The sequence below is a fragment of the Lathyrus oleraceus genome, chromosome 5, assembly GCF_024323335.1.
Source record: "Lathyrus oleraceus cultivar Zhongwan6 chromosome 5, CAAS_Psat_ZW6_1.0, whole genome shotgun sequence".
NCBI classification, from domain to species: domain Eukaryota; kingdom Viridiplantae; phylum Streptophyta; class Magnoliopsida; order Fabales; family Fabaceae; genus Lathyrus; species Lathyrus oleraceus.
The window spans coordinates 37749936-37822024 of NC_066583.1; the positions used below are offsets into that span (position 1 = coordinate 37749936).

The 72089-nt window shown below is 36.8% G+C and overlaps 4 protein-coding genes and 1 long non-coding RNA gene across 8 annotated transcripts; 2 read left to right on the top strand and 3 right to left on the bottom strand.

The window, feature by feature from the left end:
- Nucleotides 1–25374: 25374 nt before the first annotated feature.
- On the bottom strand, nt 25375–30199 carry LOC127078697 (uncharacterized). 4 transcript variants are annotated; one of them, XM_051019131.1, is made up of 2 exons: nt 29034–30199; nt 25375–25705 (listed from the first exon to the last, which is right to left on the bottom strand). In XM_051019131.1, the coding sequence occupies exon 1, from the start codon at nt 29925–29927 to the stop codon at nt 29037–29039; it is 891 nt and encodes a 296-aa protein (XP_050875088.1). In that variant the 5' UTR covers nt 29928–30199; the 3' UTR covers nt 25375–25705; nt 29034–29036. The 4 variants fall into 4 exon arrangements, with proteins under 4 accessions (XP_050875088.1, XP_050875087.1, XP_050875086.1 ...); XM_051019130.1 differs by lacking the exon at nt 25375–25705 and adding an exon at nt 26315–26350; XM_051019129.1 differs by lacking the exon at nt 25375–25705 and adding an exon at nt 27433–27447.
- Nucleotides 30200–30576: 377 nt separating this feature from the next.
- On the top strand, nt 30577–32098 carry LOC127078699 (thioredoxin H-type). Its single transcript, XM_051019132.1, has 3 exons — nt 30577–30799; nt 31571–31693; nt 31770–32098. Exons 1-3 carry the CDS (start codon nt 30713–30715, stop codon nt 31899–31901), a joined length of 342 nt encoding a protein of 113 aa, XP_050875089.1. The 5' UTR covers nt 30577–30712; the 3' UTR covers nt 31902–32098.
- Nucleotides 32099–44882: 12784 nt separating this feature from the next.
- On the top strand, nt 44883–45497 carry LOC127087832 (uncharacterized). Its single transcript, XR_007790055.1, has 3 exons — nt 44883–44988; nt 45194–45245; nt 45338–45497. It is a non-coding gene; the product is annotated as an uncharacterized LOC127087832 (long non-coding RNA).
- Nucleotides 45498–47501: 2004 nt separating this feature from the next.
- On the bottom strand, nt 47502–50349 carry LOC127078610 (protein FAR-RED IMPAIRED RESPONSE 1). The gene is made up of 8 exons (XM_051019049.1): nt 49527–50349; nt 49178–49406; nt 48661–49069; nt 48255–48380; nt 48075–48084; nt 47874–47968; nt 47716–47796; nt 47502–47624 (listed from the first exon to the last, which is right to left on the bottom strand). Exons 1-8 carry the CDS (start codon nt 50347–50349, stop codon nt 47502–47504), a joined length of 1896 nt encoding a protein of 631 aa, XP_050875006.1.
- A 5100-nt stretch (nt 50350–55449) lies between these two features.
- Nucleotides 55450–59820, bottom strand: LOC127084321 (beta-galactosidase 3). The gene is made up of 18 exons (XM_051024744.1): nt 59401–59820; nt 59230–59325; nt 59039–59151; nt 58884–58950; nt 58690–58782; nt 58458–58601; nt 58287–58375; nt 58076–58181; nt 57860–57947; nt 57591–57709; nt 57309–57473; nt 57040–57215; nt 56830–56939; nt 56633–56742; nt 56416–56526; nt 56230–56343; nt 55937–56139; nt 55450–55858 (listed from the first exon to the last, which is right to left on the bottom strand). The coding sequence occupies exons 1-18, from the start codon at nt 59563–59565 to the stop codon at nt 55729–55731; spliced, it is 2199 nt and encodes a 732-aa protein (XP_050880701.1). The 5' UTR covers nt 59566–59820; the 3' UTR covers nt 55450–55728.
- Between the last annotated feature and the right edge of the window lie 12269 nt (nt 59821–72089).

Here is a 72089-nt window from a genome sequence, read left to right on the forward strand (position 1 = left end):
GGGGAATAAAGAATTCCAGAGGAAAATAAATCCCTTGGAATGACATAAGCTGACTCAACTATCCAGAAAGGATACTTCGGATAAAAATCCGGACTCGGATCAGGAAAAGATTCACATAGAACTTCCCTGCCGGAAATGCATATACTGGGGAAACGCCCGTATAGCAAAGGGTAAAAATCACCAAAGGAAACTCCGCAGGGGAATGTCTAACAAAGAGACTCTCCTGGGAAAGCAACAAGAAGTGAGGTGTTACCGGTATAAGGGTAACAAACTCAGGAAGAATGAATATCTAAGACCGGTATAAGGGTGAGAGATATCAATCCACCAACATCTGAGAAAGACCTGAAAAAGGTACATAAACTCAGGAAAATCTGACTCCACAGGGGACCAAAGTCATAATAGGGAGTAGAAAGGAAGGAACACCAGGGATACCGAGGTATATAATAGGTGACCGACCGAAATGTGAATTGGTATATATGCCAAGACACACATCATCTGAAAGGAGGGCTTGAAAAAGTAAATCAACTTAGAGGATGGACATTCGAATCCACAACGGGAAAACGAATCTTACTCAAACTGGGGACACAAACCCAAAGAGTACATGAGATATAATATCCATTACCGGCAGACCGTGGATAAGATACTCGCATGAGACATATTATCTATTACCGTCAGAACGTAGATAATAAACTCGCATGGTAAGAAACACCAGAGATACCGAAGTATATAATAGGTGATCTACCAAAAACGTGAATTGGTATATATGCCAAAACACACATCCGAAACACAAACATGTTAAAGGATGAATATTCGATTCTACAAAGAATACGAATCTTACTCTACTGGGGAAAATCAACAAAGGACTCCAACCAAAGAGCGCATGAGACATATTATTCATTACCGGCAGACCGTGAATAATATACTCGAAAGGAAAAGACACCAGAGATACCGAAGTATATAATAGGTGACTAACCAAAAGGAGAGAGACAATCGATACCAAGCATCCGGGTAAACGAAAGACAACTCAAGGGGATAAATTGCAAGCATCCGGCAATTATCCAACAACAAAGGAAGAATATTCGACTCCGCAAAGGGAAATAACGAATCTTACTCGACCAGGGAAACACAAAAGGCTTCAACTGAAGAGTGCATGAGATATATTATCCATTACCGTCAGAACGTGGATAACATACTCGCATGGGAGATTATCCACAACCGGTATAAGGGTTAATAAAGGATAAATCGACCGAAAAGAGAGGCATCGGGATACCAACCAGGCATATAATGATGACCAATCAAAGAGAGTAACAACATTACCAACAAAAGGGTAAATGAAAGACTCACTGGGGATTAATTGCAAGCATCCGGCAATTATCCGCAAAAGCTGGGAATACATTGACAAACAATCAATGATCCGGGGAACAAATCACTAGCAAACGGTGAAAAGACCCACTGGCGACTTCAAAAAGGATAACATTGCAAGCATCCGGCAATGATCCAGAAGACTTACTGGGGATACAAGTGCTTACTCAAGAGCAACTACCCAAAAGAAAGGAGGAATATCAACATCGAATATTGAATGGAGATAACCACAAAGAGATTAGGGTTTATATCTACCGAATACGGGGCAGAAGACCACAAACTCTAGCTGAGGAAACAAGGGGTTTAACAATACCGACTACTGGGTAAGAAACCAAAGACTCAGCTGAGGATAAAATTGCTAGCAACCGGCAATTATCCACATGTATCATAAGATACAACTCCGCTGGAGCGAAAAATCACAGCGACATAGGATTTATAACTACCGAATACGGGGTAGAAGACCACAAACTCCACTGGGGATATAAATCACCACCGGGAACAGAACTCTGTTAGGGATAAAGCCACAACAACAGAAGATCCACCATCAGCCAGACCGACCCACAAGGGTTACCACTGCTAGGGGAAAAGAGATAGGACTTACAACTACTGGTATAAGGGCAGACGCCATACTCTGGTGGGAATAACCACAAATTAGGGCTTACATCTACCGAATATGGGGTAGAAAACCAAAAACTCTGCGTGGGGATAGAATAAATCACGAATCCGCACGAGAAACCAAAAATGAGTTTTATAACAGACCACAAACTCTGTTGGAGAGTAGGGAATTAGGATTTACGACTACCGACTATCAGGTAGAAAACCGACAACTCTGGCTGGGGACTAAAAGGTATATAACCACAAGTTCTGCCAAGAAAGCCAGGAGAATAGGACTTACAACTACCGGTATAAGGGTAGAGGCCCGAAACTCCGCTGGGGATAAAAATCACCACGGGGAAGCACAAGGAACAGACGACAAATGTCAATTCAGGAAAGATCCGAAAAGACAGACTGAATCAAGACACGTCCTAATGAGGATATAACTCACATAGGAACCTCCATCCCAATATATGTGTTGGGAGGAAACGGAAGAAACCGTCATCCACGAGGGAATATCTCAGTGGGAAACTGCAGAAGGACAGACAGACACCTTCTGCTTATGGGCTGACTCTATATGGAGAGATTTAACACCCGACATCTGCTTAGGAAGATCTATAACGATCTATATCACCATAGCAGGGAACAACAAACAAAGGATATATGGCAAAAATGCAACATGAATATCTGAATGTTTTATGAGTATGCATGAATATGCGTGATTTATGTTTGATGAATGCTGACAAAACAGACATTTCTAACACAACAGGTCCAGGAATCAAACGTCCGATATTATACTTCCCGGGGAAAACCAACTGGAAAGCCAATTCCGCTGGAGATCTACATGCCATAAAGCAAAGATCTGCGAGTACTGCTGGGAAGCAGAAGCAAAAGAATCAGGGATATCTGGAGAATACCAAACCTGAGCAATGGATCAGCGATCGTCCCAACTGGGGCACAGAAAGTCGCAACAGGCAAAGAGCCACAAAGACAAATCTGTTGGGGAACAAGAGAATCTCAAGGTCCTGCAGGGGATCCTAGCAAACACTGCTATGGGAACGGATCCAACATAACTCCATTGGGGAACAACCCACTGAGGGAGCAAAGGTCACCCGGATAGAGTTTGGCTGCACAAGTAACTCTACTGGGGATACTGTCAGCTACTCTCTTGGGGAACAACCCACTGAGGAAGGAAAGCACCAAACAAGTAGATTCTGCAACAAACCACTCTACTCGGGGCGAACACACATCTGACGGATCACATCAGCAGATTCTGCAACAAAATCCGCTCTACTGAGGATCAAAAATTAATCAGGAAATCAATACAATCTCTGGATAACGGAGCCATCAACCGACCATACCGGGGATTGAAGGAGGTTCAACAGGCAATACTGCCACAACAACCGCTCTGCAGACAAATGCTGGAGAAAGATGGATGAAAATACTGGGATATCAACCCAATCAACCACGGAGTAGGAAAATAAATCCTGCTCTGCTGAGAATAACAACCATTCTGATAGAGAGAAAGTAAACAACTCCACTGACGACTTCGCTGGGCAGGAGTGACAACAACTCTACTCGCGACTTCGATGGGGATATCAATAACAGCTCTACTGTGCCAAGGAGACAAATAAAGTCTGGGGATAGCGATCCACTGGAGAAAGTGGCGAGGCACCAAGGTGACAAACCATCCATCACCGAACCTTCCACAAGGAAAGCATCCATGCCGGGGAATACCGCTGCTGGAGAAAACTGAAGCTTCAACAACCCTTTGCTTGGGGAACAACCCCACCAACAACTCGACTCGCAATTATGCTGGCAACTCACTTGGGGAGAAATACGGGATACGGGGATATCAACCCACTAACCACAAATTTTCTGAACATCTGAGCAATCAAGCCGGGGAGAGACTACTGCTGGAGAACAGACCGAGTCTTCAACACACCACTCTGCTTCGGGGAGTCAAAATCCACAGAAGCTCTGCTTAGGGAACAACCCCAACAACCAAATCTCTGCTTGGGGAACAACCCCAACAACCAAATCTGGCGAAGAAGGATACAAACCAAACCAGGAGTATGAACAAATGTCTTACCTGTTGGAAATCATGCCACCCTTGGGAGAGCACTGAGAAATTCTTTGAGTATCCTTTTATCATTGTGAATGTTCACTTTGTTTAAAACAATAATCTTTGAAAAATTTTGTTTTTAAAACAATGATATTTTATCAATTAAAACATGCAAAACATTTGTTGAATTGAAACAAATAAGAGTGCAAATAATTGGATAAAAGCTCAAATTTATTTGATGGAATGGTAGCCTGCAAATGGCAAGACTCCATAGATCTGTACAAATTTGAAATCAGTGATATATATTGGAAGAGGGCTACATTGAACATAATGATCCTTTCTCTACCAATTTGAATCTCGATGTATTCGAAGCTTCAGTTGATGACGAATCGAGAATCCTCTGATGAAAAGACAGCTGGTGAACAGAAAGTCTTGTCAGGATGCAGTTACTTGCCAAATCCCTAATTTTTGCCTAGATTGCCCCAGGGTGAGGTACTCAATCTAGCGGGATGCAAATATGCTTTTTTATCAAGTCTCTAATTTTTGCCTGGATTACCCTTGCGGGTTCTCCACCGAGACACTCATTTTTGCCTAAGCCGCCCTTTCGGGTTTTCAACTCAGCGGGATATTCTGTTTTTCATTTGCATATACTTTTTTTTTTATTAGGCAAAGTATCTCTTGACTGCATCTGAATTCACAGGACGAGTGAAATCCTCCCCATCCATTGTTGTAAGCATCAAAGCTCCGCCTGAAAAGGCTCTCTTAACAACATATGGACCCTCGTAGTTTGGAGTCCACTTGCCCCTGGAATCGGGCACGAAAGACAAAACTTTCTTGAGCACAAGGTCACCTTCTCTAAACACACGAGGCTTGACCTTCTTATCGAATGCTTTCTTCATTCTCTGCTGATATAACTGACCATGACACATGGCAGTCAATCGCTTCTCTTCAATCAAATTCAGTTGGTCATAACGACTCTGAATCCATTCAGCATCAGTCAACTAGGGACTTGAGGGTATCATTCTTCTTTTTTCTCTTAAAAAAAATTCCTGATTTTTCATTTTATTCTGATTTTTCACCCTCTTCTCCTTTTTTTTATTTTTTTTTTATTTTATTTTTTACATTACATTTGTAATGCCCCAGTTTGACTGTTTTGCTGATTCTCATGATACAGCTGAATGAGCTTCTTTCGTGCTCAAGAAGGCGGGTACTCTCATCAGGAATCCCCTTCAACATCATCTTCCTCTGCCTCGAATACAAGGAATTCAAATTTGGGAGATGGCGTTGGATCATTATGTTCAATGGGTTTAGAAATCCCTGCATAATGATTTTGGATAACGAAAAGCTTTTGTATTTAAACAAGCAAATCATTTATGCAGATGAAAAAGCTGTTTTCTTGTTTTTCAGGTTTTTTGTGATCACTGATTTCATGCAAAAGCAAAAAGTGAAAACAAATGGAAAAACAAATGTTTAACAACGCATTAATTGAATGAAAACGTCATTGTATTAAATGCTGCCAACAGTCATCACTTCTCCTTTTGGCATGGGAGAAGGGTTTTAAACAAAGTGAGCATTATTACTCTGACTTATGAATGACCGTAGGAACATCTACAGCGACCCAATTGTGGCAGACACCACCAGGTATAACGAAATTGTTCAGATCTTCTGCATCCTCTTCCAAGATAGCAGCAGCTTCCTCTTCAGGCTGATCATCATGGATAAATCCTCCACTCGTGAACAAACCTTGCTCATTATATGCCCCAGAACAGTAGCCAATGCCAGCCCGGGATTTGTCCATCAAAATCACTTTGTCTGGAAAATTCCTCCTTGAGTTCACAATTCTCTGCTCAAGATGATCCATCAATCTCGAAGAATTGGCTCTGGTATAATACCGGTGAGGTGCGTCTTCAAAATAAATGAAGATCGCAGGGTCAGACCACAGGATGGGAGATCGGAACAAAACACCCGCTTATGCAAATGATGCATGAAGTGTTTATGCATATGCTTGTTTTTTATTTCAAAGGAACTCGAGGGTTCTATTTGCAAACTTTGAAATTTTAACATTTTGATCATATATGAGAATATCTCATCGGATATATCAGGTGAAAAAATTTTCCCGGTTTTTTCCATGTTTGAAATTTTTTGCAAATAAACTCCTTTGAGTTCCTTGAAAATTTTCTTTTTATCTGATGATATGGATGCAGATGAATGCGTGGATGCATGAATGCAACAATCACACTCAAGGATCAAGCAAAGCACACCAAACAAAGGTCATGGGAAAGCTCATTGTATCCCTAATATCAATCATCCATTTTGGTGGATTTAGGTTTTCACCTTATCGATACCCAAGTTCCATTGATATTAACGGTACATGAACCGGCTCGAACACCCTTAATATCAACCAGCCGCTTTGGTGGATTTTAGGTTTTACACCTGATCCGGGATCCATTGATATTAACGGTGTCTGAACGACTCAACCATGAATCACGGGTTTGCTGAGAGTCACGAGCATGGAGTCTTGGTTAAGAACCACCCAAAGGGAGTGTACTAGGGTTTAAACCTGCCAGACATGTTCTACCAGAGGTTCCCATAATCATCGTCCCATCTTTCGAATATTATCGGAGGAACGAATACTCGTATTCCAAAAATATTCTCAAGAGAAACTCTTATGAGTGTAGTATCGCGTGACAATCGCATCAGAACTTACATCTGAACGACCTCCGCACTACGTCCTAAAAATAGGCCAAGATGGGTTTGGTAAACTAAGGTCCTTGGCTTCTAAGGCACATGATTGAAAGAATAATGCCTAACCACAAATGACTTGTGTGACATTATCAATCCAACATGACCTCCACCAAGTGAATGGACTCGCAAGTCAACTGGCTAAGGAATACTCCACACCAGTCAACAAGACTATGCCATTCTCCTATCCTAGAGTGTACTCGAGTTCGGGTATAGAACTCATCTCACAGAGATCACCAAAGCAAACAGCAATTGTATATCAAGCAATTCAAACATTACAATCAATACAGTTATCCCAAATTGTACAAAAATATGTCAAATAACAAATAATAATATATCACACAACAATGATGAAAAGTTGGCAATACCACCAAGGAAATTCATCCCCAGCAGAGTCGCCACTTTTCTGTAGCGGTGTATTCGTCGCTATATGATCTATTGGTTAAATCATAAGCAAAGTATACAATAAACATAGAGTCGCCACCGCACTTTTATTTATCCTAAGGACTGGCTAAAAAGCGAACAAAAGCCTAAGAAGTTTTACACGTAGAAAACCAATGAAAAGATCAGAGATCGGGTAAGGGGTAAATTACGCAAAGGGAAGGTGTTAGGCACCCAATGCGTCCTAGGTACTCCTAGGGAGCCCTTTTCACACTTGTTGTTTGAAATTATTATTTGTTATGACATAAGTAATGTGCAAACATGATTGGGATGATGAGAAAAGAATGTACAAATTAATTATTTTTGTGTTTGGATGGATAACCATTGCCTACGTACCTTTACAGGATCAAAACCTCGTAGTTCGGCTAAAAACTTCCAAAAGTTAGTGGATTCAATTTTAAAACACAAGCTCAAAGGTCTTACGTTACCCACGGGAGAAAACTCAACCTTAAGAAACAACAAGTCCACCATGTGAGAAAAGCTTCAACTTGCTAGAGAGGGGTTAACCCTATAATAAGCAAGGAAGACTTACAATTCAATCAACTAAGGACAAATAGGTGAGATTAATATCAACCAACTAGGGTAAATCAAACATATAGCTAATGTATGAAAACTTAACAAACATGGACAAAGCCACAAAATCATTTGAATGGGTGAAGTTATTTGGATTATTTACAAAATGGGGTCAAAGTATGATTAAAGTCAATTCAAAATGAAGTATTTACAAAAATGAAGTTTGGAAAATCATGGACTTAAGGTCCAAGTTTCTAATTTGAAAAGGGGTGAGAATGTTTGCACAACATTTATTTCAAGTTTTAAAACATGTGTGAAAAGTTAGGACACAATGGGATGAATGGATAAGAAGAGTGAATGTAAAACTTCTTAGGAGGGTTCGCCTCTTGAAATCATATAGAAGATGATTCAAGTGGGTCCTTAGGAATAGGCTACAAATGAGCAATAATATGGACATGGTAACAGATGAAAGTAAATAAAAGCGGATACTGGATGCCACTCAATGGTCTTATACCTGTCTCCTAAAACAAGTAAGGATATCAGAAACCACTCTATGGACTTACACTAATCTCCATCAGAATAAAACAAAAAAACAAAACAGGGAAGTCAACTGCCAATCTATCTGGACTTATGTTAACCTCCACAGTATGATCCTAGGACTACAAATGCCACATCACAGGGACTTACAATGAATCCTCACATACAACAACAATGCTCAAACAAAGAGCAAAGAAGATATGAGTGACCAATGAGGTCTTACACTCTATCTCTTCCATGTCATAGGAACAAAAGCCAATCAATATGGACTTACAATTGTCCTCAATGGGGAAACAATAATGTCCCAAGGACAAAAGAAATGATCATGCACTGATGGCAAACAAAGATGATAAATGCACAACGGCAATCAATGATAGTAAATGCACAATGGCAAATCAAGTAATCATGTATAAATGAATCAAGTAATCAATCACATAAATTCAAGTAGCACACGCTATAACCATTCAATGAGGCTCAAGCAAAAGGGTTTGACTATGAAAGTCCACTGTAAGAGGTAAGTGTCGCTCTTAACCTTGCCATTGAGGGGCTAAGGTGAAGCAGATGAAAGGATATGAGGGGTGTGCCTCATTGCTTCTATCTCAAGTCCGAGAGAGCATGTAAATATAAGAATGTGGGGAGTTCAGAAAGATGGAACTCTTTCCCCGATTAGACTCGATAGATCTTGGGTTTGGATCTCAATGCTACAACCATGTAATGGGAGCAAGGAGAAGACACACAGATTAGTGGGAGATAGGCTACTTATCTCTTTGATCCACCAATTGCCTCGAATGAGGACTTTTCCTGCTTGGGACAAATATAAACATACACAAGCATTGCCTCTTAAGGAGGACTTCAGACAGTTTGCCCGGCCAAATAACAGGCCGGGTCTCCAGACTACATGAAGAAGAAGGTGCTATACCTCAATGCCAATTGCTTATAAGCAAAGCAATGCAAGTTCTTAAGAGAACTGAGCAACTAAGGGTACCTGAAATCAGTCCAATATGATCAGCATCCCAACATAAACAAAAACAACAATAAGAATCAATCAACAATCAAACAATGATGTACATAGCACCAAGTCCATGTGAACCAAGCACCCTACAACACAAACAAATTAGTATACAATAATCAAAGTAAACAACTCAATTATGAATCAACCTCCTTAAGGCATTAGCTTTTTAACCTGAAAAGTCAAAGTCAAGCTCAAACATAAGTAACAAGACCACTAGGCCAAGCCTAGGGTCCAAGGGATGGAAAAATCTTAAAACAGCAAGTAAATCGTGATCAAAGCCAAGATATTTCAATTACAAAGGGATCCCAATTGGTCTCATATCCACACTATGCACTAATTTCATTTTATGCACAAATTAAGGCTAAGTAAGCAATGTTGAATCACATATGGACAACCAGAATGATTACATCCAAAAAAATATCAAAACAGCATAGAAAATTCCACAAAAATTATATCCTAAACAGAGGATATTCAACAAGCTACATGTTAATTTTCATGCCATTTGGACTAGTGGAGCTATGGGAATTAATTCAACATGTCAAGGCATGCAAAAACACAACCAAAATAGTCACAAAATGTACACCAACTTCAATCAAATGGTAAACAGTGATATTAAATGGTAAATGAGTAGGACCAAAGCCAAATGAAAGCTACACATGTCAGGAACTACTTCACCAAATTTCATGTTCATAGGGTTAGGGATGAGGATTTGGCAACATAGGGAAGAATGTTACACAAGCAAAGCCCTAAAAATGCTAAGCAGTAGACAAAAATCCTAATCAATTAGAAAATGGATTATTAAAATCCACAAAAATTCATGTTGAAAGTTAACATGTCAAAGGTATCTCATGCAAAAAATCAGAACCATAGGCCTAATGGAAGCATGGAAAAATAATTCATAAACTCAGCATATCAAAGTGTGACACATATTGTCACACTCAAAAAGAATTAATCACATCTAGCAAACCAGAGGTCCAAAAATTACAAATCATATGTCAAAATCTCCAGGAGAGGGTCAAGAATCATCATGTGAATTTTCATCCAATTTGGAGCATGTATGATTATTTTATGATTAAAATGGTGCAACACATGAAAATAGCACACATGACAAAGATCCCTAGACCAATCTAAAAAATTACCAGGCACAACTTAAATTTCTATGCCTAAAAAAAAGTAGATTAAAAATGGAGTCCATCAAAAAAAGTCCCAAATAAATTGGATGATTATTGGTTAATCTATGATTTTTTGAAGTTTTGAAATAATTATGAAATAATTATTTAGGATTTATTTAGGTTTTAGCAATTAATTATGAATGAAATGGCAGATTCGTAATTCTGGATGCCAAGGCCAAAACGGCACCGTCCAATTAAATGACGTGGCGGCATTTGATTCGCTGGAGTGTAGAGGGAAACACGAAATTTGAATAGAAGCCATGCGTTCAGGATCAAAACGCGTTCTGCAGAAAATCTTCAAGAACTTCATCAAGTTCTTCCATGTTCTTGGCTGGAAATCCCAGCAAGATCGAATCTCCATGGAAATCGACGAAACGCATACCGTTGGAAAGGTTTAATCGAGTAGAACTCGAATATCCTAGTGAAATCGTCCAGAACCTCATGTATGGAGCGAATCGAGCGAAAGAAGATAACGCATACAAATGTCAATCGACGATAACTCAATCAATTTACAACGAAATTACAATCCACAAATTTCAGACTACTCTACAACGAATGCTCTATCAAATCCCTATGCTAATTGCAATAATTAACGGTTTTGAAATCCAACCTCTTGAAGCTCACAGTGTAGATTCCGCGCGATTTCGATCTCGTTTCGTGTAAACAGATCAAGCTTAGTGTTCAAGAAGGTGATTGGAAGCTCCAGCACGATTCAACAACGCTTCAATTCGCGGGAAATCCCGGCTGCCATGGATGGATGAGACTTTGGACAGTTGGAATCGTGAATGCTTCTTGATCCAATACCTGAAAACAGAGCTTCACAAACACATACAAATGATGAATTCACCAAGAACTAGCACGAAACTTGAAGAATTGTTGATGAAAGATTGGAAAATATCAATATGCTATGTGTAAAAAGTGAGAGAAAATGGAAGAGTTTCTTGAGATTTTTCTGTTGGATTTGTGAATTGTGATTAGTCCCCGAGAAAACAGTTATAATTAACTATATATACTACCACTTAATCCAACAATTAATCCTAATTAGTGAAAAAAGTGATTAGCAAAAAATGAGCTTATGTGTATTTTGGCCCTTATGCCCTTGGATGGTTAGAAGCAATGCAACAGTGGTTTATCACCTCAAGCAAACCATAAATATCATTTGGAAGCTAATGGAATTAGTCTCATGTCCAAATTCTTCATACTTCTCAATTTCACTATGTGATGGTACTTTGTCCATTTTTCAAGTCCATTTCAAAAGCTAATTTTCAAACCATGAAGCCTTGGCATGTTATGAATATTCCAACAAGTTTCAAATTCCATTTATGAAGTGTTGCAAAAATCCCCACTCAAAAATTCCAATTATTTCACAAGTTGGACAATTTTGCCCCTGGTTCATTTAATTGTCCAGTTGAAATGTGACTTTTTGCATCGACCTTTTTTGAAGAAATCCAATTATGCACCATGAAAGTACATGTCAAATGGAGTTTGTGTATATAAAGAACACCCAATTTGGACACTCCATGTGGAAGTTATGCCCTCCTGATTATGGGTCATTTTTGAAATTCACTGGACCATAACTTGACAACCATACATGGGATTTTCAAGTTCTTAGACTTTTTGGAAAGGTGAGAACAAGATCTTCAACTTTCATGTTGGACAAAATTCCATTTGAAGCTTTCTTGGACACGTAATATTTGGGAGAAAAACTTTCCATTTTGGGCAGGTGAGAATTACAGGTCATTTCCATTTTTGGAAACTTTTTGTCTGACTTCAAATCCTTCAACCTTGATCTTTGAAATGCCAAATGAGGCTTATATGGACATGAATGAGGTCTTTTTAACCATCTCACACCTTCCAATCCCTGATTAAATGCACAGTTGACCACAGTTGACTTTTGTTGACTTTTCTTGACTGGGCCATGTTCTGATGAATTCCAAGCCTCCTTCAATTGAGATCTTGATTCCAAATGATATCACAAGTTATATGAACTCTTTATGAATGATCATGGTGTCCGAATTCTTCAAGAATGGCCACCATCTATTGCTCAAGGCCTGATTTGACTGTTTTGGCCTAGCTAGCTTCATCTGCAAGTAACATGGTTAGATGACAATATTTTTGTACTTTTGGTTAGTAAACATATGAAAAGCAATGATATACAAATGCAATACATGCTTGGTGATCAAGAACCACACTCACAAGGTAACCCACCCACTAGGAGGGCAGCTGGGGTATGCAATGATCCTTGAGGCCATGATATGATATGATATGGGCCATGAGGGATCTTAGGGCCAAAATTGGGGTCTTACAGTGAGGTTGTGGATTCAATTTTGCAGCATCTAAGGCGCCTTCAGGTTGGAAAATAGTGAGGTTGAGCAACTCTATATATAGCAAGTGGCAAGGCAATGCATGAAAAAATCATGTGCATGAGTGATAAGGGCCTCCATGCATGGGCCTGTACAGGCACATGGAGGGCCCAAATCCTATTGGAATTGCAAGCTTAAGTCATTTTGATCTGAAATGGACGTGCAGATGTGAGGTAATTGGAGTGTGCAATGAGTTTTCAAATGGTTTCTAAAAGTGCACATGATTCTTCATCTCTTCGAAAATGCCTCTTCCCAAAATAAAACAATGCCTTATGGGTAATGGTTGGAAAGGTCTTAACATGAGGATCAATTATTATGTTGAACACAAGTCCATTTGGAATTGGAAAATTGATGAAAATTGGTCATAAAGTTCAAGGTGCAAAACATGTGCATGTATTTCTCGAAGTTGTACTTTTTCACATTTCAATGCCTTTGGTCCAAAGTGACCTATAATGTTTTGCATTATCACATGTATTTATTTTAGGATTATGAAAATTTTCTCAACACAACAAATGAAGTAGACATCTTAAACTTTCCAATGCATTTTATCCCACCTTAAAATCATAAACAATGAGTGAGTTATGTCCTTCGGAAGTTGACCCAAAATTAGGGTTTTAGTCAAAATGACCTATAATGTTTTGAAATGGATGATGACCTTACAAGCTTCAAATTAATTTGTGATGAACATGAAAGTTGTTCATATGGTTCTTAAGAACATTTTTGCTCTTGGGGTTATCTCCATTTGACAAACACATTAAAAGTTAGGTGTCAGTGTATTTCAAAATAGTTAGATGAATTGACTGATCAACTTTTCAAGTCCATACCTCAAACCTTGATGAATGGATGATTGAGGACACTCAAATAAGCTCAAATATGCATGAAATGATGAATTAAAGAACTTCCCTTGATTGTATTTGATCATGGGTTGAGGTTGCTTCATGAGCAAGGCACAGTTGATGCACAAATGAATTAGGGTTTCCTTGGGAAACAATCCTCAAGCCCCTTGGTTTGCTTTGATCAAATTGACAAATTGAGATACTTAGGAGGCATATATGATGAATGAGAGCTTTGGGAACCATTTTCATGCTTGCTTTCACCTTCACTTGGCCATTCTTTGAGTATAGGGACCATCTAGGAGCCTTGGATCTTATGATTGCTCAAGCTACAAAACAAAAGATGTTAGTGACATATTTTTGTGCTTTTGGTTAGTAAACAAAGTAAGAAAAGCAATAATATACAATTCAAGCATGCTTGGTGATCTCAAACCAACTCACACAAGTTCCCACCCTAGGGTAAGGAGCCAAGATGTTATGATCCTTGAGGCAAATGCAATGTGCAGTGATGTAATGCCATGAGGGATCTTAGGGTAAAAATTAGGGTCTTACAGAAATGAATGAGGTTTAATGAGTCTTGTGGATCTTCTAGGTTAAAGATTATGATTGATGAATGGAAATTAACAGGTGAAGGATTTGATGCAGAGGTAGGAATGATGTCAGGCTGAGTATTAGGAGTGTGAACTACAGGTGAATGTTCGTTCAATGCGAGTGTTTACTGTGAAATTTGATAAACAAATACAAGTTTTATTAATACTTAAGGGATCAAACTCGAAAATTTCCAAGACATATTTGTGTGTTTTTATCACTAGTGAAAAACCATAATTGCTGGAAAATGTTTGTTGTGAATGCTTGTAATAAGAAGAAATTTAGGGAATAAAAGGACTACAAGTAGAATGCAAGTAAAGTAAAGACCTTGAAATCAAAAAAGGCAGGTGCAGAAAAAGAAAATGTTGAAATTAAAGTGCAAATGATGTAAATTGACAAGAAAAGTAAAGGAAATTGAAATGCAGGTTAATGCATAAAAAGGACTTTTAATGTAAAGTTGCTTGAAATGTATGTAACGGTGGAACACATATGTACATCTTTCCTCACTCGTTTCTCAACACACGGGTACTTTGAGTTTGACGAAATGTGTAAAATTACGGACCCCTTACAAAATGAGAGTAAGTATCCTTATATATTACTCTATGATAACTGTCTAAGAATGGTAAGCTACTCATGTGGTGACACGTCCCAAGTCCATGCAGGGGTTTTCCTGGACGTGCCCCAACTTGTTTCTAAATAACCATTGATGCCACCTCAATTCCCGCCTTGTGACATCATTTGAATTTCCTAACTGTTTTATTGGGCGCCAAAACTGACTACCCTTGTCGAAGTCTTCGGTGTTGACTATGTTAAGCTAACATATTTTGTTGCATTGTCAATTGTAATGATGAACTCCACATGTGGTGACTGAGTCGACATTGCTTTCATTGTAGTGATAAACTCCAACCTTAGCCAACATAGTACAATTTCACTAAGTTTCCAAGTTCCTCACAACGTCTTTCGACCTTGCCACCTTCGACCGGTATCACTTTATGTGACTTCCAACCTTGAGTGATATTAGTCATGTGGACCCACTCTATCTTTGACCTTCCACGTGGCATATTCATAGCTTTTCTCATTAGTAGTTGCCACTTATGGTCAGGTCAAAAAATCCAGTGTAACAAATTACCCCCCAAAAGGCCATGTTTCGATTTGCATCCAACAAGAGATACGTGGCCTTTTTTATCACAATTTTTTGACGCCGTTTCATTTTTGCCGACATCATCATCATCATTACCCTTTTACGGCGCATTATCATTTCATGAGTTTCGCTCAGAATCTCATCATCACTCATATTTCCTAGGAAGACGTGGGTTTCCACGTTCCTTAACCGCTCCTGCTCCTGATTTAATGTAGTGTTTCGAAAACCCACAAAACCCTTCAATCACTTCCACACGGCCGCCAAGTGTCTGATCCATCACCTACATTGAAGCCTATAAATACCCTTTCACAACTCTTTTTTTCCTTTTCTCCACTTCGTCTTCTCGTATTCTCTCTTTTTTCGCATAGAACTCCAAGTCGATTTCACCATTTTTTTCCAGAAAATTCTTCTTCCACCATGTCTACTAGCAAAATGTCTTCAAAATCCACTAATGGTAACAATCCGCTCGCCTTCATCATCCCCCCTAACGAAAGTGAAGAGCCAAGGGATTTCATTCCCGAGCCCTCATTTGAAAATGACAAGATTGTCATTTGGGCAAAGCAAATGTTAATTCCTTACTCCATATATGCCTTCTCTAGACCTTATCCCACCAAGAGATCACAAGCTACAAAGCTCACGCGCCTTTTTCCAGGTTACTCACTTACTATGCCCTTTGCATTTGAGCAACATGCTATTGGCCTATTTTTTATGGTCAAGCCCAATCGTGTGTTCTGATATGCTCCACTAACTCTGACCAAAGAGTATTTTGCGTGGCTTAACAAGGTTCAAGCCAAGAAGAAGCAGCACTGGGAGAAACTGAGCATTTATGACATGGTCAATCTGTCAAGGACTGGCCCTAGATACAATTCATGCATGTTGTTGGCTTCGATCTTCTTTTGGGAAGGATCGACCAACACCTTTCAGCTTCCCTGCGACATGTTGACGCTAACTTTGTTCGACGTGGCCTCTATTACAGGTTTAAATCCTATTAGCTCCACCTTCTGTCCAACCCTGGAAACCTAACACGAGTTCACCATCGAACACTTCCAACAAAGACGCTTCCAACCAAGAACACAAAGCTTTCTTGGCTTTCTGGATTTCTTATTATGTTTTCTGTTCTAGTTCTCTACAGGTGGCTAAAAAGTTTGTCTCTCTGGCCATTCAGCTTCATGAAGGGCGAAAGATCTCCCTCAACAAACTTCTCCTGGCCAACCTCTACCGATGATTTGGAGATGCCTCCTAAAAAATCAAACACCTTCCTACGAATACTAAGAGTAAGTCTTTATTAGCCTCAGGCCTTTTTCGGCTCCTGCAATTGTGGCTGAATGCCACTTTCAAACCAAGGTTTCACATCACTCAGTCTCAGGCACTGATGAAGGAGACAAAAGGTAGGGTCATCGAAGGCACCAGGATGGCCTTGCTCACTCCACAAGAAAATCCTGTATCCCGCATCCTTCTCAAGTACATCAAACTATTTCTTAAGACTAAAGTCTTTGATGCGACCATGGCTCCCTTTGTGGATCGCCTAGTTAGCCCATCTTGGCTTCGAAATAAGTTTCCCAGCTCTTCCCCTTCAACTGTTGCCATGTCGAATGCGGTTTGGGCCGCTTTTCTGACCCCCACTATCTTGTCGTCTAGAATCGAAGTTGGTACTCCTAACTACGACTTTGCTAGTTACCAACCTAATTTAGTGACCAAATAATTTGGTTGCAGCCAATTCCAACCCTCTTCCCTCTATGTTTGGGAGGAAGATATATGTTGGTCGGAACGCAAGTTCAACCATGAAACATTCAAAGAATGCACCAAGTTTTCTCATATCCAAGTCTTGGAGCTCCCCACCCTTGAGTTTCACCAATCATTCAACATAACTGTTGAGTTCGACAACTAGTGGACGGGTTATCTTGCTCGCTGCTTCTTAGAAGAGCATTTCTTGGTGAGGATTTCTGACGCTCTCTCTACTGTGCCCAAGATTCAAGAACAACATGGTACATTTCTCTAAGTGTTCCTTTTAACTTGATTTCATCTCTTTTCTTACTTTTTGATTTTCATATGAATCTAATCATCCCACTGATGACCACATTGAGGAACCCTCTGATGTAAGAGAGACGAAGCGGCCAGAAGAACCCAAGAAGAAGGTACTTTTCCTTCTTATACTCTCTTTCATTTTTTAAAAGCATTTTTCATACGTTTGCTCTTTCCAGATTCGAAAACGAGACCCTGAATCCCCATCTCCCTAAATCAAGAAGAAGTTGAAGACTAATACTGCCCCCGGTCATGTATCACCGTCGAATCCTACCCTTACTCATTACCCCTTTTAAGCATCCCACTTATTCGACCATCTCTTTAGGTCACTCCACAACCCTCAAAGGCTCCGGTCGAGGAAGAAAGCTCAGAGGATTCTGCAGCACTCTTTATCTTTTCAAGGTCGATGCCTAAAGCTTCCCTAAATCCCGATGTCGGCCATAAGAAAAAAGGGACTCCCAAGAAGTCCACCTTCAAAAAAGACACTGTTAAAATTCCTGCAGGCCCCTCTACCAAACCTCAAAAGACTACTCCAAAGAAAAAAGGGTAAAGAAAAAAGAAAGGCACCTACTCATCACTTGACACCCCCAGTCAATGAAGGCATCGCTCAACTCCAAAACAATCCAATCGAGGAAGCCAATGATCCCAAGGTATGCGCCAACTTTCTTTGTAACTTGTTCTTTATTCTTCTTTCAAACTTTGACACCTTTTTCTCATCTCTTAGGCAAATCCTGAAGTAACCAATGACCAAGAAGTGACTCACACATGTATCTTTTGATCCACTCCTCCCGCCTCACTTTCACACATACATTGGTCAGATTTCCTTGACTTTAGCGTTTCAACAATTCAAATAGTCTCTCAGTCGACGGACAACACACCAACTACTACTGCACAACCTCAACCTAACATGATGATCGATGTTGAATCAAATTCAGCAAATGACATGAAAGAGGTAAACAACAATATTGCGTATGTTCATGATAACAACCCTCCAGATGACTCTCAAGCTGACAAACCAACAGAAAAAATTGAAGGCCAAGTTGATCCCCATTTCAAAATTGCTCTCAATCAAGAGAATCCTCAAACAGGACGTCCAAAGGTCACCCCAATGCAAGTTGATGTGCACGACTTCGTGTCAAACCTTTCTCTCAGTCAAACATAAATTTTAGCCCTCAAGCGGAAAAATCCAATTGAGGCCCTTAAGAGACTGCAAAAGTTATGCAGGCTGTCAATGGATACCAAGTCGGCTCACTCCTCAGATTCTCCACTGGCTTATACTGGCAATGACGCCATCAATTTTCTCGTCCAACAACTAAAAGATAACATCTTTGAAGTTGACCTTCTTGCTGCTATCGAAGAAGATTCCAACCTTGGGAATGAAATTCGGAAGCTGCTAGCTGAACTCAACAAACATCGGGCATTTGATGTCTTGCTTAAGTTTCTCTTTGAATTTGAATCCTTCTTCGATCAAGTCTGCAAGGATATTGATCTCAAGCGCTCGACCACTTCCAAACTTAAAGGTGTGAAGGGTGCCATTACAGTGGCTTGGGAAGCACGCGACATGGTTGCCAAGGAGGTTGATCAACTTGAAGCTCAGCACCAAGAAAACAACGACAAAGCCTCTTCGATTGACGAAAAGAGTGCTCAGCATCGTGCCAAGATCCTAGAACTCTCTAACGAGATTAACAGCCTGGAGAAAGAGAAAGTTGAATTGTCCTCGGGACAATCACTCCCTACAAAAGAAATTATTGATATCTAAGCCACAAAAGAAGTCGAACACCCCGAAATTATGCTTAACCTAGGGCTGGAGATCAATCCTCTGGAAGAACTTCATGATCGCCTCTGTGCTAGGCTCAACCTCTCCAAGTCCAAGCTGGAAGAATTTAAAGCAAGGTTTCCTATTTGACTTGTATTTATGTTGATCTCTTTTTTCCCTTCACTATTTTGTAACGACTTTTCCATTTTGGCACTTTTAATACCATTGTCGCAACTTTATTAGCAAATTATTCTTGTTCAATTCAAATTTCTTGTAGCATATGCCTATATCGTTTAAGGTACTTACCATTTACACTTATAATTCATTTGTCTAAGGCTAATTCTTCAATCTCGTAAGCGTTGTTTGAAAACACTTGAAGCATTCTAAATGGCCACTCCCAATTTGGCGACCACTTGCCTACGGTTCGATCTCTGATCCATAGGCAGAATAACTTTCCAAACGCAATCTCCACTTGAAAATGCCTTGGACTTAATTTTTTTTATTATAGGCTTTGGAAACTCGTTCTTTTTGTCTTATCAACGTATTCAGTGCAACCAGCCTCTCTTCGTCTAAACCAACCATCTCATCTAACATCATCCCCCAATACTGGTCTGATGGAATTTCATGTTGACGCTGAACCCAAACTGATTGTAAATAAATCTCTACATGTAAAACAACTTCATGTCCATAAGCCAGTCGAAATGGCATTGTGGTTGTTGCCTCTTTGGGAGACGTACAACAAGCCCATAGGACTTGGTCTAATGTTCGATGCCAATTCTTTGACTTATTCCTAACATGTTTCTTGATCAAGCTAATAATGGTTTTGTTAGTGGCTTCGACCTGCCCATTCGCCTGAGCATAATAGGGCATTGAAGTTAGTAATTTAATCCTCATTTCTGATGAAAACTCTTGTATCTTTCGACCAGTAAATACTGGCCCTTGGTCTGTCGTAATAGTCTCAAGAACTCCAAATTTGTAAATAATATTTCTTTCAATGAACTCAATTATAGCCTCTTGATCAACCTTCACTAAAGGGATTGCTTCTATCCATTTCATAAAGTCAATATCGACCAATATATACTTTTGGCTTTTAGAGGACGCATGTCGAATTTCCCCAATCAGATCTAAGACCCACCATCTAAACGAACAAGGCTTAACTATTGCATGTAACTCGCTTGCATGGACATGATGTATGCCTGAATGGACTTGGCATTCCTGGCAACCCTTAGCGAAGTCAATCCAATCCTTTAGCATCGTAGGCCAGTAAACACCCTGCTATGGTGAGCACCACATGCCCCACTATGGGTGTTTGAAATAGCCAAATATGTCTCATCTTCACCAAGGCATTTGAGTAACACTCCCTCATGGGTCTTTTCAAATAACCCATTACCGATAATTACATAATTTAAAGATATATATTTTAGCTTTCGATTTGTTGATCCAACCGGGTTCTTCAAATAGTCAACCACAGGTTTCCTCCAATCAGTATTGGATAGATCTTCGACGGTGCAAATCTCAAAGCTCTCTGAATCCACTGACCCCAACTTTGTTAACGCCATATCTGACGGAGAAAGCCTTGTTGCTTGTACTCTTCCTCGTACTTTAATCAAGTCCTCTAGTTTTTCCTTAGGAACCTTATATCCCGAAGTGATTTGTGCTAACTCGTTTGCTTCGTTGTTCTCATGTCTAGGAATATGCTGAATATCCACGAAGTCGAAACTCTTGATCATTCGATTTGCTATAACAAAATACATGATCAAGTTTTCCTTAATATATCTATATTATTTTGTTATTTGTTTCACAACTAACTCAGAATCTCCCTTTATTTTAACTCGTTTTGCCCCCAAATCTAACAAGATCTCGAGCCCAACTATCAAAACTTTGTACTCAGCTTTGTTATTGGAGCTTGAGCCTTCAATTTTGACCTTGAACTTCATTGGTACCTTTTTTGGAAAAACAATCAAAATTTCTTTTTTTCTTAGGGTCACTATCAGCAAAATTTCTATTTTTTTTAATTGATAATTATCTTTATTTGAGGCACAAAATTCTTATCTTCATATTTAAAATTTATTTTTTTCTTCACGGGTCATTATCAACAAAATACCTATTTTATTTTAATTAACAATTATCACACGAAATTCTTATTCCCCCCCCCCCCCCCCCCCCCCCCCCCCCCCCCACCCCTCTATTTCATGAGTTTTTTTTCCTTTTTGAACGATTATTTAACACAATTGAGTTTATATTATCATTATTAATTTTATAATTAAAAATTATTTTTAAATTTCAAATTTACATATATATTTAAATAAAATTTATATTGTATTAAATAAATTTACTCGTGTAGACGTCCAAATATTGTACTAGTTTAATATTTATAAAAGTTAAAAAGATAACACTTGAAAAGATCGATAAGGTGTATATCTTTTGCTAAGTTCATTTGAGTCTTAATTTAATTAGTTGGGACACATAGCCATATTTCAAATCATTGACATGAAATTCCAATCTTTTCATCATGTTGTAATTACATTAAAAAGAAATATCTTTTGTCATACCAAATACTCCATCCGTCTTATAAAAAATGTCTTATTTGAGCAATGCGCGGTTCTTAAGAAAATGATTAGAAGTGTTGTTTTTAGTAAAAAAGTTAATGTCATTTACTAGAATACCCCTATTAAATGTAGTTAATAAAATAGTTGAATAAAGTGAAAGTTAATGAATAGGGATATAGTAGTGAAAAAATAATAATAAATGCTATATTGATAATGTAAATGGACAATTATTTTGAGACAAAGAAAAAGTGTAAATAAAACACTTTTTATGAGATGAATGAAATATTACTTATTTTTATGAAAAACTAAGCTGATAAAAGAAACCAAAAAGAACCAAGTATGATTTGTTCAGAAATAAATAGAAAAAAAGAAATAAATTTCTTTAGTACTCTTGATTACATGAATTATAGTTAAATTTTGATATCATTTGCAACACAATAGATAGCATGAAATTAACTCTAAATTTTATTCTATTATCCAAATTATTTCACTTTTACTTAAACCTCATTGTCATTCTATTATATTCTTGAAATAATTATTGACAAATAATTAAAATGAAACAAACGTCTCTTGTAATTCAGGGGAAAGAAAGACTATGTAATTTCTATTGTATTATTCCATTCTCAAACGTCTCTTGCAATAGTTCAATAAAGAAATAGACTATCAAAGTTAGCATGTTTATTTTTAGGAGATTTCTTAATATATATATATATATATATATATATATTTCCATTCTCAAACGTCTCTTGCAATAGTTCAATAAAGAAATAGACTATCAAAGTTAGCGTGTTTATTTTTAGGAGATTTCCTAATGTATCTTTTATAATATATATATATATATATTATATATATATATATATATATATATATATATATATATATATATATATATATATATATATATATATATATATATATATATATATATAATATATATATATATATATATAGAGAGAGAGAGAGAGAGAGAGAACATTATATGAAAATATTAAAATATTTTTAGATTTCGAAGATGCATCTTCGGATACACCCCAAACAAACATAACCTATGCTATTTCTGAGTGACGTTTTAGGAGTGCGTCTTTTTTGACCCAGAGATGCATCTCCAGAATTTGTCCTTAGATGCATTTCCGTAACATTGTGAAAGAGAAACAGAAGCAGAAAATCAGAAAGTTGTATTTTGACAAAATAAAGTTATCATTCATAACATAAAATCAGCATTACATATTACATAGTTGATGTTAACATAAAATCAAACATTACATTTCAATATTCAGGTGGACGCTTAAACATCTTCATAATATCTTTGACCGATCTTGAAATCATCGCTTCCAACTCGATCGGAACTTTTGTTTCGAAACGGAAAATTCTATTTCACATAGCCCTTGCATATGCATCCGTCTTGTATTCGTAGTTAATTGACGGTGAACGATACTCAAGTTTCACAATTTTTCGATTATCTCCGCAAGATAGGAGATTATGCACTTCGTATTGCAAATATGCAAAAGAGGTGTACTCATTGAGTTTAAACTTTCGCCTGGGTGTCACGTTGGAGAAAGAGACATTTGTGACATACCAGATGATGTTTATTTGTATCATTTACGACATGTTCTGTTGTATGAAATAAAAACAAGAGTCTAAATTTATAGAAGTTGTAGACAAATGTGGACCTCAAAAATTCTATCATGTTTCAGTGCTGGTTTCAGAGATACATTTTCGGTACCACCCTATCATCTTATTCCGAAGATACATCTCCCGAGCCTCTTCTGGACCAGGCAAAAAATAGAACATTTATGTTTTGTTTGACAAATGAATAATTTTATTGGCAAACATAAAAAAAATATTAAAATATTTGAAATTGTATATATATTACATTTCATTAATATTAATACACAATTCATTCACTTAATTGATGACGGAAAACTAAAACGATTCGAAAGATTTATCGTCGGCTAAATCTATAAGTATGGGTGGTACTCCCTTTGACTTTTGTGCATTTGAATTTCTTTCGATGTTGCTCAATTTGGTGAACTCTTACATCCTTTCCAAAAATTGATTCGGTCAAGTTTCGACTTTTGTTGTTGAATGAGTCGTCCACTCTTCTGATGTAAGTGGTATAGGGCATCCCGATTTCGAATAAACTTGAACAAAATGACGTGATTTTCAAAGCCTTCCAATACACATAATACAATCAATTGGATTTTGAGGTGGGGTGGTGCGCAGTGGAAAGAAGGTTTTCGAAAAACCGTATCTTGTACGATCAATACACACTCACACTCTAACATACACAGTTGTTATGAGATGACTCATTTCAAGGAAGCACATCTATTTTTCCTTCGATGTTATTCCACTAATACAAGGAACATGAGACTCATAAATTGCATCAAAGTTTTGTCTTTCCATAAAACCGTGTGTATGATTCTTTATGGGTCTTTAACTCATGGATAAGTTGATGATTGACAAGTGTATGCTTATCTTCTCATTTACCAAGTAAAGTCGAAACAGCTCGATAATCGCAATTAGCATCACCTTTAACATTGACGATTTGTTTTATGTATTTGTGCATAAAAATTGGCATCACATCAATGAATGGAATTTTCGGTGGAGACGGTGAAAGAGATGGTTTGCTAATGCAAGCTCCTTTAAAAATACTTTTTTGAGATTTTGGAGTTGGTAAGTCTGAAAAAACTTTGTCAACATGTTTAAAGTACAAAGGAGACTGCACCGTTGAATTGTCACTCGATGTAGCCTTGAGCTTCTTTGGAGCACCTTTTATTTTTTCCGATTGAGAGGGTGATTTCAAGTTAGTGGTTTCCATAGAAGCAATCTTCCTCAATTGTTCTTTGATGTGGAGTTTCATATTATCATCGACTTTCAAATATGTCTCTTGTATCACTTTCCATTAGGTCAAGATAGTGATATTTGATTTACCTTCTTTCATGACAACGTCATCATCAAACCTAAACCTTTTCCAGTGACTGCAAAAATTCATCCATTCTTAACGGGCTACCAAATTTCACATTCTTTGCTATAAGACAGGCACAAGGGAGACCATAGGTTTTCAAAATTGTGCAACCATATTTTGCGATATTGAAGCCTACATTATCATCTCGTTTAACTTTGTGAAAAATATAATTCAGACCCGTTCGATATATGTTGTCGGCCAATTAAGAATAAAGATTATTGTCTTTAAATTTGTGTTCCAAAACTGTGATGCTCCGACCAAATGATATATGTATCTCATTATGTTGGTTCTAGATCATTTGGTTCACAGAGTCTCAATCTCTACATAAATCTCCCTTACTATTTTCTAACCAATTCTTCAATGTAGCATGGGCATGCTCAATTCGGTTTGTTGTTGTATTCCCAAGGTGTCTAACTTGATCGATTCATGCACATTTTCTCCTTCACCTAATCCAGAATTGTGCTTTCTATATATTTCAACAAATCTGGATATTTCTCGCATACCTTCCTGAAATGTTTAACAAAATCAACATATAAATATGTAGTAGAAGAATTTACTATAACATTCCATGCATCCATTATTTTTTCCACTATTACACCCGCCTTCACCATTTTTCCATCTTCAGCTTTTATCTGTTTCGTCCCTACAGCGTGTTTAACCCGACTTCTCACATTCTTTATTATGTGATACCTACAAAATAATGCATAAGAAGTAGGAAATATCTTTGCAACCAAATTCATCAAAGCGATATCGCGGTCAGTAATAATTACTTTAAGCATCTCTTTTTAGTCCTTCAATATTGCTCGACACACCTCTAAGTCCCAAGTAACATTCTCATATTTTTCGCTCTCTAAAAATACAAACCCGGCAGAATAGGTCTTCTCAATAGAGGTAACACCAACCATCTCCAATAATAGAAGTATGTACTTATTGGTCTTGTACGTTGAATCAATGATGATCACAATAGGAAACATGTTGAATAACTTAATGGAATGAGGATGAGTTCAAAATATGTCTCTAACGGTTGCTCCATCCTCGTACGTTTGGTACCTGAAAACATAAATGTTAGCATCCAAAAGTTTCACTAGTTGTTGCATTTCACTTTTATCCCCCCCTTAGCGCCTTGTCATTTTTGTATCGAATATTATACACTTGCTTGATATTTGAGATATTTTCGGGTCCTTTACATTTCAAAGTTGCAAGTATGTTTTTTGGTTGAATCAAATTCAATGTCATGTCTGAAGCGCAATCATTCTCCTCTAACATGAAGCGACACGCAATTGGATGATCAACTAACTTTTCACACAAGTCATGGTTATATAAACCACATATGACATTAACTTTCCATTTCTTATTTGTCAACATATAACCACGCAACTTAAAGAGACAACTCACATTTTCTTAAACCAATGTCATCTCGTTTAAAATTTCGGAGAGAAGGTATATATTTCTCACTTCTTTCGTATGTCATTGTAACAAATGCACATCTTTTATATGAACAATTATCAGACTTTCCGATTACCATACCAAATCCCAATTTGGAGGTCTCCGTACAAATCCATTGAAGCATGAGATCATGAAATTCAAACTCTTGCTCATTTTTAAATTGATTGCCAACATCTACCACCTTCACAACAACACATTTGACATCCGGAGACACAATATGTTTAGGAAAAACATCGGAGTGCACCATATCTAATGAAAACAATTAAAATAAAACACTCAATAAGTGCTAATATTGTAAACAAAACTGGAAAAAAAATGATAACAGACAGCTTATAGAGATGCATTTCCAGACGAGTTCATATAGAATTCGGAGATGTATCTTCGAATAAAACAGATGTTTTTCAAAATAAAAACAAACTTAATGTGAACAATGAGGTTTGATATAAATGAACTTTACCTTATATTTCATATTCTTTTATGTGGTGAAACACAAGAATGAAGATTTGAAGTGAAAAAATTGATTGAGAATGTAAGGATTTTTGGAAAGGATTTTAGGTGGGAAACAAAAATGAGTTTAGTGATCATGCAAGTGAGTGTTTCATTAACTTATTTCAGATATGTATCTCCGAAAATATCAGACATGCAAAGGTGACTGAAATTTTAAAATCCTACCTCAAACCTCCGTATATGCATCTCCAAAAAATCCACTAGATTGCTCAAATATTAATATATTTATTAAAAATACTCAAAGATGCGTCTTCGAAATAATTTTTTATTTTAATCTAGATGACACTCGTTTGGTGCATCATAAAATTAGTGCATAATGCATTTGAAGATGAATCTCCAAAGAACATTTTTTAATATTTTTTATAGGATATTTTTTCACCTCATAAGATGGAATAAGAAATTTCCTACTTTTAAAATCTTTAACTTGCATTTTTAAAACAATTTTTAGAACAACTAACATTAAACTATACACATTACTATATTTAAGAAAGATCTATGTACAAAATAATCACATTAAATTCATCACCCACTATTTTTAATATAAGTGGAAAAAATAAAATAAAAGGTTCAAAATGTTTGACACACGGCGATTATAATTTTTAAAAGTCTAGATTTTAAGTTTGAAAATTAATATTTTTTTAAAAAAAACTTCTTCAGCGCCATGTTCCACCACTCCACACTGTTACTGTTAGTGGTTTAATCTAAGAAAAACGGTTCAGCAATTGCAAAGACACTAGCATATCAAAAAAATTCTGATACCTATTTCAAATTCACTTTTTTTTCAGTGAAAGGCTGCACATCTCCTCTTCACTTTCTCTTTTCAATCCACAAATCTCAATCTGCACCACTTGTTGAATCAAATAAATACTTTGAATTTAAAATTGAAAGAGAAAAGAAGGAAACAATTAGGAATATGAAAGGTTATCTTTCAATAAACTAATTCTGAAAAAAATCTGTGGAAAGAGTGAGAAGCCAAATTTCTTTTCAGTTGTTAAATCTACAAACAGAAAAAAGGGGGAAATTGGAAATACTTTCATTATAGATTATGGGTTACATTATAGAATAGTTGTAATCTCAAATTATGGATTACATTATAAAATAGTTGTAATCTCAAATACATATGCTGAATTCCAAAGCTGAAAAAAAAGGAATATGAAAATATAAAGAACAATTAAATGAAGAGCAATGCAGAAAGGCAAGGGTGTCACAGTGCACGTCGGCAAAATCGCGAGCTTGCAACATTAGCAAGATGAGATGGAGTGGCAAGAAGGAAATACAGGGCGATATAGCGAAAGGAATGAGCAATTTGGGATATGAATTCACGCTAAGAAGAAGAAGGTCCGAGTTAACCAAATATTAGAATTACCTAAACAAGCAAATGATAAGGAATCCAAATCAAATGTGTAAACTCAATGGGGCAACAACTAAACTTATACAGGGGGAGAGAAGGGGGTCATGGACCAAATGTCTGCAATTCATTCAATGTCTATAGGAGAGAAAGAAACTATATTTATTTCACAGATGATGGGAAAAAGTATAACCTCAATGGGACTATTAACTTATATAGTGGAAAGAGATAGGACTTCTAAGGCATATTGTAAAACAGAGCGGAAAGGGGAGTGGAATGGAGCGGAACAGAACGGAATAGAATAAAAATATCATTCCATTGTTTCGGCATTTCATGACAGAAAAATGCAAGTTTGTCATTCCATCCAAATAAGGTATAAAAAATGATGGAATGGGATGGAATGGGATGTTCCGCTCCATTCCATCCTTTTTTAATTAATCCAAACAAAAGAACATAAATTTATACCATTCCATTCCAAACATACCTAAGGGACTCACTCACCCATTATAGCAAATCCACTCACCCATTATAGCAAATCCCATAAAAAAACCCTCCATATATACCAATATCATGAGTGTTACATAATAATAGTAATAATATCAATTCAGTCTGGTAATTGTCATCATATAATTGAGACTAACAGTGGGTATACATTTCAATATATTGACATCTAATTGATATGAATATTAGGCAAATTTAAACTGACTATAATATTTCAAATATATAATATAAGATCTATCTATCTAAAACCCTCCAAAATTTCCATCCCAAACAAGCCCTAAATAGGGATCATTACATTGGATTAACACAGCAACTAAATAAGTGATTTTGACTTCACCACTCCCTTCATTTGTATATCATACTAACATAAATTTCTATCAAATGTAACCGATTAAACAACACCATTTTTAGAAAAGATTACTATCAAGTATCACCATCATTGTATATTATGAAATAAAATGTCATCCAAAAATTGAATAACCAGACATGATCAACATATGAAAAGTTTACGAGAATTTACAACTGAGTATAATACATTGGTGCTATTGCCTATTGTGGATACAGTACAAATCATACCTCTCAAGAGGGAGACGAAGGAGACGAAGAAGATGGAAAAACATCTTTGACAGCAGAAGCAGCAGATAAGTAATTCAGTGTATTCTTCAAAGTTTCCTTCTCCCTCGCCAATCTCGCAGCAGTATCTTCCAATTCCAACAAAGCCTGTTGCTCTCTCGGCGCGCCTTCAAACGTGCTTCCAACAAAGAAAGAAAACGGCGTCGGAAACAAGTTCCTCCTCAAATCACCAACCTCTTTCTCCGCCTTTCCACCTAACCGATTCGATAACCGAATAACATCTTTCATATACGTCTCCACTTCGTTTGCCAAACCGTCAACATCCACGTCAGCAGACGGAGAAGGTCGATCCTCCAACCACGCCACACTCGCCACAAGGTAGGGTTTCGTCCGAACCACTTTCTTCACACGGAAACGCTCCTGACCTTTACAGATCAAGAAGAATCGATCATCGACAAGTCTCTCATGTTTTATAACTTCTCCAACGCAACCGACTTCCGCCGTTCCAGTAACCGCGTCGGTGTAGATAACACCGAATCGGAGATCCGTATGTAGGAGCGTATGCATCATAACACGGTAGCGAAACTCGAAGATCTGGAGAGGGAGGATTGCTCCGGGGAAGAGAACCAAAGGGAGAGGAAACAGAGGTAGCTCCGTTACGTCATCTTGATTAGGAGAGTTAGCGTTGTTGTTCTCCGGGTAAGACGACGCCGAGCATCGGAGGTGTGAAGTAGCCTTACGGCGGCGAATGTGGCGGAGAACGTTAATATGCGGCGGCGTAGGTGTTGAGAATGGGATTTTAGGGTTTAAGGAAAGTGGAGTGAGGTTTAACAAAGGGTTGTACGGTAGAAAGGAAGATGCTGGTGAAGAGATAAGGTGTGGAATTGGGAATGCCATTTCCAAAGTTAAGAACAGAGAGAGAGTGAAAAAAAAAAGAGAATCGAATCAATCGGAGAAACTATAGGTTAAAATTTTATGAATGTGTGGTCGTTAGAACTTCCACTTAGTCATTCACCATTGTCATATGTCAAATTCAATCACAGTCACTATAGTTTCTAATTGAATTATTTTGATTAAGTCACAGTCACACTCAGAATTGAAAAAATCACAAAAATGAAGATGAAGGTGTTGAGAAAATGAAGATATGTGGATGAGATAATAATAGTAATATGGATTTTGGATTTCGCACGTGGCTCTGGATATTCCACGTGTGAATCCCTATCGCTATTTGTAATTTAATTTCTCTCTGATGAATAAGGTCTGATATTAAGCCCAGATTCATTCTCTTTGGGCTTTGGCCCAAATCCAGAATTAAAAAATCGCCGACCAAAAAAAAATCAGAATAATACTCGAATCAGAATTACCCACGTGGGTTTCTGTTCATACTTCACGCGTCACGCGCTTTTTCTTGTGCTATGTCATTGCTGATGACAGGTACATACTCTGACGAATGGGAATGTGACACGTGATTCTAGAAAGCGCGTAGAACGTGTTTTCGTGATTTTTATTTTATTTTTGTGTAGATCAAAAAATGACGAGTCACGGTGTTATTTTTTTTTAATTGAAAATCTTACAGTATATAAGAAGTATCGGGGTTGGGTTTAGGATCATAACAAATCAAATCAAAGATAAAAAAAGATATTTGAAAGAAGAAGCGTTATTTTCGAAGAAGAAAGAGGAAAATGGCGGAAGAGGGACAAGTGATCGGTGTTCACACCGTGGATGCTTGGAAGGAACAGTTAGAGAAGGGAAAAGCCTCAAAGAAACTGGTTTGTTTGTTTGTTATTTCTCGCAAGTTTCCTCTTTAATTTTTTTTTGCGTTTTTATTTCGAAATTATGAAAACATTAGGGTTTTTGAATTTGATTTGATGCTTGCTTTGTTTCTAGGTATGAATAATTGATATGCATGTTCGGTTTTTTATTATCTATAATAGTTGCTACCTAATTGGGCTATTGATTCGAATGCGGTTGTGGTTGTGGTTGTTGATGCGTGAATTTGATCCATCAATTTGATGCATCTGTGTAGTGAATGGGGGTATACAATGACTATGAGATATGAAATTATTGCAACATTTTCGTCAATTTGATGGATTTTGTTGGAAATGAAGTTAGGGTTTAGAAGATGGTGAGGGATTTTGTTTTGTTTGTGTGTGTGAAATATTTTTAACAAAGACCGCAAATCCTAGCTCAACTAGCCGAAGCAATATTGTTAGGTTGGATGCCATTATTAGGGTTCAAATCCTGATGCTCATAGTTGTGTGTCTGAGGTTTTGGTGATTATTATCACTTTTCTTGGTACGAAACAAATATATATATTTTGAGCATATGAATGTTTAAAATGGTTTCATATCAGCTTCAGCAACTTTTTTTTATATACCAACTTGGAGTTACATTAATTACTTTGACACTTAATTTTTATTTGTTTACTTTAACCTTTGACACTTAATTTTTATTTGTATTTGTATGACTTGTGGTGCTTTAAAATTGTTGATTTTTTTCACCCCTTAATTTCAAAGTACTGAAAGGAATCATATTGACAGATTGTAGTTGATTTCACTGCTTCTTGGTGCGGTCCATGCCGTTTTATTGCCCCAATTTTGGCAGAGATTGCTAAAAAGCTTACACATGTCACTTTCCTTAAGGTTGACGTGGATGAATTGAAGGTGAGGAATATCTAAATGCATTAGTGTTTATTTTTTTAACTAAGAATCCTGCAACTAATTTTATTCATTTCTTCAGACTGTTTCCGAGGAGTGGGGAATTGAAGCTATGCCAACATTCTTGTTCTTGAAAGATGGTGAACTTGTGGACAAAGTTGTGGGTGCCAAGAAGGAGGAGCTGCAATTGAAAATTGACAAGCATGCAGCTTGAAGGGTCATGAACAAAACTTTGTTTATTTTGAGTCAGTTTGCATTTATATTATGTCAGTTTGGCTGTTTTCAGTATGGTTGGAATTTAGAAATGTAGAACATGGTTGGATGGATATGTGAATAAAATCGTTTGTGTGGTAGTACTTGAAACACTTTGGCTAATGAACTAGCAATAAGACAGGCAGATAACTTGCATTATATACTTTGTGTGTTGGCTTTATTGTCTGCTTATTATCCTTCAATGGATCCCATTCTGGTGGCTAGCTCTTTAATTTTCTTGTATTGAACTTGAAACAAAACTGCAAATTTGAATTCCCTCGTTTGCCAGATGTAGTTCTGATAAAATGGTACAGTGACACTGTGTCTTGGACAAAAAGGAACCTCAAACCTGTTCTAGATCGTTCCATGATGGTGATGAATGATTTTGTATTAACATTTCAATACATTATATGGATTGTGCCTTTCACCAACAAGGGTGAGTGAGCAATACTTTAGCTCGAACATGCTTGAAACTTGTGTGTATAGGCAAATTAGAAAGAAAAAAAATGAATGAAGGCACCAGTTGAGAGGGTAACTTTCTCTCTTCCAACTAGATACAGTAAAAAGTTTTAGTAATAAACTACAAACAATAATGTAGGCTTTTGGATAAATCACATCTGTTTGGTCAAATAATGTGAAGAGTGATGCGCATCCACTCCTGAACGAAGGCATATAACACAATCTGATTTATTGGAAGCTATATATGACTTATAGCTTCAAGGCCACTCACATAGGACTAGGAGTAAAATTGGGTTCACTACTCACAATTTGCTGCAGAAGGTACTGTTCTTTAGCTTTAGCAAGAATCTGAATATCTTTCGTTTATTTACTCAATTTACTAATCACTTGTTGTGTGATTAACTTACTAAGGCAAAGATCATTAATTTATCACTTGTTTCTATTTCATAAATATAGACACTATACGAAGAGAATTGCTCCTCCCACTCTAAGTGGTAAATAGTCGTCTTATGAAAACCGAAAATTTTCAAATTTAAAAATGTATTTTCAGGATGCATTTCATATATACAACATCCTTTATTAAATGAAGTAACATTTTCATTTTGCTAAATAAAATAGTCTGAAAATACATTTTTAGAATAAATCTGAAATTATATTTTTATATTTTTTCAAATCATAGTGTTAAAGTTCATACTCAAGGGCATTGTCCCTTGCAATCGGACATAACTAACTTTTCATAGAACAACATACTGAAGATTTTTCTCTACTCTCATAAACAAAACTTCATATAATTACGAATACTTGCTACTGTTGCACGAGGAAAAGGACACATCATCTGGCATTTTTTGTTGCATGAGGAAAAGGACACATAGTCTGGCATTTTCTCTCATTGTTGTTGCGTTTCTACAATGCTGAAACACAAGAAATTAACCATACTTCAATACTAAAAATAAACCTTAACTTAACCTTATATAGCCAAATAAGTTATTGCCTCACATATAATCAAATTTGAGCCAAGCTTTGTTCTTCAACTCACACTTTATAATCTTTTCATAGCCAAAAACTTTATTATATTATACAATTTTCTTGTCTACATTTTTAAATTTTTCACGTGAAAATCAAAATTACGTGGTATTGCAAATTTGTGTTAAATTTGAATGAATGTCTATAGATCTACCACATAAGTTTGCATCTTTCACTTCAGTTTCATCATCTCTTATATTTGTTTTCTTCATAATAACACAAATCAATTGTAATCCTATAAACACCATGGAAAAAAAAGCATGTTAACACAAACTAGAAATACATTGTTATCCAACAAAAATTTATAAACATACATACAACAACATTAACATAACAACAACATACACGAATAAGAGAGAATATGAAAAAAGATTTGTCAACAACAACAACCAAAAATAAATCATGCGAAACATAACAAAGTCATCTTCATGCCTAATTGAATTCTTGCAGCTCTCATGGTCCTCATTCTCAAGGTCTTCATCTGATTCAGAATTAGTTGCATCCAAATTACATTAGGTACTTCACAATAGCATCTACCTTCCTTATCTTTTCAGGGTTAAGATTCTTGAAAAGAATCTTCTTATAGCTTGTTCCACCAGATGGTTCAACAACACTAATGTGATCCCTAATAGCTTCAACTTCCTTGATTTTGTTCAACCATAACTCCATCATATCAATAACCTCTTTTGAAGCCTCAATATCGTGGGTAAGTTTGTTCCCACTATTCATGTTGAGAGAATGATCTGAAATCTGAGAGAAGGATCTGAAATCTGAACAAGAAGAGAAACTCTGTTTCAAAATAACATACAACAACAACAACAAAAAATTCATAAACTCTCGAACAAGAAGAAAACCATGTGAAAATCATGTGAAACATAAAAACAACATACACGAAAACGAGAGAATAAAGACGAAAAAAATACCTTTATCTACGAAGAACAATATTGAGGCTATACTGTAGAATAAGAAAGCTAATGACGAAGAAGAAGATAGAAAATATGTGCTAGCGTTTTGCTGTGAGAGATACGACGATACTATCAGGAAGCAAGAGTTAATTCGCTTATGTAATGCCTTTCACAACGATTCAAATTAACAACCGTGGTGATAGGTATTTTAAGGATAACACTCATGGTAACGAAAAAGTAGAAAATTGGTGGAGTTGGGATTCGAACCCTGTCATTCCACGAATGTATAATCACAGTTAATTAGTTTGACCATAGTGCAATGTTTTTTCGTAAATGTAAAAAAAAAATGTGACCAAAAATTAGGTATTATCATGGTTAACTGTCAGACCGTTGTAATTTAGTATTACGAAATATCTATTTTGTAGTAGTGAGAATTGTTTGTTTCCATTATTTGCAAACACCATGGCCTTCCTAAAAGTATCATTTTTTATCGCCATCTGATCTTCATTAGGCGCTTTTGGAAGGATCTTTTGAGTGACACCTTATTGCGGATGAGTTCCACGTATCACTCCCATACAAATGAACAAATAGAAGTTATGAACCGTACAGTGAAGCAATATTTACGAGATTTTGTGTACGCTAAACCCTGTCAGTGGGTTTCCTTGCTACATTTGGTTGAGTACTTTTATAACACCTTTGTTAATCCTACCTCTGGCCTATCTCCTTTCCAGGTGATGTTTGGTAAACCTCCTTTTTCGATCCCTTTGCACGTTCCTGGTTGCTCCCTCATTGATGCTTGCAATTCTGTTTTGACTTCACGAGATATAGTATTTGCTCTTCTACATAAGAATTTGAGTAAGTCTTAATTGCAGATGAAGAGGAATGCAAATAAGCATCGTCGTGAGGTTGAATTTTCAATGTGGACTTGGGTATACGTCAAGCTACAACCTTATTTCCAAGTTTCATTGTCGGCCACAAAATACCATAAGTTAGAATTGTTGATTCGTTCTCGTATCCATAACGTCTTCCATTTCTCTCTCTTGAAACCACATTTGGGTTTACCTCCTGATGTTATTGATCAAATTCCGCACGAATTTGTTGGCAATAACACTTTGGTTACACCCCTAGTTGTAGGGGTGTTCGTTGGAACCGAACCAAACTGAAAAAGAACAGGTTGATTAGGGTTGGATTGATCGGATACATTAGAAACAAATGTGGAAAAATATTTTAAAAAATATCTAATTTAAGTTAACTAATTTTCTATGAAAAATATAGAATTCCTAATTTTTCCCTTCTCCATATAGGTTGTGAATGTTACAAACGACGTTTCATTTTTTTTCTCTTTTAAGTTAAATACTTTATACTAGTTTCCATGATAATGGTGATATAAATTATAGGAATTAATATGGTTGTTTCGGGTTGACGGACTCGCTGGTAGAATTTTGAAAATCTGATGCCCAAACCAATTAACATCAGGTTTCATTGGTTTGGTTTGGTTTTTGTCTGAACTAAAAAGATATCCAACCCAAACACAATGGTTTGGTTTAGATTTTAGTATGGTTCGGATTTTCCCGAACCAATGAAAACCTCTACCAGGTTGTGTTAGACTTTCAGACATAAGTGATTGACGACATTCTCACGCATTTTGCTCTGGTTCAGTGGCATGGATTGTCACCTGATGATACTTCATGGGAAAAATGGGCGGATATATGTCCTGATTACAACCATAAGGACATGGTTGATTTTGTTAGAGGAACTATTGATATGTGAAGGCCCAATAGTAAGGATAAATATCAATAATGGAAGAGGAAAACAATGAGAGTCAAGGCCCAAAATCAAAGAGAATAATCAGACCTCCTAAGAAACTGGAGGACTATGTCATTAATTTGGCAACTAGTGGAGGAAGATTCTAGAAGAATATGACTCACTTGAAGTTTGTTAGATTTCTATTTCGCAATAGATTTGTAAATTTTTCCCGTTATGCAATTATGGTGTATTTCAAATGAACCATTTTTTATGGCGTTCCATTGATTTCTATCAGTAGAATTGATATGGATATGCATATAATCCTTCCAATAACCATAGTTTTCACCATTAAAAATATAAGCTTTATTATACGCCCCTTTAGGTTCGGAAACCATAATCTAATAAGCAAATTTGAAGCACAAGATAAACTGGTGCTCTGATACCACTTGTTAGACAAGGGTAACTGATCTAGAGGGGGTTGAATAGATCCCCAGTTAAAAATTCAGAATTTAAAAATATTTCCTATGGTTTTACAAAAGCGATTCTGAATCAAAAACTCGTTTATCCGAACTCGTTATCGAAAGGACCGGATATACGTATAAACCGTAATGTGATAAGTTTAATACAATGCCAAGATGAAAATTATAATCAATATGATTTTCTAAAAACACGTTTGAACTTTATAACACTTTGTTAAGCTATTTCCAATTAAACAAGTTGACAAAATTGACTTGAGCAATTCGTCAAACACTTGGTGTGCAATGATCACCAAGAAGAAATTCTTATGTGTTGATAATGGTGGAGTCCAATTGCAATTGTTAGATTGCAATTCTCTTCACAAAAACAGATTGAAAAACAGTCCAACACTTAGAAATTTTATGCATCGACCTGTAGCATGGTTGATTCGACTCATACTGTCCAAAGAGCTTTCTTAAAAAATTTAGTCTACATGCGTCGGCCTATAGCAACCATGAGTCGACGCATGCTAAGTAAAAAAAAAATCCCACATTAATTATGTAGTATGAGTTGGCATGTGGTTTTCATGAGTTGACCTGTAAAGTTTATTTTGTAACAAAACCCTGTTTTTGACTTAGGAAATGTCTCAACTAATAAGAATGATTCTAGGATGATATGCACTTCTAGTCATGAAAATGCACACCTAGATTATAGAGGATATCGTCCAATGTACACAAATAACTCAAATACTAAGTGACCTAGTATTGACATCAATCAAAACATACTACTAGAAGAGAAATGCACTCACATCGATTATGTTTTGACTTCACGAGATGAAGTCCTTGCTCTACTACCTAAGAATTCGGGTAAGGCCCAATTGTAGATGAAGAGGAATGCATATAAGCATTGTCGTGAGGTTGAATTTTCAATGGTGACTTGGGTATACATCAAGCTACAACCTTATTGTCAAGTTTCACAGTCAGGCACCAAATACCATAAGCTCTCCAAACACTACTATGGATTTTATCTCGTTTTAGCCAAGGTTAGCCATGTGGCTTATAAGTTGGGATTGTTGATTTATTCTTGTATCCATAATGTCTTCCATTTCTATCTCTTGAAACCACATTTGGGTTTACCTCTAGATGTTATTGATCAAATTCCACACGAATCAGTTGGAAACCACCCTTGGCTACACCCATGGTTGTAGGGGTGTTCGTGGGAACCAAACCAAACCGAGAAAGAATGGGTTGGTTTGAGTTGGATTGATCGAATACATTAGAAACAAATGTGCAAAAATATTTTCTTCTTGAAGTTAAATACCTTATACTAGTTTCCATGATAATGGTGATATAAATTATAGGAATTAATATGATTGGTTTGGGTAGACTCGCTGGTAGAATTTTGGAAATCTGAAGCCCAAACCAATTAATGTCGGGTTTCATTGGTTTGGTTCGGGTTTTACCCAAATTAAAAAGATACCCAACCAAAACACAATGATTTGGTTTGGATTCTGGTTTGGTTCGGATTTTCCCGAACCAATGAACACCCCTACCTGATTGTGTTAGACTTTCAGACACTGGTGATTGACGACATTCCCACACGTTTTGCTCTGGTTCATTGGCATGGGCTGCCATCTAATGACACTTCATGGAAAAATGGGAGGATCTATGCCGTAATTACAATCATGAGGACATGAGGACAAGGTTGATTTTGTTGGGGAAGTATTTATATGAGAAGGTCAAATAGTAAGGATAAAGGCCCAATGATGAAAGAGGAAAAGAAGTTTTACCTCGTACCCCTACAATTGTACCCATACCCCTACGATTAAGTTTTTTGGACCAAAATACCCTCGTATAAATAGGGTATATTTTCCAAAAATTGAAAAAAAAATTCATTTGCGCCTGAAGACTTCCGGATCAACATTTTTGGCCTTGTAAACCGGAACACTAAGAGTAAGTCTTCCAGTTCACAAGACATATACCGGAACACTTTCCAGAAGACTTCCGGTTCACTGTAGTTTTGGGGCATTGAACCGGAACTCTTTAAGAAAGTCTTCCGGTTTGGAAGAGTATTTACCCGAACTCTTTCTTAAAGACTTTCGGTTTGCATTCATTTAACCGAAAGTCATATGGGAAGTGTTCCGGTACTCAACCTATTTTTTTTCACACCGGAACTCTTTTAAGAAGTGTTTCAATGCATTTTTATTTTTAAAAATTATAATATTTTTTTTTATTATTTTTTTATAATATTTTTTTTTTAGTGGTTTGAAGATGAGGTGCAGACGGTAGGATTCCAGACCGTAGTTTAGGACTGGGCGCATCTTCATCTACAGAAGAGCCGGCTGGCTATCCAAGAGGGTCGTACGATACGTCTCTTTTGGTAAAGTACGAGCATCATGTTGCTCACCATTTATGGTTTGGTGAGGTAAATAAACGACGTATATTTGAAATTGAATAATATTTGAATATTTTATATTGTGTTTTATAATTTATGTTTTAATTGTTTTTAGGAAAGAGGTCCGAAGAAAGAGCTAAAGGTTGTTGGACACGGACTTAAGCTGGCATCGAGGATTCCACTAGCTCTTCCACAACAAGTGGAGAGTTGGGTTTCTAGGTCTGGGTTATCTTCACTTCAGAGAACTAGTTTGAACAAGATAGACACAAATCTGGTATCTGCATTTGTGGAAAGATGACATCTAGAAACATCTTCATTTCACATGCCGTTTGGTGAAATAAGCATTACTTTGGATGAAGTCTCATGTATGCTTCACTTGCCCATCAGGGGTGTGTTATGGAGTCCTCAGAATGTCACTGAAGAGGTTCATGTTGAACTTGATGTTTACTACTTAGGAGTGTCACATGGTGAGGCACAATCATATGTTCGTAGCTGCAGAGGTTCTTATTATAAATTGGAATGGTTATACGATTTATTCGTACATCATAGAGCTGCTTCTAGCTGGGCATATGCGACTAGAGCATATTTGTTGATGTTGGTAGATTCCATAATTTTTGTCGACAAAACCTTTACACTTGTCGAGGCACGATATCTCTTACTGTTTACGGACTTAGATATATGTTTGGGATATAGTTGGGGAGCAGCTGCATTGGTTACCCTATACAAATACCTTGGAGATGCGTTCATGTTCAATTGCAAGCAGCTCGGTGGATATCCTACTCTCCTACAGGTATATAATTTAATTTTGTTTATTAAGTGTTGGGTTCATTTTATAAAGTATGTTAACTTAATTTATTTTGTTTATTATGTTTTTATTTTGTAACAGTGCTGGATTCACAAGTACTTTCCAACTGTTGGAAAAATAGGAGAGAATTGGAAACCAGCTGATAATTGTGGTCTTCCTCGAGCGATGAGATGGTCCTATAGGCAATGAGTCCTGAAGGTGGATGATTTACGACCTATTTTGGACGAGCTGACACATGCCGACATCATATGGCGTCCATTTGAGGATCAAAGAGGATGACGTCAGTTTGATGAGTTATGTCTATATAAGGGGTGTTTGAAATGGGGTGACACAGTTGTTCCATACTTGCCTGACAGATGTTTATGTCAGTTCGGGTACAAGCAGTATGTTCCATTCCCACCTCTTGATTGTATGATGGCTATTGATATTGATGTTGATTGGATTGGTTACCATCAAAGCGTTCTTGTTGTGATCCGTCTAACTACCCTAGCCACCACTCCATCTGATATAGAAGATGGTTATTTGGAGTGGTATTATTGTGTTTCGCATCCACGTTTTGTCCCTCCCCATCGTGACGAACCAAGAGAGCTACCAGTTCTTGTTTACGATGCAGGACCATCTGATCCTAATTGGGCTCGTGTATCTACATTGATTCATTGTTATCTGAGACAGGTTAATACTGAAGAGGAAGATCCACAGTTTGCTGATTTATTTGAAGCTTTGCATATTTCTCATTCACATTGATTTGTGTATTAACTTTTAGAACTGAATATAATAGACATAATATAATATTCATGTTTTGATTACATATTCATGTTTTGATTACATATTCATGTTTTGATTACATATTCATGCTAATATAGGCGTAAGTAATTGTCAATGTGGTAGACGTGCTGCAAATCCTAACATCCAAGACGTTGCTGCTTGACAATGAAACTTCTTCCAATCTAATGTGACCGGTGGCAACGGAAACCCCTCTTTCATGTTAACCTGATAACAATAATTAAAACATATATTTAATAAAGTGAAATAATTAAAACAGTAAGTCATATAAAATAAAATACGTACCTGAACCCAATGATTTTGGTTAACAAAACCAATGCAATAAATGGAGACATTTGGCGAATGTGAACTTGTCATAGGAAAGAAAGTCATGCACGAATTGCCTAAACAGACAAGTATAACATTATAGCGATTCGCTATCAAGTAACCCATATCTGGTAGAGTCAACCATTTTTCTTGTGGCTGTGAACCAAATGATTCTATCATCAAAGATTCTCTCACTTCTGACAACCGATTACAAAATACTTGTCATATAAAGTTGACATATCCTTGTCTATTATTTCCAACCCCAAGTCTCGACGAACCATTGACCAACCATCCTCACCATATCCATGCAATGTTGCAATGACTCTAAATCCATAATTACTACCTGATACAACATTAACTACATCTTCAATGTAAGACCTAATATGATTAGGAAATTGAAGAGTGAAATGTTTATTTGATTGTGGTTGCTTATTCGATAATTTTAGCTTCTTCGAAGTCTGTGATGGTTGAGATTGCCTTTGTGAAGATTGAGATGTCTTATCAACATACTCATGATACGAAGGGTCCCTATAAACATCATATTCTGTTGGTTTTTTCCCTTTTTCTTCACTCCTCCTTTGGTTTTTAATTTCTCGGGTGGTGGACACAATGGAGTCATTTTGGGGTATGCAAGTTCACAAACCCTACTCTTTAATGCCCTTTTCCCAATAACATCTAATGACATAAACCGTTTCCACAATCCATCTATTGCACAAGTCATATCCACCTCTGATCCATCATCTGCACCTAACTCTAACTCAACTTCCATAGTTAGTTTCCTCCAATGAACATGAACATCATCTATGGGTATCAGTATACCACCTAGTGCGTATCTTCCTAACTCACAAGCACAAGGTAACCAATAAGATGTTCTAAGAGTACAACCACATATTTGCTTGTTAGTTCCAACATAATCAACTCTCAATAACTCTTCAGTAATACTACTCAAAGCAGCTCAAGACACTAAACCACGTAAATTACCATAAAATGGACTTATGTGCGCATGCTTAACTTCGTAAAAACTTTTTTGAAAAGAAGCTCTAATGTTGCCCAGTTGTAACCTCAAGTTGTTATTCATAGCTTCCCAACATTTGACCATGTCACATATATTATTTCCTAACACCTGCTTTAACTTCCAATGAGTAGATTCAACCCTAAAAATAACATATTGAAAATATTAAAAATATCACATATAAAAAAATACATAGAAAAAATTATAACACGTACCTAGTGCGTATCTTCCTAACTCACAAGCACAAGATAACCCATAAGATGCTCTAAGAGTACAACCACATATTTGCCTGTTAGTTCTAACATAATCAACTCTCAATAACTCTTCAGCAATACGTCTCAAAGCAGCTCGAGACACTGAACCACACAAATTACCATAAAATGGACTTATGTGCACGTGCTCAACTTCGTAATTTTTTTTTTAAAAGAAGCTCTAATGTTGCCTAGTTTTAACCTCAAGTTGTTATTCATAGCTTTCCAACATTTGACCATGTCACCTATACTGTTTCCTAACATTTGCTTTAACTTCCAATGAGCAGATTCAACCCTAAAAATAACATATTGAAAATATTGAAAATATCACATATAAAAAAATACATAGAAAAAATTATAACATGTACCGATTAGTCGTCGTGTTACCCAAATGTAGCACTCGATTAATCCATGCTCCAACAAATCTCTGTCTATGTGGAGTCAACCATGTGTCTTTCACATAATTAGTAAATCCACTATAATCAACACATGCCTGCTCAAGTTGATACAATCATTGACCATACTCAACCTCATCACTAGCCCAAATAACTTCCATCCATAATGTGTCTATCGTCTTTTGCAGGTCATTCACCACATATTGTTTGCATTTTGCACCAACATTTTCGTTAATGTAAAATCTACATAGCAAATTAGTCGACTTGGGAAACACAATTTCAATTGCTTTCATCAAAGCAAGATCGCTATCTGTCAAGATCACTTGTGGACACAAATCTTTCTTCACAAACAATTCTTTAAGTTTCTCCAATACCCAGCAAAAATTCTCTGTTTGCTCAGACTCCATATACGCAAATGCGACAACAAAAGTCAACTCGGTTGATGTCATGCCAACAATTTCAAACAAAGGTTGTCTATATTTGTTTGTCTTGTAGGTGTTATCCATAACTAACACAATAGGAAAAATATTCAACAACTTAACTGAATCAGGATAGGCCCAAAATATATCTCTCACAACTTCCGAGTCATCCTTTTTTCTACTCCAATACACATAGTTTGCATCCTCAATAAGCTTAAACAAATGTTGTATCTCACTTCTAGGACCTCTTATCTCTTTTTCTATCATACTCTTTTGCTTATATATTTGCATAATCCGAGTGACATTCTCTGGATCTCGGTCTTGCAAGGAAAGCAATATGTGTCTAGGTGGCACATGTCTCTTTGTCAAATCAGCGACATGTTGCTTCTCATCTGTGGTCAACCTACCAACAAAAGAATGACTTTCTAATCTATCAGGTAAACCATGATTATTTTACATCAATCTTCCAACCAGACTCATCTTTCGTTGGAGTCGACCTGATTTTAAATGGGCATCCACATTTCTTGGACGCACTTTGGGTTCCACTATCTCTATCCTTGTGTTTCCCACATTTATCACAACCAAATATTAATTTGTTACTTCTCCCTTTCTTGCCTGTTTCAGTATCTGACTGAGTAATAACAACAGTTACTTTATTATCGACTTCAACCTCTTTAATCCATCTGATCACCTCTTCTTGTGTACCAAATCCTTGAGTCATTAAAAACGTATCAGAAGTATCTACACATATTTGGCGAAGATTTTTCATTCCTGCACAATAAAAAAAAGTCAAGAAAAAAAATGCAAACCGGAAGTCTTCAAACAAGAGTTCCGGAATACAGAAATATAATACCGGAAGTCTTCCAGGAAGAGTTCCGGTTTATGTCACTTTGTTAACCGGAACACATACGATAAGTGTTCCAGAATGTTGTTTTTTTTCAAAAAGAACCGGAACTCTATACGTAAGTCTTCTGGTATACTGTTGCAGTGTTTCAGATGTCTTTTTCAAAGTCTTCCGGTTTGAAAAAATACATATCGGATGTCTTTTTCAAGGAGTTCCGGTACGAGGGTGGAATGTGTAATTTTCGGAAGTATCAACTGAATGGTTAAAAATGAAATGATAAATTGGTTAAAAACAATTAAGGGTAAAACTGATATTTTTAAAAATTTATTGGGGCATTAGTCTAAGTGTAGGGGTATGAAGTAAAATTTCCAAGAGGAAAACAACTAGAATCAAGGCCCAAAAGCAAAGAGAATAATCAGACCTCCTAAGAAGTTCGAGGGTTATGTCATTAATTTGTCAGCTAGTGGAGAAGAATTCTAGAAGATGATGACTCGGACTTGGATCCTCTGCGGTGGCTGAATGGTCTTGCTCCATCTCAGCCACTCATTTCGGTCAAATATAAAAAATAATTAATATTAATGACTGTATAAATGGTTAAGATTGGAACAACATGAAAAACATGAGAGAGGAGCAGGAGAGAATCTGTATCCAGAAAATTTGAATCACTCATTCCTTTCTTTTACTCTTCTAGGAGGTTTTCTCTGAACCTAAAATTTTAGAGCAGTCACACATTCCTGTAAGTGACCACTTTCTTTTTGTTCTTCTTGGCAGTTGGTATTAGTTTGATGATTAAACCTCAACCAAGAACATGTTTGTAACTCTCAGAAATGATATCCTTACATTTTTTATACATCTACACCGTATAAACATACTGGTCTTTTTGTAATTCATTAATTTAATAGGGGTAAGTTGGTCATTTGCACTTTAGGTTTTAGGGTAACTCAAAAGCACACACATCACTGTACGCTGAATGTTGAAGTTGCTCTCAAAAACCAGATGCGCTCTCCATCTCCATCTCCATCTCGTCACCGCCGCGCGCCGCGTCTCCATCTCATCACCACCGCGCGCCTCGTCTCCATCTCGTTACCGCGGCGACTCCGTCTCCGTCACCGCTGCGTCTCCGTCACCGTCGTGTCTCCGTCTCCGTCACCGCGTCTCTATTTCCGTCTCCATCTCCGTCACCGCCACCGCGTCCTTCCGTCTTCATCTTCTACGTGTCATCCTGTTCGTCTTCATCATCTCCGTCTCAAGGTTATATGGTTGCACTTCCACCATATTAACACTGGAAATTTAGGGTTAACGCCTTTTAGGATGACCTTTACAGTGGAACCAGAAGCATGTACAAGATTCCTTTGAAATTTAGGGTTTAGGTTGAGTGATTTATGTGTTTCTTTGGTTTTTAATTCCATGGTTGTAGTACTGATTATGTGTTTTTTTGGTTCTGTTTTGTTATTAGGTGATTTATTGCCGAAACTATGACATCATCAAAAAATGGCGACGAAACTGAAGTAAGTAATAGGCATAGGTTTAAACTTTTATTTGTTTACATATTGTAGTTGGTTTGCACTGTTGGTTAATCAAGTTTTTTCATGAACTTAAGGTGTGAATGAGGCATAGCTGTATCCCGGTGAATTTGAGCAGCATCAATGAAAAGTTAACAAAAACTCAACGTGCTCACATCGAATGCACCCCATTCAAATGGGCGATGGGTATTTCTAACAACTTCTCAATCTCAGGTGGTTTATTATGGGAGTTGGTAAGTAGATAAGATGTATGTAGTAGGGGATTTAGGATTAGGGATAGAATAGTTCCCTTTACTCCAGTTGATGTTTCTTTTGCTCTTGGATTGTCTATTGTTGGTAAGTCTCTAGTAGTAGAAGAAGATCAACAATGTGAAACATTATATCTATTTAAAGGGGCTGATATAACCATTAACAATATCCGCAAACAACTTCGTTACCATAAGAAAAAATTAGTTAATTTTGTTAGACTTTACATATTACTTGCATTTGTGGAGTTTTACTTTCCCAAAACAGGGAATAAGGTATTTACGGGATTTGTTAAGCAATTAGATGATTTGGATTCCCTTGATGCCCATAGTTGGGGCATTGTTGTTTATAACTTTGTGGTTTCTAGTTTATGTGAGTCTTCAGTTGTGTTGAAGGAGGGAAAAAACAAGGCACAAAGACATTTAAACGGGTGTGCTGTCATATTGCAGGTAAATATATTATACTACTTTATAGTTCCATCTTGTATTTTGAAACTTTGAAACTTTTCAATTTAGAAATTTATAACTCCTAATATTTGTTACAGATTTGGGCATTCAACCACTTATCTTTGGGGAAAGCACCAACTGTTTCTAGGTTTAGTTTTCCACGTGTATTGAATTGGCCGGTTATAAGTATGCAGAAGAAAAATATTGAAAAAGCATTTGAAAAAAATATGGTAAGATTTTGTGTGTTTGAATTGAGAAAATTATTTTTTCTATTGTTGTGTGTTTATTGACTTTTATTTTGTTAGATAATTGATAGAGTGGTTGCAACAGAAGAAGAGCTAAAATATGACATAGTCAATGCTGCTCTGTTTGAACAAGAACAACAGTTTGTGAATGTTATTAATTATCATAGATTGGTGGCTGAGAATAAAGATTTTAAAGAGAGGATATCAGTTCTTGAGTATGAAGTGAGGATGATGAAAGAGGCGAGAGTTAACACTCCGTTTGAGGAGGAGGTTGTTCAAGATGATCGACAACTTGTGAACTTTATCACTGAATATGAAGTAGGAACTTTGGCTAGAGATGTTGGATATAACACTCCATTTAATGATGATGCCAATGTTGAGGAAAATCAATCAAAGTCTAAATCCAACATGGCTACAAGAATGAGGAAGAAACCAAGGAAGCGTGGAAAAAGAACCAGACTTAATTTGTAAATCATTAGTCTTGTAATGTAGAATTTGTGTAATATGTATTGCAGAACTTGTACCAATTATGATGTGTTGTAGTGCAACGTTGACAATTTGTGGTTGTATTTTGTTTATGTGCACAATGTCCTGATTACGTTATCGTTCATTTTATGGTTAATGTGTTGAGAATGTGTTGAGTATGTTATAGTTCATTATGTTGTTAATGTGTTGAGAATGTGTTATAGTGAATATTGTTCCACCAATGTATTAACCAAGTTTGGTTTAACAATTTCCCTTGTTTTGAAGTCTGGAACTGCATTAACCAACTTCATGAAAGGTATTAACCAGGTTTGGGACTGCAATTTCCCTTATTTTAAAGTCTTAAACTTTCGTTAACCAACTTCTTGAAATGTATTAACCAAGTCTGATTTGACAATTTCCCTTGTCTTGAAGTCTGGAACTGCATTAACCAACTTCATGAAAGGTATTAACCAGGTCTGGGACTGCAATTTCCCTTGTTTTAAAGTCTTGAACTTTCGTTAACCAACTTCATGAAATGTATTAACCAAGTCTGAAAATGAAATTTCCATTGTTTTAAAGTCTGGAACTACATCAACCGAAGTTAAACTTCCATTAACCAACTTCGTGAAATGTATTAACCAAGTCTGGGACTGCAATTTCCATTGTTTTGAAGGTTGGGACTGCAATTTCCATTGTTTTGAAGTCTGACACTGCATTAACTGAAATTAAACTTCCATTAACCAACTTTGTGCAATGTATTAATCAAGTTTGGGACTGCAATTTCTCTTATTTTAAAGTCTGGCACTACACTAACCGAAGTTAAACTTCCATTAACCAACTTAGTGCAATGTATTAACCAAGTCTGGGACTGCAAATTCTCTTATTTTAAAGTCTGGTACTGCACTAACCGAAGTTAAACTTCCATTAACCAACTTTGTGCAGTGTATTAACCAAGTCTGGGACTGCAATTGTATTAACAAAATATTTTATATATAATATACACCAACAAAGTTCAGTACAATTTGGATTATGACAAAAGTCAATTTACAATACTGCACCATTTTCAATTTGGATTAATACAAAATTCAATTTACAATCTTTCAACATCCCACCCGAATATTCCACCTGAATAACCTGCACCACCAAATGTAACTATTTTTAGTGCATGTAATGTTTTGAACTAGATTAAAAAAAATGTTTGAACGTCATACCATTATGTCAAAAACCAAAAATCCCAAAATCAATACTGCACCATGTAGCTTTGTTAGTATAGATATGTGACAGTCTCCCCAAAATACACATGCCACTAGTCAATAACCAAAAATCCCAAAATTATCATAAATTTGTACAAACTTGAGATGAACCCGTCAAGGTTGTTTCACATGTTGTCAAAAGATCCATGAATGACATACAATTTCCAACCTGTACAATAACATACAAAAATCTAAAATATGATGTACGTAAAATCAAATACATAAATTAGTAGTTTAATGAGTACACTTAATTTATCCTCAACATCTACATATATTTTCCGCAACTCGTACATACGAATCTCTCAAATGGTACATGTGAATTCAAACATTATTTAATACAATCTTATAATGTACACAAATCGCAATACTCGAATCTAAGTAATGCTCTCCATTAACAATCTCAAGAGATGATTCTACACAAATATTACTTCCAAACTGATTTTCCACCATTCCAATATTGCCCTCCTACACATTTAAGAAACAAAATATTAGATTCTATACACACACACACACACACACACACACATATATATATATATATATATAATATATAATATATATATATATATATATATATATATATATATATTATATATTATAATATATATATATATATATATATATATATATATATATATATTATATATATATATAATATATATATATATATACACACACACACACACATTTAAGATATCATTTATTAACGAAAGTAGACATACTATAGTAAGCTCAGCGTGATCACTTTTTTTGTTCGTTTCCTTGACCTCTTGGCGATCGTTTCGGCGACAGATGTTTTTCTTTTAGATGGAGGACGACCTTTGGGCTTGACATGTTTTGGACTGCGAATTCTATTACTATTGATTGGATTAAAATCATCATTGAGGTTTTCTTCAATAAGGGAACTATCATTTGTGGACATATTAGAGCTAAACAAACGTAATGTTTCATGGAGGTCTTCGGTAGTCTCTTCTGACTCAGCAACTACTTCAGCAACCTCATAAAAATGCTTGCATAATTTGTCAAACCTGTCCATTTGTGGCTTCAACTCTGTTACACCATAACTAGTCTTGATATATGAATGCTTCCTTTTAATGTTTTTCTTCCATCTCGTTAAAACATACTTCTCTGGAAGACTTACAATCCTCTCCTGACTACACACGGATAACACATGCCGACACACAATACCTCTAAACTCAAATAATGAGCATTCACATTTGAAATCGTGGTTTTCCTTATTAAGCACAACTTTTAAGACTCACTCTTTGCGTATGTCTCCAACTAATATCTCCTCCAACACATGATACGTAGCAAAGCAATCTTCCATGCTATTTAATGAGGCAGAACAATTCATTTTAGATATGAATTCCACTTGAATTTCCTTGAATTTGGCATTCGTAAACTCACTTTGGAATTGCTTCTCAATGGACGAGTTTGACCCACATGGAATTGTTGTATCCATCGAATTAAAATCATCTTCAAATTCCTTTTCTGCCCGACTTCTAAGAGCATTATCATATTATTTCACGAACTGATTTAGACTTGTTGTAGAATTGATATATCCATCAAAGAAAGCATGTATGCTCTCACTACGTTGCGTAGTTGACATACCAGCCCAAAAATAGACCCTTAACAAAGTTGGTGCCCACCTATGACGCTTAATATATAACCCACCCAACCAATCATTTTCTTGGAGATCAAACTTTCCTATGAACGAACACCATTTTTTTTCAAAACTAGCTGTTGTAAATGTATCATAAACGGCTTCTTTCATTGCATACTTGATCCTTTTGTATTCACCATATCCACTTAGCTTTTCTGGAATTTTTTTCATTATATGCCATAAACACCACCTATGATGAGTTGTAGGGAAGACTAACTCAATAGCATTTTTCATAGCCTTACATTGATTGGTCACAATATCCAAAGGTGCTTTTTCTAGCATACAACGAAGCCATGACTTAAATAACCACACAAAAGAATCTGTGTCTTCACCTGAAAGTAATCCACAACCAAGTAATGTTGATTGACTATGGTGATTCACACTCACGAATGCAGCAAAAGGCATGTCATACTTGTTAGTCAAGTATGTTGTGTCAAAAGTTACAACATCTCCAAAATATTCGTAAGCGGCTATACTTCTTGCATCAGCCCAAAATACATTCCTCACATGAAAATCATCATCCAAATCTATGTCATAGAAGAAATCTGTATTTTGTTCCCTCATTTTACAAAAATAACTAATCAAAGCCTTACCATCACCTTCTTTTCCAATTGCACGACGCTCTTTGTTAATATAATTCCTCACATCTTTTTCACAAAAGGGAATATTTTCATGTCCTCCTGCATCTTTAACAAGCGATTGAAAAGTCTTGTTGATCCTTACTCCTGCATCATCATTGATTTGGATTGTTCTCCTCACATGTAAGTTCATTTTCTTGTTAGCCTTGAACAATCTTGCTTTTGTAGGGCTAGTCTCATGAGAATGGTTAGATTCAAATTGTGTAATGTACCAAAAACCATCTTGTTTCAATTTAATACAAATCTTGGTAGGACAATTTTTTGCTCTAGATGGTAGTGTCTTTAACGTGCATGAAATTTTTGAAATGTTAGACCCCTCTCTTGAACATGAAAGTATTAGGTAGTTGACCTCCCCGTCATCTCCTTTTTTCGATGATCTAATCCTCCATCCAAACCCCTTTTTTAAAGCATACTCTTGATAATATGTTTTAACTTCCTCTAGACAAGAAAAACACATCCCGATTGCAGGAACCCAAAGTGTGTCATCATCATAACCACCACAATCACCGTGATCAACTTCTACATCTTCCCCTTGACTACTACCACATTCTATAAAAATGCTTGAATTGTCCATTCTGACACAAACTGCACAAAAATGTCACTGTTATGTATAATATAAATTTATAACAACGTTGGTTAATAAAATTCACAAGTATGGTTAATGTTGTCTATAACTTGGTCAATAAACTCCCAGACATGTGGACAAGTTTATAACATTGTTTATTACAGAGTTGTTTATTGGTGTGACATAACTTGGTTAATACAGTTTCCAAAGTAGTTAACGAACCAACATGAGTAAATATATGAAATCAAATCGTTTCACAGTAAATAAACATGGTTAACGGTGTGACCAAAGTAGATGGATATTGTTTAGAACATGGTTAATGAGCAAACGTGAATAAACATATGAAATCTATAACAGTAGATCCAAAAGAAGAACATTGATATTATGGAATGAATCTACAAAAATGATATCTAGAAACTTACTAAGTTAAATCTTCATCTTCATCACATAATGATTCTAAATAATTTTCTATTTTTCTTCAAAAACCATGTATGTGATTGGGTAATAGGGACGGCGCGAAAGAGAAAAAAGAAGAAGAAATGGCGCGAAAGAGAAAGAAGAAGAAGAAATGGAAACAGGGACGGCGCGAAATAGAAAGAAGAAGAAATGGAAACAAAGATGCTATGTGTATGTGGTTGTGGTTAGGAGAGAGACACACATCATGGCCCACACTAAATATCCTTACAATATGTTATGTTTATCATTTATTATTTTAAATACTATTTAGTGTAGTGTAAGAATAGCAAACCTGTTGTAACTCTAATACAGACAAACTAGAAAAAAAATGAATGAAGGCACCCTTCTTAAGATTGTAATTTTCTATTCAAGCTAGATACAACAAAATGGCTAGTCGAAAATTGTAAATTACAAATAATAATCTAGATTCTAGGCGACATTTTTGGTATAAATCATGGGTGTTTGGTCCAAGATCAAGAGAGGTACACACCTAACCCCTTAGTAAAGCCATATACAAACTGAATGCAAGCTATATAACTTATTTCTTCAAAGCTACACCTTCATTTCAAGCAAAGAGAGACTTCACGAGTAACATACAATTGGGTTCACTACTCACGAACTGCTGCAGTATGGACTGTTCTCTTTAGCAGAGATATTTTCCAAGGATTTCCGCCCAATTCTTCGAACACTACTATCAGGTTCTTTGTTGGCTTTAGCCACGACCTTGAAACGTGATACCTGCGACATCATTCCAAACAAAATGTTAATAAAGCTCGTACGTTGGTTATATCTTTTATTAGAAAAAAACGGTAATACCATCGTTGAGTGGGCTGTCCGCAACCAAGTTGGCATTTTGCAGGCTTGAATGTTCCAGAATAGCTGCAAGAACTACAGTCACCCGCTGCATAAGCCATCCAATACCTTCCTATGTGTTAAGAATATGTTATCAATCAATTAGTATTGATTGATATTCAATTAGTCATAACTGTAATTGATATTATTTCCTATTGTAGATTCCCTATTTGCATATAAATATACACCATGTGTGATCATATTAGACACACAGAGATACAATTACAATATGGTATCTAGAGCTGGTTGACCTACTGTCTTCCACAAAATAAAAATATTTTTTTTTCTTTTTCTTTCCGGCCACCCACAGCGCCGCCGCCGTCTCCGCCGCTCCTGTCGACTTTTCGGCGAGATTCCTATACGCCGGAATCGTCTCCTACAGATCGGCCAGATTCACTGCCTTCCGCCGCCGCACGCGTCCGCACACGTCTCTCCTTCATCGCACGTGAATCTCATGCGCCGGACAATCAGCCGCGCATCCGCTGCCCCCAGCCGTCGCCGTTTTTCCAGATCTGCTCTCGGTTTTTTCGTTCCGAGCCATCAAATATCATGGGAGATACCGATTCCATCATGTTCACTAAAATTCCACTTATTCCGTGTGAGAAACTGACCGGAACAGCCAACTACAACATATGGGCTGGTGCTGTCAAGATGTGGTTTCACGGTCAGGGATATGAGGATCACTTAACTACAAAAGCCGATACTATTCTCGCCGCCAAACGCGATAAGTGGAAACAAACCGATGCTTTTCTATGCACTGTGTTATGGTTTTCCATAGCAACTAATCTCCAAGCACAGTACCAAGCCTATACCACTTGCTACGAGGTTTGGGAAAAGGCCAAGAAAGTCTTCTCAAATGATGTCCATAATCTTTACAGTGTCATCACCAAACTCCGCTCTTTGAAATTGGAGAATATGGATATGCAAGGCTATCTGACTCAGCTTGACGCGTTAAAGGCAAATTTCACAACCTTAATGCCCTTTACAAAAGATGCAACAACTTATGCTGAACAACAAAGTAAGTATTTCATGGTCATGGCACTTGCTGGACTGCCATCTGAACTTGATTCCGTTCGGAATCAGATTTTATCAGGTACCAACGTTCCTAACTATGAAGCAGTTAGTGAACAATTGTTACGCTTGGCTACACCTCATGTTTTTGGACCGGTCCCTACTTCCTCTCCCACTGAATCATCTGCTCTTGCTTCCCACTATCACGGTCGTGGTGGACGAACCGGTGGACGAGGTGGACGTCAAAGTATTCGTTGTAACTATTGCAATCGTTACGGTCACATTGAAGCCGATTGTCGTACAAAGGCAAGAGAACAACAACGACAACCACGGATCGCTGCTGTTGCTCAACCGGATATCACTAAAGATGTCACTATTCCCGCCGCTGATTACAATGATTTCCTCCAATACAAAGCAGCCCATCAACAATCATCATCTGCCGCTGTTGCTCAGTCGGGTAATCCTGTAGCTTTTGTCTCTACATCTTCACTTGGTCCTTGGATCCTTGACTCTGGTGCATCTGATCATATGACTGGTAATAAATCTCTTTTATCTCATTTGTCTTATTCTGATTCTTTGCCTTCTGTCACTGTGGCGGATGGTTCTAAAGCCAAAGTTCAAGGCCTTGGTCAGGCACATCCACTTCCAAACTTGTCTTTAGAGTCTGTCCTTTACATTCCTGGTTGTCCCTTTAATCTAATATCTGTTCACAAGCTTATTCGTACTCTTGATTGTTCAGTTCTTTTTAATGCTAATTTTGTTCATATCCAGGATCGACGTACAGGACGGACGATTGGAGCAGGGAGTGAAGCTGGAGGATTATATCATCTTTCTCCACCGGTGGCCTGTGCTTCTATTGCTTCTCAAGAACTCACACATCAACGTTTGGGTCACCCTAGTCAAAATAAAATGCGTCTTTTAGTTCCTAGTCTTTCTAAGCTTTCTTCTTTTGAGTGTCAGTCCTGTCAATTAGGCAAACATACTCGTAGTACTTATTTTCAACGAGTAAATAAAAGTGTTGCATCACCTTTTGCTTTAGTTCACTCTGATATTTGGGGTCCTAGTCGTGTGAAGTCTACTTTAGGATACTATTACTTTGTAACGTTCATCGACGATTACTCACGATGCACTTGGTTATTTCTAATGAAAAATCGTTCAGATGTTTTCCGTATATTCCAAGAGTTTTATGCTGAAATTAAAAATCAGTTTAATACTACCATTAAAATTTTACGCACAGATAATGCTCGTGAATATATGTCATCCCAGTTTCAATCTTTTTTAACATTACAGGGAGTTATTCACCAATCATCATGTGCTCATACACCACAACAGAACGGTGTTGCTGAACGGAAGAATCGTCATTTAGTTGAAACTGCACGGACTTTTCTTCTTCACCACAATGTACCCTCTCGTTTTTGGGGTGATGCTCTCCTAACCGCATGTCACCTTATCAACCGAATGCCTTCCTCGGTCCTTCAAGATCAGATTCCATACTCTATCTTGAATCCGGAACACGATCTCTACCCCATTCCCCTTCGTGTGTTTGGTTGCACATGCTTTGTTCATGATCTTAATCCAGGTAAAGACAAACTTTCCGCTAAATCTCTCAAATGTATTTTTCTAGGCTACTCACGTATACAAAAGGGATATCGTTGTTTTTGTCCTCAACTTCAACGGTATATTGTCTCTTCCGATGTAACATTTTTTGAAGGTTCTCCTTTTTTCTCTGCCTCTTCGTCCTCCCAGGAGATTTGTAATTTAGATGATCAAGATATCCCTTCTGTCATCCCCACACCCATTAAACCTCCTTTGCAGGTATATCAGCGACGCACAGCGCGTCCATCGGCAGTTAGAGATGATATTGATCCACCAGCACCATTTCCTACTCCAATTGTTCCTCCAGCTACGTCACCTGAACTTGACCTTCCAATAGCATTACGAAAAGGTATTCGATCTCATAATCCAAATCCTAAATATGTCTGTGCTTTAAATTATGACCGTCTATCTACTTCCTATGTTTCTTTTGTGTCTGCTTTGGATTCTGTGTCTATTCCTAAGTCTACAGGTGAAGCTATGACTGATCCCAATTGACGTCAGACGATGGTGGAAGAAATGACTGCATTGCATTCAAATAACATTTGGGACATTGTTCCTTTACCTCCAGACAAAACTACAGTGAGCTATATGTATGTGGTTGTGGTTAGGAGAGAGACACACATCATGGCCCACACTAAATATCCTTACAATATGTTATGTTATGTTTATCATTTATTATTTTAAATACTATTTAGTGTAGTGTAAGAATAGCAAACCTGTTGTAACTCTAATACAGACAAACTAGAAAAAAAATGAATGAAGGCACCCTTCTTAAGATTGTAATTTTCTATTCAAGCTAGATACAACAAAATGGCTAGTCGAAAATTGTAAATTACAAATAATAATCTAGATTCTAGGCGACATTTTTGGTATAAATCATGGGTGTTTGGTCCAAGATCAAGAGAGGTACACACCTAACCCCTTAGCAAAGCCATATACAAACTGAATGCAAGCTATATAACTTATTTCTTCAAAGCTACACCTTCATTTCAAGCAAAGAGAGACTTCACGAGTAACATACAATTGGGTTCACTACTCACGAACTGCTGCAGTATGGACTGTTCTCTTTAGCAGAGATATTTTCCAAGGATTTCCGCCCAATTCTTCGAACACTACTATCAGGTTCTTTGTTGGCTTTAGCCACGACCTTGGAACGTGATACCTGCGACATCATTCCAAACAAAATGTTAATAAAGCTCGTACGTTGGTTATATCTTTTATTAGAAAAAAACGGTAATACCATCGTTGAGTGGGCTGTCCGCAACCAAGTTGGCATTTTGCAGGCTTGAATGTTCCAGAATAGCTGCAAGAACTACAGTCACCCGCTGCATAAGCCATCCAATACCTTCCTATGCTTTGTCCATTGATCCATACTTGGCCCTTGCCCATACTTTCCAGGTCCAAAGCCAATGGTTCGTTTCCCTCCGGTGCGTTAAAGTACGCCTGGAGATTTGAAGTTTATTACAAGCTTCTAGTCGAAAATCACAACAGATTATGCATAATGCAATAAGCTAGTTATTTTACTGTTCTTACCTTGTGCCATTTCAGTTGTGACCGGCTTCGGATAGCTAGTGAATCTTGGACCCAATCAACAGATGAGACCTCATTCGGCAACGCCAAATTCACAGCTTCTCCTTTAAGGCCAACCTGTTCAATAATATAACTTAATTAAAGAACAATTTCTCTTCACATTAATAATGTTTTTTTTGTGCAGCAGACCTGATAAGACCATTTATTATGCGTCAAATCTTTCGGTCCATGGTCGAGACCATGCAGCAAAACGGGACCAGTGATTCCTGCCTCCCATGTTTCATAATGCCGACCAGCGTTCTTCAAATATAAAATGGCAAAAGCAAAATTTGTCAGAAACAAGCAAATGAAAACACCTAATGCTTAAGTTCGAGATGGATTTAGATGCAAGGTATTAAGTACTAACCGGCAATCCAACAGTCACGCTGAGAAGAGCAATTTTATTAGCTCCAGCGTGTAGGTTAACTGGCCCGTTAAATATGCAACTTCTTTGTTTCCTTGTCCCGAAAGCCGACCCTATAAAAGAAATCAGTCATCTTCACTTAACTCGGAATAAGTAAACAAATAAACCGATTACCGTGTTTTAACTGCATGTCCGCATACCTAAAAAATTTCCATTAACATACACATGGACAGCATGTCCTGCAGATTGCACATTAATGCTCGGTTTGTGTCCTCCTCGAAGAAATGATTCTGATGAGCTTATGTCAACACTACAGCATGCCAACCAAATAACGTAAGATTTCAAATGCAGAGAACTGTGAATGTTGGATAATAACAGACTCAATGTGTAGCATAGAAGATAGATCTTACCTGGTTATGTACCATAGATAATCACTGGCGTCTCTCGTAACGTTCAGATGTTCCAAGAGTCCAGTAGCTGTAATACTTGACCTTTCGTCGAGAGAAGATAGATCTTCATTATAGGTCTCCCACGAGAACCTAGAATCAACATGAAGCATTTTTACCACTGAAGTTTGAGTTCTCACCTTCATGAAGACATAACAATCCAGTCAAAAACTTGATTGATGCAAAAGACAAGCCATAATAGGAATAACATTCATCCTGCAAAATGCTCTTACTTTTGCGGTATTAAAAACGGAAGTTCTGCAATCGGGAAGGATGCTTATGGACCACGGAGGCAAGTCATAGTGCTTATTATTGAAAACTACGGTAGCAGCAGACTTTACATGATAGTTTGCGAGAAAAGCTGCACATCCTGCAGTTCCTGCAGAGAATACATGAGCCTGGAAAATCACCAAGCACATAGAGAGAATAGCGTGATCGTCACCGCAAGATTAGTTTATCATAAACAATAACATAACCAGAAGAGGGTCTGTTTCTTCATATCAGTGACAATATACCTGCTGATATGTTCCTAATGATGTAACAGTAGGGTCCGAAGAAACCAAAGCATGCTCGCATCGCTTGATAGCTTTATGAAGATCCTTCAAATGACTATATTTTGGTTGCCTAATCAAACCTAATTCATTCATATATGTAAAATAAGGAAGTGCCGAAATATTCCGATTACGATACATTATTTCATAATCCATTAAAATGATCGGTGAATCATGTAGCAAACAAAATAATCCAAGAATCTGTTCATAACATACAAGCATAATTTTCTTACCGTATTCATCGATTGGAGCATCATAGTCGTAGCTTGTAGTAATGAACGGACCCCCAGCTGATCGTCCAAAGTTAGTTCCTCCATGGTACTATCAGTAATCATCAATCACAAAACTGAAATTAGGCTTCAAAGCAAGGCAACACATGTTTTGTTGCAACAAAAAAGAAGAACGGAACCTTATCGAAATAGCTAAATAATTCATAGAAGGTGACCAACCATGTAGTAATTCACATATGATCCGCCCTTCTGAATGAAACGAGCAACTGCGAATGCCAGATCTTGAACTGGTCGCTGGTGAATCGGGCCACCAAATTCATTAAACCTTATGATCACAGGAACGAAGAGAAGTAGATCAGAAGAATAAGAGGGTGAAGAAAGTAGACAAATGTAACTAACATCTATAGTCATAGAACAATGTGTATCTTACCAGCCACTCCAAGACTCGGTCCACATGCTAGGCTTATATGGTTTATTTGGAGAGAAATCGTCACAGTAAAATCCATTACACGAATTAATCTGTAGCGGAGAATCGGATAGATCATATTAAGAGTGATAGTTGAAGCAAATCGTCAACAGAGAACGAGAGGACTCAACTCACCACAGGATCCGGGGCATCGATTTCCTTGCACATCACCCAAGGGACTCCTGTTCCCAATCCAACAGCCATATAAGCAGCCCAGTTTAGGTATGCATGACCAGCAGCTCCCATCGCCTTGCTCTCTGGTCCGTACTCGTTCTCAATCTAGAAAGAAATGGTCTTTTTGCATCAAAATTCTGATATCCAAAGCATTTTCTTCAAAATATTCACACATTCAAAAAGAACATCATACCTGAGAAAGAACAATTGGACCACCCTGAGACTGAAACAAGTTTTCACTCTTCATCATTTGAACAATCTTCTGAGTAAAACCTTCCATTGCAGCCTAAAACCAAAAACAAAACGATATCAATCACATCATTCAAGACTCGAGTTAACATGGATAAACCAAACCAGGTCATGAAATGAAATCAAAGAAAGCTCAACCTTGAAAGGCCCGTTATCGGTTCTAAAGCTTATACCAGGAACATACTTCAACCAAACAGGAATTCCCCTATACCATTAAAGAACGAAAACATCATCGCAATTATAATCTTACACGAAAAAATGAAATTAGAATGAAAGTAGCAACATGCATGTACCCGAAGTTCCACTCAGCGCAAACATAAGGTCCAATGCGAAGATTAACATAAAGCCCCACTTTTTGCACTGTCTTAATGAACCTAACTAGATCATATCTTCCTTCAAAATTGTACTGCAATTCAACCCATAATCAGAAAAACAAAAACAAAAAAAAAACATATAAAAGATTCATGAAAAACAAGGGTATTACATTGTGAGGAGATGGTTCATGAACATCCCAAAAGACATAAGTGTCAATAACATCAAGACCACCATGTTTCGCCTTCCGAATTAGATCTTCCCACATCTAAAACTCACACATTTGAAACAAATTACACACCAAAAACTTGAAATGTAAATGCAAATGAGTGAAAACAAATACCTCAGGGGTGCTTCTAGGATAGTGAATTGAACCAGAAATTAAGATTTTTCTTTGGCCATTAATGAGAAGAGACTTTCTATCATAAGTAACATTGCAATCACAACACAAAAACAAAACAAAGAATATCATTACTAGTAGTAGCTTTGAAACTGAAGTAGAGTCCATTTCTCAAAGATGAAGAAGAATAGTGAGTGAATGAGTATGGAGCAGTGAGTATTATGATGCTACAGCTATTAAGGTATTAACTGCTTTTCCATTTACAAACCACACATGATCTTTACTTTTGATGTCAGAAGATACCATATTTAATTGTATGTGTCAGTTTAGCAGTATTTATTGTAGGAAAATTGAAAGGAAAAAAATGGAAATTGTTATTTAGAGAGAACCGTTGGGTTTGCTAATGATGTTTTCTGTTGACGGATTGGGTTTGTTAATGGTACAAAATGACGTTGCTACTTATAAGATTTAAGAACATCATCATTCTTTCCAAATCTCATTCACTTTAAGGATTTTCTTCGGTTAAACATTTGTTTCCTTTAATGGTCCGTTTGTTTTGGTTTTTTTTAAAAATGATTTTTATAGTGTTACATATTTTAGTATAAAAAAAATTTATAAAGAAAATTTTCATAAAAATTTCAAATGAAATTTTGGTTTGAATAATTATTTTTAAAATATTATTTTAGGTATTTCATCATTTTATTGAAACTTTTTTTGGATATCAAATTTCAAAAAATCACTTAATTTTGAAGCTATTTCAAATAGATTTTCACAAAAATCATTTTGAAGATACAATTTTTTGAAAAAATTGTGATTTTGACTATGTTTTGATCTTCAATAATGTATATTCACGTTATAGAATGAACAATTCAATCTTTTAATTTATAAAAATTAAATTTAAAAAAACTTGTAATATTTTGAAAAACATTTTTGTAGAATCCATTTTCAAAAATACAAAGAAAAAATTCATTTTTTTAAAGCTAAAACAAACTGGTCCATTATATCTCCCTTAGCACATAATCGATTTTTCTTTTGAAAATAACATGTTTTTTTAATATAAATTCCTAAATAGCTATATTTTCTAATTAATTTTCAAAGTTTTTTTTTGTGTGTGTTGTAGAGTACTAGTCAAGCCAATTGATCACAACATTGAAAAATAAAAGCAGTCAATTGAATTTGCGATAATATGCCATTCATATGGGGAGTTTAATTAATTGATAAAATCAATTAATAAAAAGAATTGAATAAAACAATTAATTAATAAAAACAATTGAATAAAAATTAATAATAGTTAATTTAAATCGGATTACATACGAAAATAATTTTTACATTAAAGACGACGGCCTTCTTGATCATACATGCAACCGGTTCCACACTTCTAGGTACCTTTTCTTGTATCGATCTTAGTTGATTTATCACATGTGTTTGAAACGAGGTTCTTGGAACATCACCATCACCAAATTCTCTAATATGTTCTTGTGATTCTATGTAGTTTGATGTATGCATTGACACACTACCATAATTGAGTCCGTTGCCCGTGTAGTAATAGTTGGGTTGTGTTCTTTGGGTTGATGGGGTTATTGGTGAGATGTCTGGTCGATTGAATGACGACATTGGTGTGAATGCTTCGTTGAAGAAAGGAAGAAATGATTGTCATTGATGTTTGATTCAGTTGGCATGAAAGTGTTGGTTAAGACTCGTTGATGACGACACCTTCATTGATGACACTCAACTTTAGCAAAGTTTTTCCAATTGTCAAAGGTTCATTGTTCATTAACTTTACATTGATGTCATTATCCGATGCAAGCCGAACTACAGTTTTACACAGTCACTATGGTGCATCTTGTTATGAGAAAATCCATAATTCAAATGTTGTAATCGGTTACAGGTACATGATTTTCAGTTTTCTGTTATGTTAATGATGTAACTTGTGTCTCAATCCACTTGTAAACATTTATATACCTTGGAGGTGTTGTTTTCAATGTTAATGATAATTCTCAGCCTCAATTTCTCTCTCTCAATTTTTCTCTCACTCTCTACACTCAATTTCTCTATCATTCACTAATCTTGTGGTTCCAAGTTCTAACATTTGGCGTCAAGATCCTGGTTCTGATCCACAAACACCTAGTGTAAAACATGAATTATGTCTCCAATGAAAGAATCCTTGCAAACCTATCCATCATTGATACGAAGAATTACAACAAATGGTGCAAACAAATGAAGGTATTACTTGGCTACTAAGATATTCTAAAAGTGATCAAGAACAGTATGAATCCTCTTGTCGAAGGTGCAACATATGCACATCGAGCAACACATGAGGAATATAAGAAGAAATATTTCAAGGTATTATTTTTTATCCATCAATGTGTAGATGGTGACAACTTTGAAAAAGTTGGTAATTCCGAATCATCGAAGCAAGCGTGGGAAATCTTAGTGAAGGCATACGCAGGGACTGATAAGGCAAAGGTGGTGAGGTTACAAACTCATAAGCGTCAACTTGAATTGATTCAAATGGAGTAAAAAAGAAACAGTTAATGATTTCATAACAACAATCACTCGATTAGTGAGTCAAGTGAAGGCATGTGGAGAAACAGTCATGGAACAGTATGTTGTCGCGAAAATCTTGTGTTCTTTAATACCAATATTTGACAATGCGATTGTAGCGATTGAAGAATCGAAGGGTATTGAAATGATGAGCAAAGAGGAGTTGCAAAGCTCTCTTAAGGCTCATGAGCAAATGATGGAGGAGAGAAATAATGATAAGGTAGAGGCGGAGATCGCTTTGCAAGCTCGTTTGAACGAGAATAACAAGATATTGAAAGGAAAATGGCTCGTGAAGAGTAAAGGAAATTTTCATAATTTTGGTGGATGGGAGTCCCAAATTTCCAAGAATTTGATTTGTCAGAGGGGTGAGATCCGCTGCAATAAAAATGGTGGTCAATGCAACTTTAGAAGTGAATGGAAGAGGATTGACAAAAGAAATGTGCAATGCTTTAATTGTCAAAGGTTCGATCACTTTGTAAAAGAGTGAAATGCGAACAAGAAGGAACCTCAAGGAGATGAGTCCAAGGTTGAAAAGAAAGAGTTTAATGAGGATAACACACTCTTGGGATTTTTTTACAAAAATACCCCAGATTTTGAAAAAAAATTCCCAAAATAACCTTGATTTCAAAAAAATTCCCAATCTATCCCACTTTTAAGAGGAGGCGCCAATTCAATTGGCTCCCCCTCTTAAACTTAGAGAGGAGGCGCCAATTGGATTGGCTAGGGCACATGGTGCTGCCAATCCAATCGGCGCCCATGTGTAAAGGTTAAAGGGAGGCGCCAATTGGATTGACACCTCTGTGTGTTTTGTAATATTCTTTTCAAAAATAGTCTACATGATACATAAAGTCGAAATCAGACCAATTCATATTAATATTAATTCCCGTTTACACAAAAAAGACTAATGTTGATGACCGGGATCACCTAACCGACCTTTGGTCCCACATCCCCTAGCTACCCAAACACGTGGCCCTAACCCACGTTAATGATTCACCCCAGGTGTTTGAGCGTCTGAGGGCCCAGAAACATCACTACCAATTGCAGGAGATTTCCTGTTGAGATAGTCAGACAAATCAGTGTAGTCTTGTGTATGCATCGAAGGTGTACCGTCATAGCTGAGTTCATGACCCATGCCAGAGTAGTTGGGTTATGTTTGACTTGTTGGTGGGCGACCGGGACGATTGAAGGGATACATTGGTATGAATGATGCGTCGAGGAAAGGTTGGAAATATTGTTGTGGTGTTTGGTAGAGATAGGGTTGTTGAAGGTTTCAGTTTTGAGATGTTTGGGCTTCTTGGCTATGGTAGGAGGAGGGGCGGTTGGTGTTAAATGATCGTTGAGTGTTTTGGCTAAGGCGGCTTTGGTAGGGTGATGTGTTGGATGCGAAGCAATGTTAGGTCTCTGGTTGATGATCTAGTTGTTGTTGGTGGTAAGGGGTATGCTCTTGGTATTGTGGTTGGGTGTATGGCATGTTAGGGTTATAGGTTTGTGTGTGTGGAACGGAAAGTTTGACAGATAGGGGGTTGTATGTAGCCAGTCTGACAATGTTGTTAGGGGTTAGATGTTGAGGCATCTGGTGTGTAATTTGCCTGGCATGGGTCGTATAGGTACATATCCTTAGCGATGAACTCAAAACCAACTGATATGTACCAAGCCATATAAGTACGACTTGGTTTTTCTTCAGTTGGCATCACAACGTCAGTTAAGACATGGTCATGGCGGTGCTTCCACTTGCGACACTCAGATCTAGCAAAGCTTTCCCATGGGTTAAAGTTCAATTGTTCGTTAACTTTGCGTAGATGCCATTCTCCTAGGTTTGCTGGGGGATCTGGGATGTGCTGAAGCATACCGAACTGCAATTTCACACGATCACGGTTGTGTATCTCCACAGTGGTGAATCTTATGATCGGTGTGCATGCAGTTCATACGGTTGCGTCTTCTTCGTTGATTTCATGGTCATGATCCAAATTTAGGTATGGACGCAAAATGAACTGAAATGTGAACGTATGTTGGATTATAAATTTGGTAGGAGAAATTAACAAATTATTACGAAATAATTAGGTTATTATCCATACATCTGTCGATCGAAGGTGATCCAAGAGATTGTGATACTGGGTAATACAGCATCTAGGACATCTGTTATAACTCATACCACATGCCGACCATCTGCACCATAAAGGTAAAAATATTATTTAGAGATAATAATCGGTAAAGTAAGTAAATATATACCATTTTAAACAACTTACTTTTGGTGCCAATCAAATTGACGCCTCCCTAGGCTCATGCATGACACATCTAGACTTAGCCTGGCGCATGCATGGCTCTGCATGCTTGGTTACGAGGTCTGCATGCAAGACATGGTGTCTCCAATTGGACTGACGCCCATGTGCAAGCATTGCAAGCAAGCGCCAATTGGATTGGAGCTAGGGCTTGCATGTGTGACATGTGGCTTCCCTCTGGCTTGCATGTTGGACACATCACTTCCGTCTTGCTTGCATGTTTGATATATGAGTCTGAGTTGCTTGCATGTTTGACACATCACTTCAGACTTGCTTGCATGTTAGACACGTCACTTACCTATTTAAGTGTCTTACTATCTACATCCAACAATCAACATAAATTCATCTACAACAACAAATTAATTTTCATCTGCACAAGAAATATTACAATGTCCTCTTCACCGAAATATAGTATCAATGTTCACTGCAATGGTGAGACATATGAGTATGAGTTATACAGGTTTTGTTTTGGAAACACCGATACCATTCGACTTACGATCAAGAGAAATTCAAATTTCTTGCATCTAAAAAAACGAATTGAATCCTGCATAGGATCTGGTATTGTGTCAAAGATCACGTATCAAAATCCAATTTTTTAGAACATCCAATGCAAGTTTTTCCCGCTAAAGGTACGTGATGATGAAGATGTTGAATATATGTTTGTTAGTCACGAACATTCTGGTTGCAATTGTATTGAGTTGTATATTACTCTTCAACCAATTATACCATCTCAGCAATCTCAAATAACTAATCAGGATGAATTTGATGAATTTGATTCACAATACTCAGATGACGTCGACCCAGAAGCAGAGGTAGAAGTCAATGTTGTTGATGAAGAAGAAGAAGAGACCGAGACACAGGTCGATCATATGTTGAACAACAACATTAAAGATAATGATCAACCATCACCATTACCTCCAAGTCATGTATACAATCCGCCTCAACATATGACAAACATGGATTTGCATGACGATGAAACATCCAACAGTGTTTTTTATAACCTGTATCCACGATAAGAAGGCAATTTAAAGGTGGGAGACATTTTCCGCACTAAAGAAGAATGTGTGCGAGCTATCAAAAAATTTCACATGAATAACTCTGTTGATTTCACAGTGAAACACACTGATTCGAGAAGGTATGTCATCGAATGTCGTAACATCCTTTGTAAGTTTCGGTTGGCTGCGTCTCACAAAAAGAAAAGCGACTCTTAAGAGATAGCTTCAATAGACCCACCTCACAGTTGCATTGCAACTAACGCTGAACAAGATCACCGTAAATTAAGCGCTGCATTGATATGTCAAGACATTTTGCTGCTTGTTAACAAAGACCCATCAGTGAAAGTGAGTATAATAATATCTCATATCATAAAAAGATATAACTATACTCCATCTTACAAGAAAGTGTGGATTGCAAGGACAAAAGTTGTTGAACATGTATTCGGCAACTGGGAGGATTCATACAAAGAATTGCCACGGTTTTTATGGGCACTAAAAACATGCGTACCAGGAACTGTTGCAATTATGGAGACATTTCCAGCATTTATGCCAGACGGAACCTGTGTTGCTAGAAATAGAATCTTTCACAGTCTCTTTTGGGCGTTTGACCCGTGCATCAAAGATTTTGAATTCTGCAAACCTATTATTCAAATTGATAGAACATGGTTATACGGTACTGTCATACGGTGAACTGACTTTGGTGTGTTTTTGCTTTGGAAAGCAAATGTCGCGGATAGCAAGAGTCGCCACCGACTTTTCTTTTATCCAATAAGGAAAGGTGGAAAAGAACAGGAAAGACCTTAATTAGATTTTGGGTTTGGGAGGTACATTATACAAAGGGAAGGTGTTAGCACCCTTTGTATCCATGGTTATCCATGGGCTCTTAATTGCTTGATCACTTATGTTATTTTTCTTGTCTGAAAAAGTGTTTGTGAATTGCTTAGAAAATGTTTTGAGAAGAGAGTTTAGCTTTGTAATGATTCTTGTATGAATGTATACAAAGTATTTATCTCGTTTAATTTTGAAAGCTGTTTAGAAAAATATAACTTGGCAATGATTCTAGTACGAATGTATACCAAGTGGTGATTTTCTAATAGATGTTTTGCAAAATGTGAGGTGTGAAAAAGTATTTTGAGTCGTGATTCAGCATTTAAGAGTTATACCTACCCAAGGTCTTTATGGGCATTTCCTATCCTTATGAGGGTAGAACTGTCCTTACTATTGAGAAGTAAGTAGTTTCATCCTTTGGACGTAAAAGGGACATCGTAGGGTCATCGACTGGTCGTTGAAGGCAACTTTTGTAAGGATACCTTAGCATTCGAAGGGACGATCATCATTTAACCATAGGCTACAACGACGGGTCATCGAGGGACAAAAATCATATATTCGCAGGCAACATCCGAGGGACTATGATTTATCTTATAGGGACATGATGATTTAATCGAAGGGTCTTTGCTAAATGTATCCCCACATTCGCGGGACATGACCATAATACCGTAATACCGTAGGGCAACAAAGAGAGGTCCAAGATCACATATTCAAAGGCAATATTTTATAATCAATTAGGGAATTAGGATGAATCTCCACATTAAAATCAATTAAGTAATTAGGATGAATCTCCACATTAAAATCAATTAAGTGATTAGGATGAATCTCCACAAGGGTATCCCACAAATAAAGTGGAATACCTAGCAAGCTACCTTTTCCGGGAGTATGTGAACCCTTACAAAATTCAGCAAACAGGTCAGAACACTAAATCAGGGTGCAATCGAGAATTGCACCAAACAAAAGGAATCACAACAGTAATAGGGTCAGGTAAACAATGCATGGCTATGATAAAACATGTCAGGTGAGCAAAAATCAGAACAGAAAAGTCAGAGATTGTCACGTTCGCTGCTGCCTCGCCTAGCGAGGGCTTAGCGAATACTCGCTACAGGTTCGCTTAGCGATGTGCTAGCGAACGACTGTGGGTTTTGAATTTTAGAATAGTACGATTTCAGCAAGCTTCACATCCTATGGCATCCATTACAGAAATTACATGGTTAAACATTCAAGATATTCAGACATATTTAGATCCACAGGCAGAACCTCAAATATATTTATGAATTTAATTATGATATCACATGTAAATTAAGAACATAAAGCGGTAATAATAATGCGAACCTGCTGACAATTGAATTGCAACCTTGAATTGACAAGTCACTCTTAGGGTTGGCGCCGGATTGAGCTGGGCGGAGGTAACCTTTGTGCAGATGAGTTTCCCTCAGGGTTTCCTTCAGGGTTGCTCTGAATTCTTTGGGTTAGCCTCCAGGGTTTGCTGTCTGTGGGTGTTTGCCTTTCTCCTCCGTTCCCCAGATCTCTTTTTTCTGACTGAAGTTGTGGTATTTATAATGCTCTTTTTGTGACCTAATGGGCTCAGCATGAAGCCCAGAAATTCTAATATTCGCAAGCTTCACTAGGCGAGTGGTGCAGCGAAGAGTTCGCTAGGCGAATGATTTGGCTCGCCTAGCGAGCAAGCCATTTTAAGCCATTTTCTGGATTTGACCACCTGTGTGCTGGGTCTTTGTTCCTTTAAGATCAATGCCTTGAAAAACGAGTTAGAGTGCCTTGAAAAATGTCTTGCAAGATTAACGGGCAAATTTTGGGGTATGACAGGTACATACAAGGGTACTTGGCTTATGGCGGTTGCACAAGACGGCAACAACAATGTCTTTCCCATTGCCTTTTCTCTGGTTGAAGGTGAAATTGGTGGTGGTTGGGGTTTCTTTCTTCGACATCTCAAAACACATGTGGCTCCACAAGCCAATCTCTGTTTGATTTCTGATAGACATGCTGCCATTGAGAGTGCTTACAATAACCATGACAGCGGATGGCATGATCCTCCTTTTACCCATGTCTATTGCATTAGACATATCTCACAAAACTTCATGCGTGTAATCAAAGATAAGAACCTTCGCAAAAAATGGTGAATGTTGGGTATGCTCTAACCCAACCGTCATTTCAATATTATCGTGATGAAATTAAACTGTCTAATAAAGATGCAAGAAGATGGCTGAATAACATACCAGTAGAGCAGTGTACAATGGCATTTGATGGAGGCTGACGATGGGGCCACATGACAACAAACCTTGTGGAATGCATGAACGACATATTCAAATGCATTAGAAATCTACCAATAACTGCCTTGGTCAGATCAACCTATTATAGGTTGGTGTCATACCCTAAATTTTACCCTGAGTTTTTCACTCGCATCAGCATAACATAAATCGATCCATTTTTGCCGTGCATTTCTTCAGTTAAAAGGGTCTATCAGGGTATAGATGAAAATTCGGGAATTCTGACATTTTCTCTGATCTTGATAACATTCATTCAGTAATATGTTGATTAAGAGGTCGAAAGATTTGATTTCTCAAATCTCAGTGCATCATTCACGCAGTTGCATCTTGTTTCAGAGGTTCATAGATTGATAATCAAGAGTATTAACATCGTATGAATCTTTGTAGGTTTTAATTGTGATCGAGAATTAGAAGTAAATGGTCCAAGGGCGATTCATTTACATCTGATTGTCTATTCATGATTATTCAATCAGCAATTCAATGTATTCACATGCTGTTTGCATTTTTTATATGTCACAATATGCATTTTGTTTCGCACAAGTGCTCGAAATATCACTTGGAATAATTTCTTGGATTTACAGACAAACCGATTAAATCGTTTCTCAACTGTACATCAAATTAGCAAGCAGAAAATTTTAAAATGGAGCTTTCATATGTCATCTTATTAATCTACGTTCCACGTAGTTTAACCTAGTATGCTCATTTTAATTTTTTGACTACTTTTTCTCGGTCGCATTTTAATTAGCCTGAGCCTTTTTACTGGTCATATTTTATTTCAAAATTTGATCAAAATATCTATGTTTCTGAGAAGTTTATTCCACGCTGATAATTTTGGTGCATTCAGTTTAATCCTTTCGATATTTTTGCGCCCGATTTTTGTTCATTTTTTATCCGATTATTTTTATGTTTTAGCTAATTTAAGTTAATAGAATTATTTAGGATTGATCATGTGCTTAAAAATAGTTTGTTTTAGTATTTTAATTTTATTATATTTTGTTTTTGTTTTTTTAAGTTTTTTTAATTTTTAGAATTTACTTGGATTAAGTAAAGAGAAAGAAGAATAAAAATATCTTTCTTCCTCCACTAATGCACCTTCACGTGTCCACCATTTTTTGCAATCACAAAGCAGCCACGTCTCTCATTTTTTCACCACAGACCAATCACAAATACATTAGCAGTGCTCACCCTCTAACAAAAAATATCTCTCTCTAATTGAAAAACCAATCTCAGTTTTCTTATTAAGAAAAGTGGAAGAGAAACAAAAAAAATGAAAAACAAGTGAGACTGTTAATAGTAAAAAGCTCATTCAGATTCAACTTCTTTCCCTCATTTCAAAAGCAAAAGCCAATGTTTCTTGTTGCCATTTTTTTCAAAGGAAATGCTACACCAACTTCATCACCTTTAAAACAACTTATAACCTCTTCTCACTCACAAGAGAAAAGGTTCCTCCCTTCACTTCAAAAATAGAACAAACAAACATACACCTCTTCAAAGCATATTGCACCACCACGCATTCCGACGTAAACTCACTCTCCACGCACGACCTTCTATTTTTGTGAAAGCCGTCGTGACTCCACTAAACGTCGTATGCCGGTAATTTTGGTCACTGCCTTATTTCACTTGTTCCTTATTTTGTTGTTTAAAAAATGATTTTTTGAAGTTAAATTTATTTGATTTTCTGTAAATGTGAGAGAAAGAGTAAAAAAGAGAGGAGAGGAATTGTTTCTTGTAGTGGTTGTATTGATGCAATAGGTATATGCTTGTTGTTTCTAACGGAATTTTCAACGCATAGTAACGATACACCATGTAGAAAAACAAAATCTCTTCATGACCATCCCTCATTTTAAACCACCATTTCTTTTTCATCTCATAACCATACATTGACCTTTTCCTTTCACTCATTTTTAACTTCATATCATAGCTATCCATATATCTCTCTAATTTGAAAATGAAAATAAATAAATAAAACTAAAGGAGTTTTTAGTATAAAGTAGAAACGTGAGTACATGATTTTCCCATCACATTTCCATCAATAAAAAAGGTCCATTAATACCACAACATCACACTTCCTCTCATGACGTAACACGCGTCACACACCCTACATCACCGTCTCCCTCTCGACTGTGAAACTTGTGTTGTTTTTATCCGGTAAACTTCTTGGGGCACTCTCAATAGCTTCTTGTTTTCTTTTTTTTCCGTTACTGTTTGTTTGTTTTGTAATTGTTTAGTTTATTTATATTCTTGATTTAGTTTAGTTAACTACATCTCACACACACACACACACACACACACACACACACACACACACACCACACACACACACACACACACACATATATATATATATATATATATATATATGTGTGTGTGTGTGTGTGTGTGTGTATTGTTAATGCGTATATATTGATTTTTTAGCTCTGTTTCGACTCTGTAATAATGTAATTTATTTGGATTGTATGTGTGGTATTGTTGGATTTTTTTTATTTTTCTTTCTATTTTTGTTGCGATTTTGGAGTTTAAATCTAATTTATCTTTAAAAAAAATCGTTTGGACGTATAAATTGGTTGCTCGGCTTCTTACAGAGTGATTCTTATACGAATCCACTTTAAGTTAGTTTAGAGCTAAGTTCAGTACTTTGAATTTCTGTTGGTTTTCAGTCTTGTGGCTTTCTCTTAGGCCTTCTTACAACGAGATTCTTTTATTTTTCACTTGTCTTTTGAGCTTGTAGTTTTTAAATTATTGTGTTGTATCCCCATTCGACAAACTGTACCCCCATTCCCAAAAATGTGTAATAAATTTATTGCTTTTATTTATTTTTGTTGTTGTATGAATTGAGTGTTAATTCAAGGATTAAAATCAACCATTTTCAGAAAAAAGAACAAGAACAAATACTTGATCCAACGTCAAGTCGTCCCCCTGTTTTAAAAAGATTTTCACAATAAAAATGGAAGAAACTGATTAAGTTTAGACTTTCTCTGTTTCGAATGTTAGGATACTGTTGTAGAGCTCAATGTTCAAACATTCGTCTTCCATATTAACATACAGTAATTACCAGAATTAAGTCATTTCTCTTATAAAAGAAGAAGATTGATTGGGTATCGACCTTCTCTTTCCCGATTATTTGGACACTGCTGTAGAGCTCTCTGTCTGATTAATCGTCTTCCATTAATGAACTTTGACCTAATTTGCCACACATTTTTATAATAAACTTTTGGATGAAAAAAGAGTGTTTGGGCTTAGGCCTCTTCCTTTTCGGGCATTTGAGTATTGCAGTAGAGCTCCCCGCTTGGATGCCTGTCTCCGCTTAAAATCAACTCAAACTCATCAAACCTATTTTCCGCCCTCGTGCGACCCCGAAAACATTTTCAGAAAAGAGTATGCAACATCTATTTTGATGCGAATAAATAAAGTTCGGTGGCGTCTCTGTTTTGTTTATATTTCGAGCATTCCTTACGCTCGGGTATTTTTCGCGCCGCGACAGCTGGCGACTCTGCTGGGGAGATTGACTAAAGTTCTCCTAAGCGAGTCAACCCTAATTTAGTTTGTTTTGTGTTTGAGTTTTTGCTTTTATCTGTTTATTTAATTCTTATTTGTTTTATCTATATATGCCTTTATTATCTGTATTTCCAATTGCTGTGTTACTGGTATATGGTATCGTTGGAACTTTCTGGACTATTGGCATTTGTGTGAGGAAAAGCTTTATACCCGAGCTATGAGAAAAACTTAAGTTAGGATGGTGGTTGTGTAGTATTGACCTG

Excerpts from the sequence above, each read along its gene's own strand:
- LOC127078697 (XM_051019131.1), bottom strand. The coding sequence starts at position 29,927 with ATGGCATTCCCAATTCCACACCTTATCTCTTCACCAGCATCTTCCTTT.
- LOC127078699 (XM_051019132.1), top strand. The coding sequence starts at position 30,713 with ATGGCGGAAGAGGGACAAGTGATCGGTGTTCACACCGTGGATGCTTGG. Across the intron at positions 30,800-31,570 it reads GAAAAGCCTCAAAGAAACTG|ATTGTAGTTGATTTCACTGC; the intron begins GTTTGTTTGTTT and ends TCATATTGACAG. Across the intron at positions 31,694-31,769 it reads TTGACGTGGATGAATTGAAG|ACTGTTTCCGAGGAGTGGGG; the intron begins GTGAGGAATATC and ends TCATTTCTTCAG.
- LOC127078610 (XM_051019049.1), bottom strand. The coding sequence starts at position 50,349 with ATGAACTTACATGTGAGGAGAACAATCCAAATCAATGATGATGCAGGA. Across the intron at positions 49,407-49,526 it reads AAGGGTCTATTTTTGGGCTG|AAAAGGAATTTGAAGATGAT; the intron begins GTATGTCAACTA and ends GAAGTCGGGCAG. Across the intron at positions 48,381-48,660 it reads CAAGGAAACGAACAAAAAAA|GAGGGCAATATTGGAATGGT; the intron begins GTGATCACGCTG and ends TTAAATGTGTAG.
- LOC127084321 (XM_051024744.1), bottom strand. The coding sequence starts at position 59,565 with ATGGACTCTACTTCAGTTTCAAAGCTACTACTAGTAATGATATTCTTT. Across the intron at positions 59,152-59,229 it reads ATGAACCATCTCCTCACAAT|TACAATTTTGAAGGAAGATA; the intron begins GTAATACCCTTG and ends GTTGAATTGCAG. Across the intron at positions 57,216-57,308 it reads CCGTTTTTAATACCGCAAAA|GTGAGAACTCAAACTTCAGT; the intron begins GTAAGAGCATTT and ends GTCTTCATGAAG.